This window comes from Epinephelus moara, chromosome 18 (assembly GCF_006386435.1).
Source record: "Epinephelus moara isolate mb chromosome 18, YSFRI_EMoa_1.0, whole genome shotgun sequence".
Lineage (NCBI taxonomy): Eukaryota > Metazoa > Chordata > Actinopteri > Perciformes > Serranidae > Epinephelus > Epinephelus moara.
Genome location: NC_065523.1, coordinates 29,698,338 through 29,766,854, shown reverse-complemented (window position 1 = coordinate 29,766,854; position 68,517 = coordinate 29,698,338). Strand labels below are relative to the sequence as shown.

The window sequence follows — 68,517 nt, the reverse complement described above, 5'->3', positions numbered from 1 at the left end:
TTTGTGCGGGCAAAATAAATCATTCAGCACGCTGTGTGAGTACAGATTTCAACCAGCAGCAGAAACGAAACGGCGAATCCCGCCGGTTGTGGGTTGAACGGGGGTCACAGACACAGACAGGAATGTATTCCTGTCAAATACGGCGGCGCATGATAATGGCTTACCGGCGACGGAGAAGTCCGACTCCAGATGAATAACTTGTTGTCATGACTGCCCAAAAGTACCTGAACAGCCGAGCCATGGCGGCACACAGTATGTGGCGTATCAGAGGAGAAACGAACCGTTCACATTTCTCTCTTTGTCTTTGTGGCAGGTAACGGCCCACAAACCTCAGCGCACTTTAGGGACTGTTCTTTACTTGTCAGGGGAGGAGGGGGGCTGGTTGATTTTTATTTTATTTATTTATTTATTTTATTTTGATCCCCACTATGTTAATCACTTATAGATGCTGTTTTTGAAGTATGAATAAGTCAATAAGTAATTTATTCCATTTAAATATCATTGATGTATTATAGAAAAGTGATTTAACTTTTATAAATGACAAAAGGCACAGCTGCCTCATTTTTGCTGTGGTATCCTGATACTACTCAGAACCATGATATTTTCATTGGTATTGTACCATGGGTCCCAATTTTGGTACCATGACAACACTAATCTGGAGGGGGTTCATCTGCAAAAACTAATGAAAAACTAAAAAACGGCATTCGGTATTCGGTACTCAGTATTCAGCCAAGCGTTTAATATTATTCGGCTTCGGCCACAAATTTTCATTTTGGTGCATCCCTAGTAACAACGAGTATTAGTAGTTAGTTAGTTAGTTATTAGTATCAGTTGCATATTTGTGGATCTTAAACCAAACTAATATGCTGAAAGAAAGAAAAAGAGTAAAAGAAAGACTGAGGAGTTGGGTGTTACTTCTCTATGGATTTGTTACAACATTGCCATTTTATCCATTGCTAATTTAAGAAATACTGAATAGAACAACATTTAAAATTAACAGTATGTGCATATTTGCATTTTTTTTTTAAGAAAGTACAATATCTATGAAATAATATATTGTAAATTAGACCTAAAATGACCAATTGATTCATAGAAAATTACTGAAACCAGCAATAACTGGGGGCAACAGATACAAGCTGTAAACACAAAAGACTAGTTTCTCCTTATAAAGCAGATGTGAGGAACTTGCTATCAAGTTGTCTCATTAGACAAATGCAGAGATAGGGTGGCGTTAAACTTCATTTGGAGTCATTTTGTGTCTACATTGTCAATGTAAATCTGATATTCACCATTCTTTAGCTCTGTTGTGCTCTCTGTTGGGTCTTTAGCTGCTAAATGCTTCACTATGTTTCACTTACAGTTAGCTGCTATCTTTATCTGTCGGCTGTTTGGTGCTGGGCTCTGGTCGCACGGTTGGGTTTTAGAGCTTTTTGTTGTTAAAAACAGGTGATAATTCTCTGTGGGTTCATCACTATGAGTGACCCCTGTCACACACCAGTATTTCACTCCTTCTTGAGAATTGGGACAAAACTTACTTTCTGGGGAGTTTACTTTAGTTTTACTCTTTAATTAGGCTAAGAAAATATATTTTAAAAGATCAAAGTCTTGATTATTAAACCTTGTTAGGGGCCAACCTCCCAGTGATTTAATTAATGTCTTCAATAGCATACATAATGGATGTCAGAGGTAAGATTTGACAGAGCTGATGTCTTACGGAGTTAACAAATAGTAATATAATTTCACAGCAGTTGTATTGAGTAGCAATTTTATTTCTCAAAGTTGCTCACAAATCTCTTAATGCTCGTCAAAATACTCCTTTTTAAACCACATTCTTATTTAGCTTTGATTTAGAAGGGCTAAGGAGCTGACATATTATGGTTGAGACACACCTGATGGCAATATTATTTAATTAATTTATCAAAATTTAGAAAGCTTACTAGAACTTCAGCAGCATTCCCGCCCTTTTGGAAACCAGGAAGTGTATCAGGAGTCATTAGGATATAGCTAACCCCTTTAATGGCCGATTAAATTATGTTTTTGTCGAAATCTGACAGAGCTGACAAAAATCTAGGACACTTTTCATTTTTCTAAAATACAGAATTTAAAACCAAGATGAATATAACAGTACATTTTTACACTGAGGCTTTTAAAGCTTTTTAGTTGGTTTAAGGTTGCGAATTCTTGTCTGGGATACGAGTGTTTAGAAGTTAAAAAAAATCAAAGCAGATCAACATATTCTATAAATCATATCTATTTCATGTAAATAAATCTTTAAAAAATAATGTTTTAAACCAGAAAAACAATATGTATTGATAAGTTATAATTTTAAGGGTTTTTCTTTTTTGGCAGAACATGATTTGTCCCAGTTACATGATCCATTGTTTTTGAAAATATTGATTATAGCTCTTTGATGACAAATTTGGAAATTGTAAGTCAGTTATTAGGTATAAATATGGAGTGTCTGCTGCTTGGAGACATTACGTTACTATGTCAGCATGTTTCTCATTGTGGGAAAAGCTGGATATCATAAACATACCAAATTTTTATCATGATGCCCAAGCGTGACGTGCAACAGGCAATATGTGGAGTCATTAAAACAACAACACTTTCATTATGGATGTTATGAACTGCCTTTTATCTACAGTGCCTGCCTTGATGCGGAGCAGTGCAGCTGACAGTATTAGCATTTCACCAATCCTGCTTTGTTTTGCCTTCCTCTGGCAGGATTTAACTTTTTATTAATGTTTGGATTACTGGGTCATAACAATATCTCTGCTGGCTGCACGGTGAGATACCACATTACAATTGTGTTTATCCAAATCCAATCTTCTCATATTGTCAAACGCCTATAACTGTACAGATACTGCCACAGCCGACATGGGGCATTCCTTCACTTCTTCAGCTCACCCTGCGCAAATTAAACACACCGAGCAGACACGCACACAGCGTCACATCTGTAAACACACAATTAACGCCACGGAGAAGCCTAATCTGGAGCTATAGTTGTGTGGTTTTGCTGTTCTGAACTGTGTCCATGATTAAACTCCGTGTCATGGTTACTGTTCAATATGGAGATGATGCCTCTAGGCTGCGTGTGTCACACACATCCATACATCAGAGAGCGGCATCTTATCCGGTGACAGCGGCGACATCATGAGGATATTACAGCAATCGAGTGGATGATAAAACTGAGTTTTGCAGCATCTGTTAGTACTGTGAATTATCTAGTGTACTACTGTAGCTGCAGGGGTAAATGAAGAAGTTATGCATATTTCTCTATCTAGGCCACAGGGAAGGAGGGGAGGGAGCAGGGGGTGGTTGAGAGGGGGGTAATGTGATTGTCAAGACATGCAGAATTCCCACTTTGCTGTGCAAGCAGGGACCATGTGTATGTGTGTGTGTGTGTGTGTGTGAAAGAGAAGAGAGAATGAGAAGATGAAGGACAAGAAAGAGCAGAAGATGAAAACGCCACTGTATATGAGCAGAGCGGACTTTAAAGCCTTCTCTGATATTCAGAGTAAAAACATCAATATTCAGCCACAGAAAAAAAAACTGCGGGCTTGATTTGAGTTCCCCGTCTCTCTCAGTCAGTGATACTGCGGAGCTGGGAGGAGGACTTCTTCCTCTCTCTTCCTCTTTCATGTGTTCAGCTCTGTGGAATCCACAGATAACAGGCGTACATAACTCACACAAACACACACACACACGCGCGTGCTGTGGTGTCATTTAAGCAAGGCGGCGCACTCAGAGGTGAGCGTGTGAAAGCCTCAAGAATGTTTTGAAAGGTTACTCAGAAGAAGAAGAAAAAGAAGAAGAAGAAGAAACGGAGGGGAGTGGAGTGACTCTGTTGCTATGCAACCAGACGGTGCTGTTTGAGAGCATAACCATCCGCTCTGCAATGAGTTAATGCATGCCTGCGCACACACTCACACACACACATGCATGCACCCACGCACCATGCAGGAACTGTGGGAATCTACACACTGACACAGACTCCCATGGTTGATTCCCACCGAGAGTTCTGACACATAAAAAATATTTGACATGTGTGTGCTCACGTCACGTCAGAATCTCTTTGTCTCTAATTCATATGCATGTTTCTGCGTTCAACAACTGCTTTGCTGATTGGTTATCAGAGATTGGGTCCCTTCTGAAAGCACTCAGAATAATGCCCCTTTCATTGGAGTGATAGAATTTCCCTCCAGGGATAACAGTGTGGAAAAATGACCTTAGGCATATTGTTCAGCAGGAGTATCATTCGGCTCTCATGTGACCCACCAGGACAAATCATATGAATGCGTCTTATTATCCAGTTCTTTTCCAACTCCCTGTCCCAAGATGTTATCCTCCAGGCACTGCTATACCTTAAATTTGCATGTTTTAAAGACTCACTGTCAGTGGGGAGACCATCTCAACACCCCTCACATATCAGCTCATACATCTAGCCCCCTGTGTGCTGCACACCAGCATTGCTAACACGCTAGCATTGCTACTAGCCACTGTGTCCGCCCATTTTACCACCATGAAATTATTCATTTATATGGTGTTACAAAATGCTTTGCCACCAGAGATAACCAAACATGGAACAAACCCAATGTTGTCAAAATAAAAGGTCTTCTGGCCAGACTGGATGTGAATCACAGTGTTTAGGCTAACTTTAAGCAACAATGTGGGTTGGGAATGTTTTTGTGGTGAGATCTGTTCCCACATCCTGTACAGGGACTTTCACATGCAGCCTTTGTATAATCTGATACTGACATCAGTAAAACCAATTATCTTTAAAACTCAACACCAAGCTGAAAAGAATTGCTTATCTGCCCTCTCTGGTCCAAAGTTTCAAGGTTGTTTCAACTCTGACCACACTCAGCATCACTGATTGGTGTGGTTGGGTGGGATCAGAGGTGTGCTATGTTGAACTGTGACCACACTCAATCAGTGATGTCACAGGGTCTTGGAGAACGTCTGTACATCACTGCAGCGAGATGAAAAGTTAAACCACTGAAGGTCAGCAAAGACAAGATTTTCAGGGGGTGTTGAGTCACTCATTAGAGTTTTTAACCCTGTTAACAGTTCTTGATGGTGTTTTTTAAATGTCACAAGAAATGTTAGGAGCGAAATATGCCATCAATGCCGTAAGTGTGCATTTCCGCTTTGGAACTGTGGTCTACAAATGGTCTCAAAAACACCTATTCTGACTTCCAGGATTTGTTACGTCACAAACCTAATGAACCAATACCAAGAACACTACAGTGAAACAAGGGGTATCGGAGTAAAAGCAAAGTTATGTATCAGTATTCTGCAAGCTAAACAAATGCTCATGCCCACTTACTGAACAGTGCACTTCAACTGTTTGCTTGTTGTTTTTTGTTTGCGAAATGTTTATGATTTTTAACTTTTTGCTGTTGTGTTTTCAGTTTGTTTGTTGTATTACATGAAATTCTTAATGCTGCTGTCTTGACCAGGACTTCTTTGCAAAAGAGATTTTAAGTCTCAGTGGCAATATTCCTGGTAAGATAAAAGTTAAATGAATAAAAGTTCAACTTTTCACTCTCACTTCAACTTGTCAAAGCTGGAAATCAGGAACAAGGTTTATAAACATTAGCTGTTTGACAACGTAGTCAAGCTGAAGGCTCCTGTTATCTCTGTCATGTTTCTAACGTTGTAGAGAGTAATGAGCAGAGTTGAAGGTGAGCGTGTACGCTCGACCTGCAGGCAAATGCTGAGGGGTACGGCTAATTGCATATTTATAAATCTGTGCACACTAAATTAGGCAAAGGTGTGGAGTGACATCTAAAACATTTTTAGGTATGAAGACTTTTTCTTTTCATGACAAAACTTCTAAATATGTAATTCTGATGAACAGAGATGAGTGTTCAGGGGTTTAATCAATGCCTGCAGAGGATCTTTAAGCATTGAGATACAACAACATGGTAACATGCATACGAAATCCATAAGTAATCGAAAGCCCCTTTCCCACTGGGCAAAATACCCACTAAAACCCACAACCATCTGGCTTTTGTATTTTATGAGAAAGGTTGCTATCAGCATTTACTCCTGACACAAATAAATCTGCAGTAGTAAGTTGTTTATCGGCTCCAGCCCTGATCAGCTTCAATTGGCAGTGATGGAAATACGGCACCAGGATGGATGTGCTCATTTTCGCCCCTCTGCCAGCGTGATGCAATGACGGGCTGCTACAAAACTGTCTGTCTCTGTCCAAGCAGTGTTTGAACATCTTGTCAGCACACAGTTTGAGAGAGACTGAATAAGTACAGCCCAGTTCAAACCAAAGATTCACGACTAGATGAGTTGAAACATCCAACTTCTTGCAATGCACCGCTCTGCAACGTTCTAAAAACCGTGCTGGTTCACACCAATGCAACTAGATGAGACTGTGTATCATCTCGATGCAACAACTCTCTGTGCTTCTGTTCTGATTTCCAGCTTTCCAGGCTTATTTTCTAGCTGAATGTAATTTGTAGCTTCTTAAAATATGAATGAGGACAGTGATAGTGAGATACTGGCTACAGTTGCATTTGTAGTAGTGACGAAACGAGCATCAGATGGACTGTATTCATAATAAATACGCCATAATAATATAAATAACCAGCACCAATTAATCAGTGAATGAGAAATTGCATGTGTGGGAGGTGTGTCTGACACCGGCACCCCGTAAGGACAGAAGGGGGGCTTGGTGGGGACGAAGCACCTGCCACAGCAAGTGAACACGCCATCTGTGGTCATTTTGACTTGACCGGCGGACTTCACTACAAGCCGATTGGCTGTAGAAACAGGTGACCTGCTTTACGTTCTAAAACCAGCCACTGGCGATTTGACCAGTGGAGTTGCAGGTGACGCCATCAGCCACCTTGAGTCGAGGTCAGACGGCCACTTCATGCCGCTGCAACTTTTCTCTGCAACGCTCTAGAATGGTTTCCTCTTGTTGAACTTCGTCTTGTGCCCACTGAAATATTCCCACTTGCCTCCATGATGCTTTCTACTGTTTACTAACCTGTTTTCCACCCAGTCCATGATGTTGGACATGACACACCAGAAAAAGAAAAACAAATGGTAACCTTGTCTAACACAGAGCTGCATACATGGCAATGGGAAAGGATACTATCGCTATGTTTAATGAGTTGTCCTTCATTAAAAAGAAAAAGGAAAATGATGGGAAAAGGGAAATAAAGGTTCATTCATTCTAACACAGACAGATAACACAAACCAAAAAAGTAATTACAATGTCCACATCAACACCCTGAAACTTTATCAGTTCAATAACATCTCTAGCTAAGAGCAAACATTGACGGGATGATGTGCCAAGGAAAAATAATACTTCCAAAGCATAACGAAAAGCAGATATCTAACACAATATAATTGGTCTGGCAGGTAATGTAGGTCTTTTAAAAGGTTATGTCAACATATTGAATGACAGACTGGAGTCAGTGGTTGGCTTCCAATAATAGCACTGACATTTTAAACACTTAAAAAAACACTATTAGTTTTCAGTGATAATAAAAACATGCTGCAGAGGATAGAGAAACAGTCTGAATCTATACGGTAGAGGAAGTATAATTTAATGACTAATGCAGAAGGCAATAGGGCTAACCATAAAAAGGAAGGAATTAGCTATCACAACACCACATCAAAGCGTGCATTAATCCTCGTACTTTGTTTATTCTCACAACTCAATTAGCTGTTATTTGATTATTTGTGCTGCTTGGAATGAGTCACATGGTGATAAGTCAGACATCTTAAAGTCTTGGATGGGAGTGGGAGGGTGGTTCTATATCACAGCGCTTTATTTAACAATGCTATGGACAAAGAGACATGTAGGCAATCATCTTTTGTAAACCCTGTCTGTAATTTATGCCCTCGCAAATGCTCAAAGTGTGTCGAGGGGGTACTTGTAGACAATGACAATGAAGGGACAGCAGATAAGTGAGTCATAACTTCCATTTAATCTCTTCAGTAATTTGCTGAGAAGCACTGACTGATGCCAGCTATCATGTGCGGCGATATTCTCCAGCCTTGGATCTGGCAAGATTGCCTCACCAGCACTTGTTCTTTCTGCGTGCATCTGGTGATTATGATCAGTTCTAGGGTTTTTTTTTCTGTCTTCCTTCCCATGCTTCTCTATTCATTAAATATGTCATATTCCCCAGTCCGTCACTATCCCCCCAGTCCTTGGCTTCCACTTCCAACCTCCTCCCCTTCTCCCACCACCACCCTCACCCCTCTCACCCCCACCCCTCCAGTATTGGTCTTCAAAGCAGCAAGCAGAAGTCTACAGCAGCTCTGCAGCTCTTGAAATATAGATTTTATTGCCTGTGGGACCCTGCCTGCTGCTCTGTACATTTCTAACACAAAACACACACTGATACAGCTGTATGTATTGCAGTGCACATCCTCACATACACACAGACACACTCATAAAGTCACACACGCACAGACACGTAACATCTTTCATTTCTCCATATGTCCCATTGTAATAAAGTTTGTAGTGTTGCAGTGGTTCAGCGTTATGAGCTGATCAGTGAGGAATGAACTGCAACCTTTACTAATATCTTTCTCACCTCCTCCACACTTCTCTATAAGGTTACACGATCACTGCTGTTGATGACTATCTGTTGGCTCTCTAAATATACACAGGAATAATAGTCTACAGCCACACTATCAGCTCTGTGAGGCTGTAATTTGGTACTAGGATTGCAATGGTATGAGATTTTCACGGTACAATAACCGTTGTATCGTCTTATCAGTTTCACAGTGCCACAGTACAATTATGCATTATCATTAGTTACAATGACCCTTAAAGAAATGAAAAGAGAAGGGTTATTTTTTGGTTGAACCAAAGGACCCTCTGTCCAGCTGCATTTTATTTCCAGTAAGAACACTGCATGAGAACCATCAATTTTCATCCCACAGTATACCATGAAAGCAGTATAGCGCTGCAACCCTATTTAGTACCGTGTTGCTTGGAAGCAAACATGCTCACGATGTCAATGATGCTGATTCGGTTTGGGCGGTATCTATTTTTTCCACACCTTCATACCTTCCTGAAATTTCACCAGGTACACAGTATATATCGGTGTCAAGAAGGGTAATATTCTTACACCTATTGTCCTTACTAAACAGAAAAATACAACAATAAACCTTCTGAATTAAAGCTTCTCTTCTTTTACCGAACTAAGACTAGCTTAAAGAAAATGGCCACTTTAGAATAAAAATACAGACAGCACTTAGACAGTGCAGGCTTGCTGTGTTTACATGGCAACTCACGCGGGACTCGAGAACTAGCACCACCACTAGCCATCAGCTAGTCTCGCGCGAGTTGCCATGTAAACACAGCAAGCCTGCAGGGCAGGCTAACTGACCACGGTGAGAAATGATGCTATAAAAGTTAACTGACTGTTTACAGTCCTGTAACGTTATCCCCACCACCCACAGTCATTTCTCTATTCAGCTGCCTGCTCCACCTGTAAAGTCTGACTCCTAGTGGCACAATATGTGCACTACATACAACACATCCTCAACACAGCCTCTCTGTATGAGTTTAACAGAAAGAGCAGCATCTTTATTTTTTGACAGTATTTCAAATCATAGCTAGGATTTCTAGAACCCTGGTATACCCGTCGTCAATATATTATGCAATAATTTTCATAACATCATGTGCAATTTTACTCTTCAATATCATGTTCACTTGTCAGTGTAGTGCATCATCATTTTCTCAGTCATGTGCAATACTACTTCTCATTGTTATATCATATTAACTATAACATTGATTTACAGGAGCAGTCCATTTTTTCCACCATTCTAGTTCACTTATAGTAACTCTTGTACTTATCATACTCCTGTTATTACTCTATTAGTCACTGTTTTTTGCTTTTGCTCCTTGAAAACACTTCTATCTTGTATATTTGTATATTTTGCCAGATATTTAATACTCTATTGTTCCAAAACTTGGCCCAGTGAGTGACCCGGGGGACCCACTGGTTGTCTGGTTGGCAATGGTTGTGAATCGTTAAAATTGTGGTTACTGTACTTAGTGTTACTGTAATTTGAAGCATTCTCTGGCACAAGAATTTCCTTTGGGATAAATAAAGTTCTATTGAATTTAATTGACTTGAATTAAATACCTAATACTGTGATACCACCCAGGCCTACTGCTGATGTTTAGCAGGTATAATGTTACTATGTGCAAATGTCTATGGATGGAAATGTCATAAAGTTGTTGTTTTTTTGTTTTTTTAAATGATTATTTTTTGGGGCATTTTCCCTTTATTGATAGTACATATAGAAGGAGAGGAGGGACGACAGGCATCAAAGCGCCACAGGTTGGAATTGAACCCAGGCTGCTGCAAAGGCCTCAGCCTATATGGGGCACACACTCTACAAGGTTAGCTGGAGTTCACCCAAGAACGTCATGTTAAGGGACAGACTCAAAGTCAGTATGATTCATGGTCTGGGAACCAATAATGTCTGCACAAAATTACAAGGCAGCTCATCAAAAACTTGTTAATATATTTTCAGTCTAGACCACAGTGATGGATGGACCAGCAGACCAACATTGCCATCCCTAGAGCTAGAGTGACTAACAACATTTTGAGAGTGGTACCAATTCACAGCTCATCCTTTCTTAGCATTTATAGACCACTGCCAATAAGCCAAAATCAATATGTCTCAAGCAACAAAAACAAAACTGACCTTTTTACTAATTAGTGGAGGATGCGTATCTGAGCATGAGAGTAAACAACCATAAATCGATTGACAGAAAAAATTTAAGCAAAGTCAGTGAAAGACAGCAAAGGGAGAAACATGGAGGCAACTTCTGTTTAAGCAGTGTGAATAGTTGTTTTCCAACAGCGGAGGGCTCCATTTTCTTCTGATTAGCCAAACATGATTTGGAAATTCTCTGATTTTTTTTAAATCACAGAGGGGAAAAAACACAGAAAATTGTTTGTAGAAATAATCTGTCATCAGCTATTACACTAAATCCTAGTTTTGTTGCTTTAGGGAGGGGAGTGTGTTCATGTTCTTCACCTACTAGACTATAGCTGTTGGTCTGAGACATCTACAGACACGACAAAACTTCAGCGCTCCAACACTTTCTAGTTATTGCTCCATTCAGTAGTTTACTTTTCTCTCTTTCTACATCTGTTTGTCTGCCCGTCTTCCGCCTTGTTCCTGTTACTTTAGAAGCCATTTGACCCGAATTACAGTAAATATAAGCCAAGTCACAAAAACATCTCGAGCACTTCTCAGTCCATCGGTTCATAATGGAACAGATAATCTTACCGCTGAAATGCTTTTTGTGAAAATGGGCCTGTATAACTCCATTGTAACTGCGCTGTATTGGAAACAACTCTCATGGGAGGGCTCTCCATCGCTCTCCGTCTCTCTCGTTTTCAGCCACTCACCGTTTCCCTACAGTCTTTCTCATTCACTCGCTCGTTTCAGCTTTTTCTTTCACTTCCCATCATTCCTTGTTTCATTATTGATTAGTTCAAAAACCTCTCAGATCCCACAGAGTTGCCCTGCCCTAGCTGAGAGTGTGTGTGAGCATTCCAGCCAAGTGGGACTTTGGGACCCACTTTGCTACATTGACATCAGCGGTTGCCGGGTGTGTTCATAACTACGGTGACCCTGTTGTCTGGGCGACCGCCATTATGTTGTCACGGAAGCACTCAGGCTAATGGAGGAGCCATATAAATGATGATGCACTGTCCGCTCTTCCTCTCGCTTCTATTCCTCTCACACACATACAGATATGCATACATTACTAATGGGCTTCCATAATAAATGGCTTCCTCATTCCACAGACGCCAGCCGTAAATCGATGACACTTTTACCTGACCTCCTTTCTTTTACCCGTTCGCTGACACAATTGCGAAGATACACACATGCTCACGGCAGCTCTGTTTACCTGAGTCATTTCATCTATTGATTAAACTTTTATCGAGGCCAGTTACTATCTGTAAGCAAAAAGATGCCAAGGTCTGCCGTTTTAATAGACATTATCCGTGACAAACACACACACAGCTGCATGCACAAGCGAACATGCTGTACACAGAGCAGATGGAGATCATTATCAGTCATATCATGATTTTCTCTCTGTCAGGAAAATGCTACTAAGCACGAATGCTAAAAAGCTGACAGTAAAGAGCAACTGTGTTTGTATATTTAGGGTCAGTGTGCGTGTGTGTATGCTGGTATCAGTTTTTGTATGTGCGTGTACATGCCTGTGTTTAAGTCTGGCTGAATGTAGCAGCTAAGCCTGTGTGGTTTTTCATATGTGGCATGTGTGTACGTGTGTGTTTTCTTGAAGAGCACTGGTCGGCTGCTCCTGCTGATAATAAAAGTCAGACATGTCAGTGAAAGGAAATATTACTGGGAGGACAGATCAATAGACGGGTAAATGGGTTGAGCTACTCAGCAGGTAGTGTCCCCGTATGTGTGTATCCATCCTTCCATCCATCTTCCACATTTCAAAGACAGACGTCAAGTGGATCAGAGACTTACTTCCCTATATGCAGTGGTGCAGTGGTAGTTTATGAGGTGGGTGCACTATTTGGCAGATAGGTTATCTGAAGAAGTGGATATACTCTCCTATATATTCCACTGGCTTTTTAGCATTGATAGTTGGGTATACTGTCAACGGCCAGAAAAAGACATGTACATACTCTGCATACCTGTGTATACATTCCACTACACCCCTGCCTGTATGTTTGAATGTGTTTGACTGGGTTAGGTCTGTAATACGCTGGTGACCCAAAACAACAGTGTAGAAAATTAATTTACAGAACATGACATTAATTTAATTAGAAATATGTGATCAAAAAGCTCCTAAAAGGTTTATGAAATTATTAAAAATGTAACATACAACTGAAGGGGTGAGAACCAGAGCGGTGTAAGTGACATTTTAGGCAAAAATTAGTTATACATATCAAATAAACGTTCATGATGAGCTCTTTCTACTTGCAAAAGGGTACTTGTGAGGTCTAGACCAATCGTAAATTATTAATCAAAAACCAAAAGACACAGTTAACTATTTGGAGTCAAGAAAAGTGTAAGTGCTCTTAGTCACTTAAAAATATTTTTCAATAAATATTAAAATCTTATTCACTAAGTTTACTGTCATCTACGTGTTTATGAAGCTTTAATATTAAAGACTAAATTCAATAGACAAAGTCAGGGCAAAGTCTTGTCATTTTTTGTTTTGGCTGTCCTGTAATATTAGTCAAATGTCATTTATGTCCATCAGCTCCCTGAGATAAGAAGTACACCACCATTTACTCACTACGTGCTGTGACTCTGCACAGAACAGACAGACAGGTCACAATGAAAAACAGATGCTCTCAGCACCTGTTGTCAAGCAGGTGGTTTACACAAGATACTAATATCACATTCATATTATATAGTATGGATGCTACTGAAAGGTGACGGTTCAAAATATGTGCATTAACAAAAGCACTACATTCATTAAATTTGGGTTTTATTACCTTCAGCAGCAGTCTTTGTCTGATGTGGGTCGTCTTTATTTGTTTGGCTATCAGGCACTTGTGTATCATCAGACACCAAGTCGGGTATGTCGCTGTCCTGAGTTTCACATTCTTAATTAATTACAACTGCGATGTTGACAAGAAACATAATTACCGAAACTGTGTTAGGAAATGAACCTGGCAAAAAAACAACTGTGGAGCTTGTATCTTTGTCAGAACATCAAACAGCATCTGAAACCACCCACCACCTCGCACCTTTTCAATGTCGGGTTAGGGAGGGGTGCATCCAATAATTTTTGTAACTTTCAAAAACAGATAATCTGACAATCACGCCCACTTCACGTAGGAATAAGCAGTGTGTGTCGAGGTGAGAAAGTATGCAGGATTAAAACTCTGTCAAGCACTTTATCTTCTTTTTTCATGACTACATTGGACATGTTTCGTACATACAAACAAGTGCAACAAGTGATTTTTCTGTCTCATTTTGACGAGGTCAAACTACTAAAAAGTGGGCGCCATTGACACGAGTATCTCATTTATCCCTCTCTATAGCCCCTGTCTGACTGGGGGACCGAAAACTCTCTGTCCGCTTTTTACATCTGGAACCTCCCGACTACAACGGGCTTGAGACGCGCCCTCGTTGAGGACTTGGCTCAGATAAGGAATCTGATCCCATTTGATTCAGCGGTGGGAACCCCCCGACCACATGCCTTTGCTGACGTCAACCCCGACGACCGAAAACTCAACACCCACTAACATCTGGCTTTTTCTTAGGTGGTTTACAATCAGCATTCATGTGCTCAAGCTCAGCTCAGCAGTGATGGAAACATGACACCCAGAAGGAATAGCTAATTTTCACCCCTTTTCCGGCGCAACCGTCCTAACTTCTGCGACTCTTTGTCATCGCAGCAACAAACTCCATCCATCTCCGTCTGAGCAGCACTTCGACACCATTCTAAATTACTCTGCACCAAGGTTGAAAGAAAGACTGAATAAGTAACAGGTATAAAAAAGAAGTAACACCACAACATTTTAACTGGCCTCCATGCAGTTTTATACTGTTTGCTAACCCTTTTTACATTGTATTCGTGACACTGAATGTGACACACCAGAAAAAAAGGAAAAGGCATACCCATGTACTTTAATATGAATATTGTCTATTTTTGCAGGTTTTCCCATGTTTAAAAACCTTGCATAGATGCGCTTCTTTGGTAGAAAAAAAGGTTATATGACAGTATATACAGTTATTTTCACCAGTGGCCACTTACACTCTGTGCAAATTGTTTAGTTTCAAGCATGCATCTGCCTCAAGAATCTTAAATTCAAAGTCAAGTCGTACACTGCTGCCTTTTAGCTCACCAAAGTCTCCTAAATTATCAAACATGCATTTCTCCAGACCTCTGTCATTTCAGCAAAAGCCTGCTGAACCTCTAGCTGTGAAACTGTTGCAGCTTTTAACTGCTTACCGATGAGTGTTTGAGTGTGTGTAAGCCACCCTCCTTCTACAACTACTCCCCCCAGGCTGTTACTGTAAATAAGAACGGGTCTTTAAACAGCTTGCCTGGTTAAATGAAGGTTAAAATTTCTAAATGGGCTTCAGACTCCCAGAGCAGAGCGGAGGTACAAGGGAATGGAGAAACTGCACAAGAAAAGCACTGGAGGCTCCATCATTTCCCATTAAGTTTCAGTGGTGTTTAGATCAGGTGACTGGGGGAGCACTGCAAGTCATTTGAAAACAGTCTTGTATTAGTTTAGCAGTGTAAGTTCGCAAATTATTGCCTTAGAATAAGGGACGATCATGAGGTAGTCTGCATTCACCATTCAGTTTCATGTAGGCTGAGGCCTTTGTAGTAGCCTGGGTTCAATTCCGACCTGCGCAATCAAGTCATCTAATGATATCCTGAGGTGACACCTAACCAATGCATCATGTTTAACAGCTGAGAACACACAGCTTAAGGCATTCCTTGGCTTCCTCCATCTGTCCAGATACAGGAAAAAAGTGAAAGATAAACATTCAGGCTATTTATCGCACCATCCATTGTCTAAACCTGCCTGTTTTCAGGGTCAGGGAGAGGCTGGGGGGCAATTGCTCAGGCCTGCAGCTTGGTTATCCTTAAACTAGGTTTCTTCTACATCACTTCTAACGTTAAACAAAAAGAGGCCACTAAAGCTGTTGTTGCTCTTTCATTACTTTTCGGGTAATTATATATTTTTCAATCATCTGTCATATTTAGCCACTCTACCAGGTGTCCCTCGAGCAGCAGTTCAGCAGTAGGAATGCCAGGTGTTGGAGCAGATGTGGGAGATTAGCAGGTGGAAATGTACAAGTAGATCACAGCACCTATCTGGCCTTCCTGCTCTCCCTCCTGTTGCAAATGATGAACAGTGGTAAGGCTGGATGCTGCAGCTTTACAAACATTGTTCAGGTCCGCTGAGCTGTTTGAGTTTAAAAAAAATTCACTAGAATATTTTTAAATACACACAATGTTGCCCAAGTAGACTCAAGTTGAGACTTTAAGCTGATATGACAGAGGAAAGAGTCCTAAGTCCTAAACAAGGCATAGTGTGGTCTTGTGTTACTTTATTTTACTTATTGTTAAAACATATTTGTTGAAAGTTGTTGTGTCTCCATCTATAATTTTTGACCCCCGTGCTCTGCATAATGCAATTCGTGTTTGGTTGACCAGCTTGTAGTTTTAGTACATAAAAGAATATATCTTTGGTTCATTTTCGAAATAACATAGTTACATGTTTGTTGTTCATGGTTCTCTCCTGCTATGATTGGATGCTGTCAAGGTGAAGGTATCGAGTATTGTCAAGTCTAAAGACTCAGGTCCAAGTGAAATCACAAGTCATTGGTTTTTAAATCCAAGTTAAGTTGCACACCTTTTTTTATTTTGTCAAGTTGAGTCTAAAGTCATCAAATTTGTGACTCAAGTCCAAGTCATGTGACTCGAGACACCTCTGCGACAGAAATAACAAAGCTAAAAGAGCACAAAAAAGACTACTACATAAAATGACTACGAGATAAAAAGTGTTTGCCAGTATTGTTAATGATGTTCTAACAATAAGACTATAATATGCAAATTTAGATATTTTTTCATTGACTTGGCAAACTGAATTTCATGTGCCATATTTTCCTTTTCTGCTGAACATTTAAAAAAGAAATAATTACTAATCTATAGAGTGCTGCAGGAATGAGTCCTAAAACATGTAAATGTTTTTCACTTTTCACTCATTTTTTCACTTTTTCTAATTGGTTTTTGGTTAAATGTCTGTAAAAAGGTCTGTAGCTAACGATTTTCACGTTCTGCTCTACGACATAAAATACATCAGTAAATACTCCACTCCACTCTCAAGCTTTTACATGTCTTAAAAAGGGCACTTGTTCACAAGTGGCTAACTAAAGGAAAAGCCTCTTGTATTACCCATAATCTTGTGTTTTCTCTTAATTAACCGGTTAGTTCCTCGTGAATCGTGTTGGGCTATCCAAAGCAAATTAACCAAGAACTTACATCCCTAGTGGCGACGCTGAAGTCATGCGACCCTGGTGTTGTTCGTTTAAAGCTTAAATTTTGCCTTTTACTTCTGGCAATTGCACTTAAGCCTCAAAAATCATAAAAGTTCATTTGTAAAGATGATCTTGCTGAATTGACCACAAGTGACGAGCATATCAAGGAACATGGCCAAAGACAAGTATGACGCTGAATATATTAGACTGTCTGGACCTTGAACTAATGACTAAGGCAAAATCTGGACCCCGTGGCTGGACCAGTTTAGCCTGGAAATCCAGACCCAAATCTAGAAAGATTTAGGGTCTGGCCATGAGTAATGAAAATGGCCCAACTCAAGGGGCGGCACCAAGCATGCATTTGTAAATATCACTGCACGCAATTGGATAACACTATGACCAATCAGAACAATACACGGGGTGGCAAAACGTCCTTCTTGCAAAGGAAAGACTTGAGCGCTGTCTTCTGTTCCTCTTTTAGAGAAAAAGCCAAGTCTAACTCGTTCATTGTAGTGGCCAGAGCCGTTTCAAACAACTGGTGTTCATCCGTAGCCATCTTGCAATGTTTACTGACTGATTCCGGACTTCGTCGTCACAGCGCTGTCGTCATCTGTTTAGCTCGCCTCTGGCCCGCCTATATCAGATATACCGATGTGATTGGTGCAGCTCAGTTCCAAGGGCTTAGGTAATGAGCATCATTATTGATTGCCAGAGTGACTCGCTGAGCAAATTCAAATTGTGAACGAGAACTCTGGATTTCCAGGGTAGGACCAGTTGGCAAGCAATGTCATAAGAAAAACGTCATTACTGCGGCGCTTTATAGAGGATGTGATTGTGTGACACATTAACTTGCAGCCATGACCCCTCATTTCATACCCACTGTGCATTTATTCCATATTGTAGGCATTATTACTGCAGCTGATTCTCTCATAATTACACTGAGCACAAAAGATCAAGGGAAAAAAGAAAAGGCTTAATTCCTGGATCGACTACATTACAAGAAGTCAATAGTATGGCACAGAGGACCTTTTAAAGTAGATGTACAAAATGAGCCTGGAATGAACAAGTAACAGCGCTGGTTAAACAAATAGGAGCAAAGGAGATTTAATTGTGTACATTAAACCGATGTGACGCATAGAAAACCTGCTCCTATCTGACAGGCCGGAATACATAAAAAGCTCGCCCTGGTAACTGTTTTCCTTTTTCCCCCAAGCAGAGCCAACAGCATCATGACTTATTACTCCACCGCTGGAGAGCTCAGTAGACCAGCCTGACCTTAAAGACTCACTCCAGTGATGAATATCTAAATAACCTCCCCTCTGAGTTCTTCAAATCTATCGCTCCTTTCCCTATTCCCCCACATCTGCTGCTTGATATTCTCCTCTCCCCGCCATCACCCACTCCTTAATGGTACTTTAAAACAGCAATCTTTTTCAACCAATAGCTTCCTTATTTTTAGTCCCTCGTAACTTTCCCACCACCTTGTCTCCTCCCCCCTCCCCTTGCTCTCTTCGTCTCCTCCTCAGTGAAGGACGGCAGAGGTTACAGAGCTGTGTGGTAGCCTGCGGGCAGAGCAGGCTCTCGGAGAAAGGAAGATGAGGTTGATGCTGCCTGGAAATGTAGGTGCCTCCCTTCACCACTCGTGTACTCACAGAGCCCTTAAGAGCTGATTTTACTGTCGACTAAATGCATTTGAAGTTTTTGTGGCAAAGCAGGGCAGACTTGTGGTTAGAAAATTGACAAGTTTCATCCACTCATAAAGCAATTATGACTATAGATGAGCTTCCTGTTCACACACAATCAAGGTTAAGTGCACAGCAGACGGTAAAACAATGATTACCACAAAGACATGATGGCTTATGTATGGACTTTCAATAGTCTATTTACTGTGGAAACAAAGCAGGAGAAAAACATTTAGAGATGCATGTGTATGCAGCACTCATGCTTGCATTTCCAAAACTTTTTACCCACACACACACAACACTCTGGTAGATATCTGCTGGTCCTGGCGTGCAAACATGACACATATTCCAATGGGAAATGGCAGCTAGTAATAGTGATAACAATAGCCCACTGTTTTATACTTCAAATTTCTGTATGGATTAAACAAATGCTGTGTTAATCAGTGAGCTTTAGAGATGCTAGCTGGCTGATTTTGCTACATGCTACCCCGCCTGTTTTCAGCCTGTATGCTAAGCTAGCTGCCCACTGGCTGTAGCCCCATATTTAGTAGAAGGATATTATACTGGTTTTCTCTCCACAAGAAAATGAATAAATGTAGTGCAATAACTTCCCAAAATGTCGCACACTCCTTTAAGGCTAAAACTCTTTGACTTGAGTGTGAATGAAATCTGTTCTCTACTGGGAAACCTGCTGTAATGATCACAACATTCAAAAGAAGCCTTCAGCCCAAACAAGACCAGCCTGATTCTGGACAGATGGGCCCTTGGGAGCCAAGAGGACTCTGGGACTGATGCAGAGAGACATTTGGGGAGAGGCAGAGAGAGGGGGGGACAGCATGCTGGGTGGAGGAGTGGAGCAGTTTAAAAATATGATGTGGAGTTTTGGTGGCTCTCCCAGAGGGAATACAAGATTCAAAGTGGGCCAAAGGCGGACCACACACACACTCACCTACATGCATGCAGCGCACAGACACGTGTACAAACACACAAGCACACAAACAACCAACTGTGGATTCAGCCATGCTAGAAAGGAGTCCAGGTTAGGCAGACAAGAAGACGACTTGGACAAGAAACTTCTGCAGACAGTTTAGCCAGAGGCTCGACTGAGGAGGAGACAGCCAGAGGAACAGCTCATTAAACTGAATGTGAAGGGCTGCAACAGACAGTTTGGGTTTTTTTTATTTGACAGGCTGGATGTATCAACTGTTGCAGGTGTCATTACACAGAGAGTTGTCCTCGTAAAGCCACCGAGAACGACTGGTGTGGAATTAATGGACAGCTTTAGCGCCAAACACAATCTGTCTTGTTAGGTAGGTAGTTACTCTAGGACTGCATTTCTGGTGCAAGAAAAAAACAACAAAGGAAGACTCTGTAGCGCCAGCACGTTGGCATCAGAAGCTAAGAAATGCTCAGGAAATATTTCTGCTAACCCTTTCAAACCATATCTGTCTCCTCCCTCTTTCTTTCCCTCATTCCCTCCACGGCTGCAACGAACTTAGTAAGCCATGGCTGTGTGCCAGAGAGGCAGCATTCGCAACAGCAGCACCCTGACAGTGAAGCAGCTTTCAGCGATCATTAATTTCATTATTTGCACCTGTGGTTTTCCTACTGTGATGTGTCAGAATGTCATGTGATAAAGGCCAAAAACGAATAATAGAAGTTGAGGTTCGACAGTAACCATGGCCCGATGGCCCATGTCCACAAAAAGTTACTCTGTGGCCACCAAATATCACCTGTTGGTGGCCCCCTGTGGCCACTTAGTTTTACCAGGCCTCCATTGAGAATGAGACTGCATGTTTCAATGAGATTATAGTCTATAGAAGAAAACAGCAAACAGTACTCATCGCCGGCTAGTCTAGACCAGTGCTCCCAACTGATGGGTCGTGGGTCCATCCTGAATGGACCGCAAGTGACTCGCAAATGTGTAAAAAAAAAAAAAAAAAAAACACTTTATTTTGAAGTACAGTGAATTTCTGGCACAGAGCTTTTATTTTTAAGTGCCGATTTCTACTGTAGAGTGAATGGCTAACATACAGCTACTAGACAGAGACAGCAAACTAGCTCAGCTGCATGGCCAAACACAAGTATAATGCTTAATATATTCAATTGTGTGGACTTTGAACTAATGACTACGGAAAAATTTGGAGCCCATGGCTGGACCAGTTGGGAACCACCATGGTGGCCCATGTTGCAAGTGCTTAAAAATTTTAGCATCTATCCCTGAAAGTGTTCATTGTCTAACCCTGAAAAAATGCAACAAAGCTAACAGAAAAGAGGTCTAACTCGGCAAAGTCTTAATTGTCAAAATCACTCTCAATTTCTTTTTTTATCTGTTCACTAATGGGCTAAAAGTTTTATGCAATACACATTCCATATTTCATCTATTCCCCTTAGATTTCTTCTCTGTCCTTAATGTCATTTTTTAATGGGTAGATCACTTCCTCTGCTCCTTTGTCAGCAGGTTAACTGTCGGGGCCTCCTCTAGGAGCAAAATCTGTTCACCAGTGGTCATGCACCATTAGTCACACACAGTTTAAGACATTAACCTCCATCAGCATCTCTCACTTCTGTAAGCCTATTCCGTGTGTGCTTATGTGTGTGCGGCCATTTAAAAAAAAAAAAGAGAAAAAATAAGATAAATATGACTCACCAAATTATGCTTGTCATACATAATATTTTGTGACAGTCTGTTAGTGAGCAAAGACTCTGTGTGGTGAGTGTATGTGTGTTTAAGCTAAAATAGGAAAGCGGTCTTTCTCAGTAAACCTCTCCATCTCCCTCTCGCTCTATTCCTCTATTTTCCACCCCTGTTCTGGATGAATCACACTCACCCAGTAGCTACCTGTGAAGGGCACTTCAGCGACACATTTTCTCCAAGATGCTGCAGCCTCCAGGCATGAGATCATTGTGCACTCTGTGACAGAGGAAAAATCTCCATCAGGAATACATGTAGTGTCACTTTCAATCACGTACGCACCTGTGAAGAGCACTAGGTGACCGGTAAAGTGTGTTCTCATGTTTAGTGATTAACAAACAGTCCCATTGAGTGTTTTTGTCTTATAAAAGCTTCCAGGCAGATTTTCAATAAGATGGTGTACAGAGAAATGGGATAAAACCTGAAAATGGTGGGCTTGGAAACACATATATGCAAGCTGTGTAAGACATTCATAATAAGCATTCATAATTTGCATGAGTTTTCAGGTATAAAGTCCAAAGCAAATGAGATCCCATATGGCCAGATGACCCTTTTGGACCGGCCACTCCACAGCGACTTTAAATGGGCCGTGAGTCGTGAGGCTGTCTGACTCTAAATCAGGCATTTGGCAGGGAGAGGGAGGACTAGAGAGATGGAAGAGGAACAAAGGGGGTCAGAGAGATGGGGGAGGAGGAGAAAGAGGGACAGGGGGGAGTGGGAGGAGAGGAGAAAGGTGAATGAGAAGAAGAGACTGAAGAAGAACAAGAAAGGAGGAACGTTAAAATGAGGAGAAAGACACAGAGTCTGATTTAGGAGGGAGGATAAGAAGAAGATAAAATAGATAGGACCTTGGGGAGAATGAGGTGGGAGATGCTGGCAACAGGAGCAAAAGGGAAATGAAAGCGGGACAGAGGGATTGCAGGAGGTGGAGAAACAAAAAGACAGAATTGGCAGGTAGGGAGAAAGGAGGGCCAGTGACGTGCCATGATGAAGAGAAGGAGGGATAGGGAGATGCTGGGAAGGAGATGAAAAGTGATAGGGTGTTAGTGGGGGGCTAACGGGCGGCATGAAAATATGCAGGCAGAAAATGAGGGATTGGAAGAAGAGGGGGGATACAGCAAGGAAAGAGATGAGACAGAGAGGCAAAGACGACTTAACTGGATTCCTTGCAGCTTTCATAACAAATATGGGCAGTATGTGTAAATGAACTCAGATCTCAGAACTCAGACCAGATCTCCCGGTTTAACTCCCAGCTCAAAACCTCTAGATCACGCAAAGTCGCGGATCAAGAGAGAGAGACCCTCACCTCTCTATTTCTCTCAAACTCAGACCAAACTCAAATAATCAAATATAAACCAACACTGTTACTGTACTGCCTATTTCTTGCCTAAAATGTCATCAGAAATACATTTTAGTGCACTGTTTGGCTGTAATACGAGAATTTGTGAAGGAAAGTGGGTACAATAATGTTTCCTGTATTGGAAAACCTAGGGATGTCCCAGTCAACTTTTTTGACCCCAATTCCAATCTGAGTCATTTAATATTAAGTATCTGGCGACACCAAGTCCTGATCCCAGGCTTTTATTTTCCTTGATAATACAGCTGCTCAGTTCACACTTCAAGTACTTCAAAGTTATTGAAATCAAGCCAACGTAGGCTACAGCCTCTTGACAGTTGAACAGCTCTGCTATGCAGTAAGAAAAAAATCCCTGTATCCAAGCTGTTCCTTAATGTTTTATTTAGTTATTTATACAAAATAAAGTATAAAATAACAGACTTTCTCTACTTTATGCCTTTAAGAGAGTATTTTCCGGTGTTTGTTGCTTTGATGCAGCCTCAGTGAGTTACCTGAATGAACTGTATTTCACTGAATGTTTATTTTAGTCGTCTGTAGGCTAAATATTTTGTGCCAATTAGGGGACATTAATGAATTAATATTATTTGCTTTTTACTCGTGTCGCTTTTTTGTTTTTGTACTTGCACTGGCATTGTGAGTGTAGTTGCCATCGGTTCTGCACCACTTTCTGTCTTTTCTCTGTCCACTGTCAAACATCACGCACTGTAGATGACAGTAAAATGCAAGAGACTCTTGGCTGAAAAGCTGAAAAGAAACAAGTGCTCATGACTTTGGAAAAAAAAGCATAAACAACCAGTGTCATACTGCATTTTGCTGTCTTTTAAGGCATGTGGTGTTTCACCGCAGACAGGACTCAGCCTCTGCTTTTACACACGGGAGGTCGGAGAGACAGACAGTGAAGAGCTGGAGACAGCAGCACTCCACATTGCTGTGTATGAAAGCTTCGCAACTAAACACCTGTGGGACAACTGACGTGAAACAAAGCATCAGATCAAGCTTTCAATAGCTCGTTTGGGAAAGGATCAGGACATATTTTGTTATTTTGTTGCTGAAAAAACTGAGATTAAACTGTAAAACTACACAGAGCTGATCAAATATGAACCAAGATTATGTTACTGTGTCACCTATTTCTCACCTAAAATGTTTTCAGAAACATTTTAGCTTTAAATGTTTTCGAGACATTTTAGCTTTAAATGTTTTCAGAGACATTTTCTCCTCCTGTTTTACTGTAATTCAAGTTTGTTCGCTACCAGCTGGCCACCGTATTGCTTACTATGTCAAAACGGCCAAGCTTGCATTACCTCACCCACTAGGGGAAGTGTTTATTGGTCTGGTGCGGCACAGTGAATCCTGGTAGTTGTAGGTTCTCTACCTCTTGAGCAAAAGCAAATGCCACAGACATTTCCCTTGGTTTTCTCTGGTCATGTAGCACCACTTTCAAAAGTTTTTGGGTCCTTCTGCGTAGACAGCCGTTTCATGAAAAAACGATCTTTCTAGCAGTGAAATACTTCTTTAAAGAGTCAAAAGGGGGACGATAGGAGAATGAGGGAATGAAGAATCTGTAGTGGAGGAGAGGTGTGTCATATAGTGTCATCATACGAGTTCTTCTTCCGTAGTATTTACTTGAATGTCACTGAGTCTTTAGGAATGGCTGATGTCTGTCTGCTGACTGTGTAATGGTGGCCTGTTTACTAATGATAACTTACTGCTTCCCTGATTTTATTACAACAGGAGAAAGAGAGAGGGGGTGAGGGTGAGTTAAAATGGGAAAGATAGGTCAAAAGCATCACGAGCCTCGAGGACGGCAAATGAACAGCGTAGTGAAGAGATGGAGGATGGAAAGAGAGCTGCTGTTTGGGCAGCAATAAAAGGTCAGAGACTCAGGGGGCCCGCTGCTGTCTGACAGCAGGACACACAGCAACCCATCACACAGAGGGCCTTTTCCGCTGTCACTTTTGGAGAGGTGGGGGTAGAGCAGGCAGACAGAGAGACAGACGGAAAGGGGAAATTATTGGTGTGTGTGACACAGCTGATAGAAACGGTTGATTTGCCACAGTAAAACTACAACATAGCTAATTATCCGAACAAAGGACGCAAATGGATACTTCGCCTAATAATTACGCTTAAGTGTATGCTATTTCGAGGAAGGCCTTTGTAACGGGCCACGCTCCTCACAGCAATATGGTGTTGTGCCTTGTGGGATACATCACAGTGGCCTACTGCAATTGTTTGCTAGAGCACAGGACTAAAAGCTGTGTGAAAGCCTTCTCTGCAATGCCAGATAATATAGATATGACTCTGGTGGTAAAATATGAGATACTAATAGACCTAATGTGTGTGTTTTTTAAACAAATTTAAGAATACTGTGATGTAAATCAGCTTTTACACGTCCTTGGTTAACCTCAATGGTAAACAACTACAGTTATCTACTGTAAAATTGCTCATTTGTGTTTAGCTGAAGGAACATTACTACTGAACTGTAATACCTGACTCTGGTTATTCTGGGACTTAATAAGATTGGTATCTTGAGTGTAATACTGTTTAAGTAAAGTTGCAAGTATTACTTGAAAAAAATAGGGATAAGTTAGCCTTATAAATTCATCCAGGGTACATTTTCTATGTTGTAGAGATAGCACAGAGACTGTGTCAATGACTTGTGTACATATTTTGCTGTAAATTTTCTTTAACTTATTGGGCCACAGGGGGGGGAATATGTGTCTCTTTATTACTGTTATCTAATTCTAGGTACAAAATTTGCATTTAATTGTCCTGAAAAACTGCAACAGCGCATTTTCACTTCTCAGCATTAGCAAAATCATTTTACTGACAAAGTATCTCAAGACAAAGTCCGCTTACTTTGTGTTTCTAGAGCTTTCCACAACATTTCGTGGCCGTCCTCGGGAAGTGGAGATGCTCCGTTGTCATATAATTGGGTTAAAGAAAAAGCAACCATGACCTTTCTATCTGGAAAAGTTGGTTTGGATTCAAAGCGGCCCTGTGACACCGGTGAACACGTTGTAGAAGTTAGTTTCCGGCGCAGGTGGATGCATCCTTTGCTTCAGGTAACACTTGACCGTGTTTGCTACGCAGTTGTATGAATTTTCCGCGATGACTTTCCTACCAGAAAATAATATCTTGGTCAAGGTTAATATAAAAACCCGTGGTTTATGGTTGAAATTGATAAATTCCTGCCAGAAAGGGGTTTTCTTGAGGAAAACCTACAAGAAAAACTTGTCGCATAAGCTGTTTGCTACACTGCCGCCATCTTGTGGATTGTTTCTGAACCGCTTCGGCGCTTCCGTTCAGTTTGAACCACGTCCGTTACCGTAGGTAGGAGGAAGCGTCGCCGTAGCAACGGATAGGGAATGGATCATTGAGTAGCAGCAAAATTCCTCTAAACTGGATTGAATTACTCATAAAGCAAATACGCCTTTAATTTTTCAGGTTACGAACTGAAAACCTGATGGCGGCAGTCAACCCGTCGGTGTTTCTTCTCACGGTGAACGGACAAATTGAGGGAGCAAACGTGAGTGGTGCTTCGGGGGGTTAGCTTAGCCTAGCAGCTAATTTCAACCAGCATTAGCAACGGTTAACCGTGGCGTCAGTTTGTCTCAATTCTGAGTTTGTGTGTCATTATTCCAAAGTATAACTGTGCTGTTATGGTGTATTTCAGTTTCCAGAGTATGACAACTTGTATTGCAAGTATTGTTTTGTCTACGGCCACGACTGGGCTCCCACCGCGGTGAGTGACGTTAAATGGCTACTTCATATTAGGAACCATTATGATCAGTGTTATAATAGTATTTTAATGTTCTTATTTACATTAGACATAACGTTAATCGTCTACTACTGGTTAGTAACCCAAGCATTGCATGTTTGCATGTTTCAGCTCCTCTGCAAAGCAACAAGCAGAATAGTCTCGAATAAAAGAAGTGCTTTTTACTACAGAATTGCACATTGGCATTGAATTCAAGAAACTATTGATCATTCCCAAAGTATTGAAAAAGATTAAGGCTTATGTCATAATGTCCAGATGATTTATAACTGTTTTTCACATGCATACCATCTATAAAATAAAGTATAGAACAGTTAAAGGCATGTCTGGTTATGATCTTACTAGCAAGTCTTTGTGTCTGTTGATGGTTTCTCTCTAGGGTTTGGAGGAAGGCATCACTCAGATAACATGTAAAGGCAGTCAGTCCTCACACAAATTAATATGGAACTTCCCACTGGAGACAACGTTTAAGAGCACAAATCCCTCTGGATGTGAGTGATACACACACAAACATATCACACAAAGTGGTTTGGTAGCTGTTGTCTTCATTGATTTATTGATAAAAATAGAAACTACACTGAAAGCCTGAATATATAACTAGCACAAACTGAAGACTTAATTATAATTTCCCAGGGCCTCAGCTTGTGGTGAGTGTGTACGGTCCAGATGTGTTTGGCAATGATGTGGTCAGGGGCTATGGAGCAACACACATCCCCTTCACACCTGGACAGTAAGTATTACCTCCATATACTTCCTCTTCGTTTTTAGAAATGTCTTTAAGTTTAAACATACTGTAGTGACATTGGGTTTGATTTTGACTGATGTGTTTTTAAATGTTACTGTCTGTTTGAGAAGCATCTGTGATTTATTTGTATTCCTCAGACATACACGAACCATCCCCATGTTTGTTCCCGAGCCCACGTGGAGACTTCAGAAATTCACGAGGTGCGATGAACAGTTGTGCGTGTTCACTTCTCTGTCTCAGCAGCTGTGGTGCTGCGGCTGATGAGTTGTGCCTGCTGGGGGAAGCAGCCGATATCTGAGCGATAGCAAATGTTTACTGCTCCTCTGTGTGTGCATGTGAGTCTTACTGGGGACTCTGTGGTGAGAACGCTGCACATCAGTATGCACTGTTTGCCAGCTGCTGTTATCAGTGTACGGAAAGACACTCACAGTTCCTTTCAACTCCCACAAACACAGGGGGCTATTAGAGATGCAGAGGTGCTCGACTGGATCTTTCGGATCTGCAGTGTAGATAGCAACATTGGGAGCATGTTTTGTTTTTCCACTTGATTTGGGAAAGTTACAAGCTGATGTACGTAGGTGGGGATTTCTTGCTCATGCCTTCTTCCGAGTTGTACTTTATATTACATCTACATATTTCAAATGATCAAGGCACTGATGTTAGAAACTGCTCATTAAGCTAACACTATATTAATGCATCACTTCCTGTTTGCCAGAGATTACCTCACATGGGAGCGATTTAGAGTAGCAAGCCCATAATATTCCATGATTGATTTAATCTGTTTTTAACATCAAGGCAAGATTTATCTTTATGAAAAAGAAAGTTCGAAAATTGCTTTGAAAAACTCATCAGAAAAAGAATGTTAATAATGTATTGGTCTAATCATTGTGTGTATACAGTATATATATGGTATATTGGTAGCTGTTTTTAACATGTTTTTCCCTCTCTTGTTTAGCTGGCTGTTGGGACGGCGGCCAGAGTACACAGACCCTAAAGTAGTGGCCCAGGGTGAAGGCAGAGAAGGTTTGTTTTGTACATGTATCTGTGCTGGTATTTCTATATTTTTTAAACATTATTAACAGTGACATGTTAGTTGCGTAGTGACTTTCACCTTTTCACAGAAACATTTGATATAACAAAAAAAACAATGGAAAAACAGACAACTCATTGAACCAGACATTCATCATTAGGTAGGTTGATTTTAAGCTGATGTCAACCAGTGTAACAGAACGAAGAATGGTGGTCTGAAAGCAAGACACCCTGCTCTCTACTAGTGTTGTCACGATACCAAAATCTTTGTTTCGGTACCAATACCAATATGAATTTCGATACTCTTCGGTACTTTTCCTAAGGAAAAGTCTTTTTGGATACAAACCTTTAGAACAATAAATAGTAGGGGTGTAACGGTACCAAAAAAAAAATCATGGTTCGGTCAGTACCTCGGTACGGACGTCATGGTTTGGTTGCTCAAATGTGTCACCAAGTTGGTGTTGTCTCATGTTGTCTCCCTTTGCGAGGCAGACTTTCTCTTGCCTTTTTTCACGTGTGCCAGCTGCGAATGTTGATACAGGTGTTGTCATACACACCACTTGCGCAATCTGTGCTCCAATAGGAACAAGGAAGGCATTTGTGTGCATAAATGAATTAAATAAATAAATGAATGAATTGAATCAGTTTAAAAAGTACCAGTATTTTCCAAATGCAGTATAGTACCGTTTGGAATACTCTAGTACCACGGTACTATTTTAGTACCGGTATACCGTGCAACACTGCTCTCTACTAAAGAGATGTAGATGAGTATAATCCAAGTTTTAGACACTGATCATGTGTATATTGTCCCTACAGAGGTAGAAAATGTTTTAACAATTCACTAAAATGAACTCCTGAATAATTCATCCCCATTTAATTCTGATTTTAACATTTTCAAGTATCTCTTTAAATTGTTAATTTATACATTAACATGTCATGTTTTATTTGTGTTGCAGTGACGCGGGTTCGTTCCCAAGGCTTCGTCACTGTTTCCTTTCACATTATGACTAAAGACATGAAGAAACTGGGCTACGACACAGGACCATCAGGACCTGCGAACACACCGTCTTCCACATCTGGCTGGTCGACAGAGGAACAACCATAAAACATGTACTAACATAAGCCAAAATGAAAGCACAACACTAATGTTACATATAAAAGGACTTGTTTACTTCCAGTTAGTGTGAAATTCCCAAAACTGTTATGCCACTATCACTTTAAGTGGCATGAATGCAGGGGGTCGCTCTGATCTGTCAGAACACACTCAAACACTCGTGTATCTCGTGTTTTTTTAGTAAAAATGTGTAAAAATGAAATGAGATTTTATTAGATTTATTCAAATTTAAGCAGTTTCTTATATTGTCTTGAATTTTTCAGTTTTACTATATTTTTTACTTTTGTAAATAAACAGACTTTACCTCTGAATTGTTCGCCTTTTAATGTTCTGAGCATATGTAGATAAAAACATACATCACTGTGGTTGTTCGGATGCAAATTGAAATACACTCTACCCAAAGTCTCATGAGAAAATATCCTGTTTGGACATTGGTTGGTTAAAAGAAAACCAAGGACACACACTTGAGTTACAGAGCTGAAGTGATACACATTTTATTTTGAACCAATGCAGCTACAGTTGTCCTCATCCAACAGGGTGCGGCCTGCTGCGTTCGTTTAGATGCCGTTAAAATACCACGGTGACTTTTCCTACAAAAACCCATTACACAGAATAATAAGGTATACAGAGGAACAGTATGTTACAATAGTACAAATGATAAATTATATTATACAGTTATAATGCCAACAGGTTGAGCACGTATCCAATAAAAAAAAAAAAAAAAAAAAAAGCAGCCTGCTCCCAGTACTATGAGAAGGGTAAATAGACAGACATGGAAAAGATTAAAGGAGGCTGTTTATGCATATAAAGACAGACAGTCCATAAGGTCAGTTAGTCCTCTTGATAAAAGCATAGTGAATACATAGTAACACGCAGAGGAGCTCGCTACACACAGGCCACATTTTCACTGCACCATAGCCACGACTGTGAAACTGCTGCCAGGGATCAAGAAAAAGTGTTCAACTGCAGTGACATCTGACTGTTCAGGAGTGCTGAATTTGTTCAAGACAGTAAAGTTCCTTTTTTTCTGTTTTTCAATGCATCCATAACAACCTTTTCAACAATCGCTGGAGTGAAGTTAAAGGTCAGGCCGCAGTGAAATGAAGGCCGGTGAGAAAGTGACACGTCTTAGCTAGAATATCATAGTAGCATTTTCATAAACAAAACTTTATTAGCAAATCTAACTTTGCAAAACACATCAAGCATTAAATCTTTTTTTTTTAACTTTTCCATACTCCAATTTTTGCATATATTTAGTGGAGATTAAAAATGTTTGCTGGTCTGCAAGGAAGTGTCACATCCATTCATCCAAGACCCCGAGCATAAAAGTCATCATCCCCACCCTCAGCATCATCAAAATCATACACACAGTTGGAGCTGCCCCTCCTTTTGCCTGAGAAAAATGAAAGGTCTGCGTTTAGTGGAGATACCAAGGGGTCTGTGGTGTTGCTATGATACCACAGCAGACCAGGAGAGGGCGCCAACGCACACTAAAAGAAAAACAAACAAACACCTTTTCCACAGTAATAACATTGGCAGTGATATCAACAGAACTGGAGACGGGAGTACAGTGACCTAAAGAAGAAGACGGGTCTAAACACCGGGCGCAGTTCATCAGCTGCGTTTCATTAACCCACTTTTCTCAACCGATAGAAGAGACGGAGCCGCTCAGCTTGCTGTCAGTAAATGTGCCGATATTCAGCCAACAGTAACACTTTCTTACACAAACTCCTGAACAGACGGTAAAATAGCTCTGAAATATAAAAAATGATAACAACGGATCCATAAAACAAAACAAAAAACTGTCAGTGAAGTGTGACCCTACTGTTCAAACTACTCAAAGTACGACGTCCTCAGAAATCACAGTCGCTATGACTTTGGTAACAGTTGTGCTTCTAAGAGAAGAGAATTACATAGCCTACCCATAGGGTGAAAAAAAACCAAACTACAATGACAGAAAATAGACAAAAAGAGAGAGTGAAGATGATACATGGCTTAGCTAGTACACAGCTCCAAAACTCTGAAAGGCTTGGCTATGGATTTACATCTAACGAGTAAATAAAAACAACGAAAAAAAAAAAATGTAACCAACAAAATTAACAACTGTTTGTTTACATGACATGTCTCACTGTTGTTTGCTGCGGGATTCGCTGTGCTATCAATAGACTGATCCTGGAACAACCCTGTGTGAGTGTGTGTGTGTGTGTGTGTGTGTGTGTGTGTGTGTGTGTGTGTCCACCTGCTAATGTTCTTGTGGGATAGATTAGCCGCAGTAAATCCACTCAGAGGTAAACTCTCTTCACGATGCTGAGTGGCTGACGTGCTCTTTAAACCCAGAGCTTTCTTTGCAGCCCTGTCACCATAGTAACACTTCTTGATATATGGTTGCAGACAGCACATGCACACACACACACACACACACACACACACATAAGGCTGCAGTCTACGTTATACCCCTGCTCTGACTTGCACTTCAGAAACTTCAGCCATTTCTGAGCCAGTTTCCACTTTACTGTGTATTATTGTTCACTTGGAAGCTAAACGTATCGCTCATGCAAACTGCACACACACACACACACTCACACACACTCACACACACACACACACGCCCTCTTCCCTTTGACCCTAAAAACAAACTAAAAAATAAACAAAACTGTCCCATGATGCCTCACTGCATCCATATGTTCAGATAGCAAAATACTGATGCCATCACAGTTCATGTCTTTTCTCAAAACACGCACGGGGGGGGGGGCTTAGTGACAAATACATCAACATGTGGCTGTTAGTATACGAGCATTAACAGTACACCTGCGTGAGCACACACATACAGACGAAAATTACGTTCCAACCCCTAAAACAAGGGGTTCACCCCCTTTGATAAGTGTTGTTAATCCCGCGACCCCTGGAGGTCAAAGTTCACGTGGAGGGTCGGGATTTAAAAAAAAAAAAAAAAAAAAGGTCCAAGTTGACGGGAAGTGACCAGACGAGAGTTGTTGACTGAGTGGTACCGAGAGCCGAGGCAGTGTGTGTGTGTTGTCGGAGCCGTTTTGAGCGGCGAGCCTCCCTCCCTTAGCTAAGGTGTAACGGTGAGCCCAACAGTCGCAGAAAGAAAAAATAAAAAGACAAAAAATTGTGCAAAATCCCTGCTTAGTAACACACACAAGAGTATAAACACATCTGACCATCTCTCATCCGTACTCCAGTGTGTGTAAGTAAAACCCACTGGAATATACACAGTGTAAAAGTACTGAGATGTGCGCTCACTCACTCACACACGCGCACACACACTCACTCGCACACCGACTGACAGGGCTTATAAAAGATTAGCTCTAGTGAAGAGATAAGATCCTGGCGTTAGTATGGTCAGACTCTCCTGTCACTCCACCACAGAAGAAGAAAAGAGCAGTCCTAAGGGAGGAAGTAAGGGAGAGGAGGCGAGTGAAGGAGAGGAGGACAGAGGGGAGATCCTGTCCTGCCTCTGTGGAAAAACTGTAAACACCACTGCTACTCTGTAAGTCTGTAGACAGATGCAAACGTGTTGTGGTCATCAACATCATCGTCAGATCAGTATGGAACACACAGGACTAGGCAGCTTGTAGCACTGAGACAAAGAGACGGAGGAAGAAGGAGTACAGGAGTGTGTTAAGGTGGGGGGGGGAGGCCAGGCTGGGACTACGACCTGGCCAGAAGTTGGTTATAAAGGGATACATGGGATCTCCTTGTTCATTTTGAAGCTTCTAAAGGAGCCAAAGTGGACGAGGGAGACAGAGGGAGAGGAGAGGGTACTCAGGGGCAAGTCGTCCCCCAGTCGCCCCCTCACAAAAGGAAGGGGTTGGTGGTTCCGGTGGGCTGCGTCCCGGCCTGGGGTGGCATGCTCATCAGGGGCTGGGGCATGGACATCCCCACGCCTCCGATAGTGCCGACTCCCATTCCGGGCATCGTGCGCGCCATGGGGGCCATGCCTGCCAGGGGGACCATGGTGATGGGCTGAGCAGGCAGGGAGGAGAGGGCCATGGGCTCGGCCATGCCGAAGCCGGGGGGCATGGGGCTGACCCTCATCTGATTGAGGGTCGGAGGGGCTGGCTGGCTCACTTGGAAGGGGTTTGCTGGAGCTGGAGCAGCGGCACCTGAACAAAGGAAGGACGCAGATGTCACTGTGCTCACAGAGCGCCAGAAATGGGAACAAAGAGAACTACACTACACTATTATACTCTCATTCGGGGTTCCCACATATTTTTAAAATTGAATTTTCAAAACTTTTCCATAATATTTTACCCATATTTTTTTCCAAAAACATTCTATTATTTCTCAACCATTTCCTGGCCTGTAAATGAATCTGAAATCTAATATCATAACTTTTCCAGGAATTTCATGACCATGGGAACACAGTCATTTTATGAATTGTATGATTCACCTTTCTCGCCTCAGAGTTTACCGCTCACACCGACAGGGCAGTGTCAGTGACTCAGCATTAAACTGTGTAGATGGGTGTGTCTTCCTGTGCGTTCAGGCCTGCACGTGTATGTCCATGTCTCTTGGCTTAGCGACTACGCTTCTGACTGCCACACTCTTGTTATCTAATCAGTTTGAATTAACCTGTGTGTTTACCTGCTTCAAAATAGCCCGTCTGTACGTTTATATAAAAACTATTCTACTAAACAAACATACCTGAGTAGAAAGCAATTAAGTGTAAGAACAATGCAAGTTTTGAAATCAACTTCCTCATATTTACTCATCATCACTCACCACCTGTTGAAGCTAAGAACGGGTTGATGACTGGTGCAGGCTGGGCTGGTTTGGTCACCAGAGAGTCCAGATTGACCAGGGCAGCATTAGGACCCAGGAAGGACTCCGGGGTCTTTCTAGTTGGATTTGTGGTGACAGATGTGGAGGTGGGCAGGGGGTCGAAGAGGTCTAGGCTGCCGCTGCTTGCAAGGCTGCCTTGGGAGGGGATAGAGGATGCTACGCCCCCGTCACCTGCGGAACGAAGAGCAGTTGGATTTCACTGATGAAATAAACTGTTACTGGACTTCTCTTTGAGGAGACAAAAAAATAAATAAAACACTGAGAGGTCATGAATACAGAATATTTCTTATCTGGCCTTGAACTGCGAGGAACAACTCTGTAAACCTGACGTTGACATGGCCTGAGTACGTGAATGGTTTGCTCATATTTGTGATACTAAAAACGAAAGTGCACTCAAATTCTGCATTATAAAAAGGTCTAACAGATATTCAGCCCCCCGCTACACCCACACACCACGCCCACTTGTACGTGAGCACCCACACTCACATTTACGGTGAAATCAAATTGAGTTGATGCAATAAAATGATTAGAAGATGCTTTTATGAGAGGACATCAGAGGCAGACAGCCTGGCTGTTTGTGTTGTTTTTTTTTGCAGTCAGACAGCAGTGGAGACATTCGTTATTGCATTCACACATGAATATGCACAGACCTAGCATGCCAGCAGCAACATACACAAGAGGAAACGTCAAAGATGGAAACTTGTCTTGTCAGAACAGAAACTGAGACGCAGCACAGCCACAATAAAAGGCCCATGATAAGATCAGACAGGCCTAATGTGTATTAACGCCCCATAAATCCTGTCGGTTTCAGCCAGAGCTGATTCAAACAGTAACATTTCTACAACTCATACCAGGGGTGGGCGATTATTCTATTAAGCTCCATGTATCATGGCTTGTTCCACGTGGGATGTATAAAATGACTACATTGCAATCATTGAATATAAATTCTCACATCATTTCTTTCTTTAAGCCACTGATACAAACAGGATACGTCACACACACTCCCCCGCTCATGCAGAACACGGGCATGGGCAGTAGTGTGTGAGGCGAGGTGTGTGTTTTGTATGCAGGGTTCCAGACCGCTGCCATTAAGTAGCATTTTGCGACCATGGAGCACCAGAGCGACTTGTAAATATTATTTATGTATGAACTGAAGAGCTGTTTTTTTCCCCCACCCACAGTGGGTCAAGTTTTGCGGTGCTGCTGTGACGGTTTAACTTTCTGTTAACTGCTAACAGCTAACCGATGACAGAAGCTTCACATTTAAAACAAAACATCAACACTTCTGCCCTAAGACGAGCCAGGTACTTCAGAATAAAAGCACCAGTGGTTCTGCTTTGATTCATTTCATTATAACAACAGTTCATTTACTTTCTTTATTTATTATTTCAATAGTACAACTTTTTTATCACAGTAGTTTAACTTTATTATAGCAGTACTTTTACCAAACTTTATTTCACCAGTATTTTATTTAACTTTATTATGACCGTACTTTAACTATTATACCAATAATGTATTCAACTTTATTATTATTATTATTATTATTAGAGCATTTTTTAAACTAAAATATAAGAGTGCTTTATTTAACTTTATTATGAGAGTGTTTCATTTAATTTTTTTGTAACAGTTCATTTTTAAATTTCATTAAAGCAGTACTTTTATATACCGTAGTTATTACGATGCAACAGTACTTTATTTACCTTTATTTTTAAAGTATAACAGTACTTCATTTACCTTTGTTATTACAGTGTAACAGTACTTTATTTACCTTTATTATAAAAGTACTTTATTGAACTTTATCATTACAGTATAACAGTACTTTCTTTACCTTTATAATAAAAGTACTTTATTAAACTTTATTATTACAGTGTAACGGTACTTTATTTACCTTTATTATTGCAATATAACAATACTTTACCAACTAATACTAACTCATACTGCAGAGGTCTGCTTCCTAAACACCACCTAAGTCCCTGTCCTCTCAATGGTGTGGGGACTTGTCCCTTCTGAGAACAGTAACTTTACTTTATTTACCTTTATTTTTAAAGTATAATAATACTTTATTTACCTTTGCTATTACAGTATACAGTACTTTATTTACATTTATTATAAAAGTACTTTATTTACCTTTATTATTACTACAGTATAACAGAACTTTATTTACCTTTATTATAAAAGTACTTTATTAAAATGTATTATTACATTATAATAGTACTTTATTTACCTTTATTATAAATGTACTTTATTAAAATGTATTATTACATTATAATAGTACTTTATTTACCTTTATTTTAAAAGTACTTTATTTACATTTATTATTACTAACTACTAACTCATACTGCAGAGGTCTGCTTCCTGAACACCACCTAAGTCCCTGTCCTCTCCACAGTGTGGTGACTTGTCCCTTCTGAGAACAGTAACTTTGTATGACTGTGTTTCTTTTATTTCTTGACCTTGTCCTTGACTGTATCAGAATTGTTTGTGTCGAGCTCGAGCAAACGTTAGACACCAATGTCACCCTCCCACACACACAGACTGCCAAACCACATGGGAAATACATTCAAGACCTGTGCCAACCTGTTCACTGGAACCTTCTTACACACCAACCTGAATGGAGTTGTGGGTGGGTTTAATTCAGATTTTTGGAGCATTTGTTGTTGGTTCAGATGCACCAGGCAGATCACAAAAAAATCTATAAGAAACTCCATAAACTGGATGGCCCAGATCTTGTGATAAATTTCATGATAAACACATAAAAGCTGCACCACATTACACCACAGTGACATGGGACCAGACCAGAGCAAACAGCTTTTTCCCACCTTTTGATATGATTCCTGCTGCATTTGAGTGCAAATTTGAACACTGTCTTTGCTCAGGTCTGGTGATATTTACATACAAAGACAAGACATGAGTGTGTCTGTGCCCCGCAGAGACATTGTATCTGCAGACAGGCATCATTTTCAGACACCCAGGGAAAAAAAAACAAAAACTTTGTGTCATTAGAGAGACGAAGACAAGGGTGAGTACCAGTGGGGACAGAGGAGGAAGAGCGCAGGCTGTCAAATTCTGAGAAGTCCTCTTTAGACGTACCGTTGGATGCATTGAACAGGTCAAAGTTACCTGAAAGGGGACAACACATGTACACACATACAGACATAATCACATAAAACAAACAGCAAATACACACAAACACACACACAGACAGATGGAGACAGACAACACAGGTACGAATGAGTGTGGATAATCTGGTAAACTGAGAAAACTGAACACAATAGGCAAGTGAAAGCATGCAGATGTGTGTAAGCATTTGGTAATGTGTGCTTTATGTGCCCCTTTTGACTCAGCTATTAAGTCTTTGAGACACTAGCCAGCCAAAGAGAACTCAATGAGCGCGAACTGTTCTCCAAAATCTTTAAGACTAAAACACATAATTCCCAGACAAACTAGCTGACGAAAACAAATTCGTTGGTGGAGGTAAGGTTGTGGTGGTTTTATGGATGTCCTGAAAAAGCTACTCTCTCTTGAAGGTCACCTGTGTTGGAAGTCTTAGGGCGGGCAGCTGCGGAGCCCCATGGGTCAGCGGCAGGGGTGGAGTTTGATGCCCAGGGATCACTGCTTTTCATGGGTGGGACAGAAGGAGTAGCACCCCATGGGTCCACTGGGGCTGCTGGCTTAGGTGCAGACCCTGGGGAGAGGTTCAGAGTTAGGGAGGATGATGGGTTGGATACAAAACATGTGGTCAAATTGGATAAGAGGAAGAAGAGAGTGAGAGAAAGGTGAAATAACGTTAAGATAAGAGCAAGGTGGTTTCATGCAGGTGCTGACAGCAGGCGTGTATTTGATCTGACCCATTCTTAAACTACTGCTCATCTGTCCCTCTTTGTTTCCCCTTCAACATTTACATATCTTAACTCCCCCACAGCCTCCTCTCCCTGCCTCCCTGTCCCTTAACACTCCTTTCCTTCACAATATCTTCCTCTAACATCCTCCCCCCCTCCTCTCCTCTCTGTGCAATAATGCTGCTGAGCCAGTGGAGCAGCATTCCTATTTAACAAAGAGTCACAGTCCTGCAAGCTGCAGGTGGAAAGCAGACACGACACACACGCACAGAAAGACTAACTCTATGCACAAATCCTTAACAGCAATGGTCAGTGTGTAAATATCTGATGTCAAGTGAAGAGTGTGGGTGAGGTGTATACCATAAGACTGCCAGGGGTCTTCTGATGCAGCGGCTGCCCCTGCCCCGGCTCCAGCACCAGCCCCAGCCCCTGCGCCCCAGGGGTCAGCGCTGGCACCTGGCTCTGGGACATCCATCAGGTCCATCAAAGACGACTGTGGCTAGAAAGAGACAGAGGATGTGACCAAGTGACAGGAGACAGGAAGACAGAACAAAGAATGCAGACAAAAGAGGAAACCGTTAGGAAGTACCATCTGTTGGCCAGCCATTATCCTCTGCGGCACCAATACTATTCAAACATACTGACAGCGTTCATGTCATTATAATCCTAAAATAAAACATGCAGCCGTACGTCTTCTTCACTTTAGCTCTGTGTGCCTTCAAACTTCAGCCAGCCAGCTATTCGAGCAGAATAATGATGAGTAAACTAGGTAGTCTGCTGCCCGTTAGTGGGCTCATTACTGCTCATGATGCAGTAGGCACTGTGAGGCAGAAAATGAGGATGGAGAGAGACGAGGCTGTTTCATGGGCATGGTCATGACAATGGAGTAACTGAGTCACTCCAGTCTCCATGACGGTGCATATTTTACCTCTCTCTTCTTCTTGGGCAGTTTTGCTGAATCTGAGCCTCCTTTCTTACTCTCCTCCAAGGCCATCTGTAGTCTCAGGTCGTCCCCTCTGCGTATGCGCTCCTCCTAAGCACACACCCAGAGGACAGTTAGCAGAAGCAGAATGTGCAGTTTTCTATGATTTTTTTCTTAACAGGTTGGTCTCGCTTTTGTGGGCACCATGACATTTGCTGAATAGTCTTTATATATTTCAATTTCAATTCCTATTTATCCATATAAAGTCTATAAACAGTTTGTTTAACGGAAACTTGGGTGGGTAAAGAGAAACAGTTTCCATTTTGCTAGCCATACAACTACAGCTGATGAGGATAATGGAACACAGTATCACGCAAATACATGTGCAAAAATCCATATACCTTGAGTATTTCGTACATCTTGTCTGCTCTAATCGACAAACCCTAACCCTAACAATTATCTTTTGATATTTAGCTGACATCAGAAATGTTTATGTACATAAGAAACCTAATTTCTGAAGTTCAGGAGCTTAGATAACCCTAGCAGCTTTAAGAATATATTCATTAGCAATGTGAATGCTTAACAGGGTTTCAGAAAGGTTTTTGAGTATGTGTACTTTCAGGGTGATGACCCAATCAAGATAATTAAATTCAAAACTGCCTTAAATTTACTGTAAAGTCATTTACTGACATGTTAAAATAAGCTGGTTATCACAAGTGTAAACTACCTGCAAATTTCAAACACAGACCCACAATAAATAAAGATAATGACACGCATGGATTCACGCTCTGCCATGTCATCATATGTTTAATGTATATGTGTGTATGTACCTGCTCTGCAGCCTCTCTGCTCATGGCCAGAGCCAGCTGCAGCTGTAGCTCCTCCTCTCCGCTGGTCTGAGGTCTGGCCTGCTCCAGTTCTGAGCCGGCGTTGGGAGACGTGGCTAACACACACATTCAGAACATATGTTAACATCACTGCCACATGGGACTCCATCACACACTGTGTATATTACAATTACAATGAAAAGCAGTGACACTGGCTGTGGAAATTCTCTGTGTTAATAGTCCAAAACCAAGATCTGGTGTGATAATTACAATCATACAAATACATATACACAGTGTTGTCTCGTGAAGCAAGTCATATTTGAAATACATCTGTTCTGTGTGTGTGTGTGTGTGTGTGTGTGTGTGTGTGTGTGTGTGTGTGAGATTAGAGGCCGTCAGTGAGCCTGTAAAGGATGACAGGTCCATTCAGCTTATTGGATTAGACCAGGCCATGTGGCAGCACAAAAACACATAGACGCTGCACGTGGCAACACACACACAGCTATCTCGCCAAGAGAAGTTACAGCGCCAAAAGATTAGGCTCATTACAGTAGCCTGAAGTGTATGCTTTAATTTAAAGTTTGACTGTGTGAGTTTGGAAACAGTAACCTTGTTGTTTTAGTGGGAACCATGGCGTGGGAGGTGATGACAAGTAACCGTGACATCACCTCATCTCTTAATGTAATTCTTGACTCTTATTCCTGTATAATGTCACTACATCAGCTTGTGCAGTTTCATGCATGTGAATGTTGTGGGTGTTGGTGCACTAAACCTGTTTTCTTGGGCTTGATTTAAGATTTTCTGTCCTTATACAACACTGTTTTATCCATTATAAACACATTGGAAAAAACACTGGTGTGCAAATTGAATTTTTAGCCAGACGATTCCTCTCAGACTTTAAGGTTGCTCCTGTTCTCCTACTTAAATAATAAACATTGTCTCTCTCTTTCTGCCTGCCTAATCTTTTTCTCTCCGTCTCTGATTCAAACAAAGACCAGTCATGACATGTCTCACTGCTGATGTGGACACTCCCAAACACACACTCAATGCTCATCACACTGTGATGATCTTATGTGTAGTGTTACATCATTTAAAGAGTTATTCAGAAAGCGAACGGTTAGAGAGAAAAACCAAAGGCATTGGTGCAGAGACAAAACAACAACACTGACACAGATATGACTCGGCGAAACATTGTAGGTTAGTTTCACTATGTGACACAATTAACTCTGAAACCTCCCATTTTGACTGAAGTCTGCAGGAAGCAAACGTCACATCAGCGGTTTTCTATAAACATTACACAGAAAATCTGCCACATCAAATGTTTCCATGATGAGGATCAAATAATTTCTTTTTAAAAAGGAATACCCTGACACTTCTTTTCACAGTTAAAAGCTTGGCCTTCCCTGAAGAAATGGTTGCTAATTTAGGAATATGCCAGTATGATCACGACATACTGACCCTTAGAAGAAGCAGAGAGAGGACGCAGCCTCACAGCCAACTCATAAGAATGACCAATAATGACAACATGCATGTTAATTCACTGTTCGTCTTGCAATCCCAGGCTAAGATCTTGTCCCTGCCTCCTTTCCTCCCTCCTTGCTCACTTCTTAGCTCTGTTCCTGCCCGACTTGATCCTCAAACCCATGTCTCCCATGCTCCGTTAGACTGTGCGTCTCCAGGGAAAGGGACCAGAAGTACCAGGGGTGAAGGTGTGTTTAGTTAGCTGGTGGCTGGACTTGAACCACGGCTTCGACATCAACTACATATCTGCCTTAAATAGACAGTGAACACACAGGGGTGCTTCAGCCTATACAGAGATAATGTGAACCTGTGAAATATCCAGGGATGATAGGTAATATGGGAAATTGGGACGACGTCTAACCATAAAAAAACAGCAGCAGAGGGTAAATTTCTTCACTGATGCTCAGACAATGTGACATCTCACCATTACCTTCCATTAACATGTTTGATAGATGCATTATATTCCTTTATCAAAGGGATATTTGCCGTGAGCTCTCTTTAAATCTCACCAAAACCAACTGCAAACCAAAGGAGGGCTTAAATAACAGGTTTTTCAACCACTAAGCCTAAAGAGATATGAAAACTGGCAACACATAACACACACTGCAACACTTGATAGTAGCAAGTCAGCAGCACAAATAAACAAAACGCAAAGCCAACTAAAACACACCAGGTTCTTGCCCACCACTGTGGGAATGGACCATATATGGATAGTCACAATTTCTTGGCATTCCTCACAGGCACAGCTCTGCCTGCTAGGAGCGACATACATTTAAAAAAATCCTTCTAATACGTGCCACTACCGCTTGTGTAGGCTGTTTAGTCCAGTCGCGTCTCATCTTATCATAATTTTCTGTGCTGCTATTTTTCATAATTAAGCAAATAAACACAAAACTGGAATTGAACAAACACTTCAGCTTACAAAACTCCTTCAAACCAAGCTTAGACCCTAAGGTCAGCCTGCAATTCAAGCTCTAAATGGAGATTTTTGGAGAAGGCGAAATGGGCTGATGACCACTGGTGTCATCTGTAGTAGATTTATGTGGTGATAACAGCGCAGAGAATTTTATCCCAGGGTGTCAACCACTAATGACCGCAACATTTGCAGACACCCAGTCTCCTGTCTCTCTAGATAAAGAATTAAGTGGCTGTTTGAAACCTGGTGAGTGAGGCAGTTCCTTAAATGCACTTTCTAGAGTGCTTCTTTATATGTTTTCCAGACTTTTGGCGTGAAACTGTGAAAATGTATGTTGTTCCCAGCCTTTGTGGGAGACTTGAGCGTTGCATGTTCCTGCGTTATCACTTAAGTGTTCAACAGAGAGAATGCTAGGAGCACTGGGGCCTTGACTGTGGTCTGTTTAGACCCCACATGCACATACATAAAGACACACAACTAGGATTGCGTACCAAACTCTGTACTTTTAGGGTACTGACCAAATTACATCAGTGCAACAGAGTACCAATTTACCAATCAGTGCCTAATTTTGGTACCTGAGAGCACATCTGGGTGAAAACGCCGAGTTTAAACAAGAGGCAGACGTGCTGTGAGAGCCCCAAAGCCTGGAAGCTAGCCATGGAGCTCCAAGGACGGCAACAGAGCTCAGTGGAGTGACCAGGGTTCGCCTTCAGAGAGGAAGCAACCCAAAGCCGGCAAATCGGCCATGGAGCTCTGCAGCCACTCCGTTGGCTTTCCAGCAAGCCAAAACCAGCACTGCAGCGCTGACCTGCCACGATAGTTCCTAGATTGTTTAAGCAAAAGCCTAGAATCACTGCTAGATACGCAGACACATATACACTCGCACAAGCAGACAGATTGCTTTTAGTCTCAAACGTCATCCCAGCAGCTTGTTCAAAAATCACATTTTTGTTACAACAGAGAAAGTTAAGTACCAAAAAAGGTACTGTTGGGTAGCAGTACCAAATTACAGGTACCCTTATCAGTTAAAATATGAATAACCCAACCCTACACACTGCTTAGCATTGCTCAAATAGCATCACACCACTTATGTCAACTTATTTTAATCATGCTGATCTTTAGAGGCACTAAACTATTTGAACTTCTACAGTGAGACGAAAAGGCATCATTGAACCAGAAACATGGAAACTAAAGCAAAACCAGCTTTTACTATTGGCTCGTTAACCTCAGAGAAACTACAGCCTAAGGGGACAGTTAGGTTCCTTCACAAACATGCACAGGTTAACATTAACACACACAGAAACACAGGTGTGTATGCAGACTGACAAGGTAGAGACAAATTACAAATAACCTGTAATCACAAATTTGGAATTCATGACATCCAATTGCCTTAGGTCAAACATATTTCAGACCTTTCCATATACGTAGGAGACTAGGGGGTGGGGGGGCATGCTAGGTTAACACCAACAGTCCCACTTGCATGGCCGTTCATTCACACCCTGTCTGGACAACAATACTCGGAAAGTTCGCCTGGAATCCCAAAAATCCCCCCCTGGAAACGCCCACAGCGACAGCCCGGCCTCACTCCTATTGGCCGGTCTCTCCTTCAGTTTTCTCAACTGATGACTCAGCTGCTGGAGCTTCCGCCTCTGAGCCACACGTTCAAACATAACATACAGGAAGGAATGTGGGCCACAAAGTAAAAGATGAACGTGAGCTCCATGCAACATGTAGGATCCATGCAGGCTGAAACCATGTGTGTCAACAGACAGACACACATACACACACACACATCCATAGGCGCATACACACCTCAATCCTGCTGTGCACAAAGGACTGGGGGTCAGGGGATGAAAGGGAAAGAGGCCAAGGTTCACTCTTTCATTTCAACTTCTCCATTCTTTCTCTCCGTCCCTCTCTGCATTACCCCATTTCCTGACTGCCTGACTACGCCTCACCCACTCCATCTTTCTATCCATACATTTAAACTCTGCTTTTATTCTCTGTTAGAATAAGCTCGTGCAACTAGAAAAAAAGAGTACTAATAGAAACTCAAGAGCATCGATGACTTATCACAGAATATGTCACCAAGTATGAGGACTCCTAGCTTTGCATGATGAAGATACCAGACTAATTAATACAAAGTTAGAGGGCAGTAGTAATGTGCAGCCGTCGAAAAATATCCCCACACATGTCGCTGCACTCTTCATCAACAGAAAGACGTTCCCACTCTAGTCCCTCTTTTTATTCAAGGCTATCCAAGTCTGGTTTCCATTCACTTCCTTCTTTCCATCATATCTCTCTCTCAGTGCAATCTTCATCTATCCATGTCTCTCCTGTTGCAGTCTGTCTGTCACTGTGCATTTCTATATCTCTCCCTGTGTCTCTGGAGGAGTGAACGAATCACTGAAAAGACGAGCAGATTCCTCTGTCATGTGGATGATAGAAGCTAGGGGGGTGAACTCTGCTTCCTCTTCTGTCTGTGTGTGTGCTGAGGAATGCAACCCTACTGCGGGACTGCAAGCCAGAGACAGAGCAGGGGGAGGGGTAGGTTTCAGGATGTAGGCCAAAGTTACACCAACTGGGACACAATACAGTATAAGGGAATATTCTGTATTACATGTGTTGTTTTAACATACGGAATGAGCCCTGGGTGTGTTACAGCCTCTGTGGCGGCTAATACTTACAGCCATGGTAGGACGCAGGTGAGCCCTCTGATCTGCCGTACTCTTCGCTGTAGGAAGTGGAGAGGTTGGGTTGAGACGAGCCTCGGCCAAAACCCATCTGACTGTTCCCAGTGGACACCTGGGCCATACGCTCTTTGGTCTTCAAAGCCTGAGACCTAGTAAGACAAAAAAATACTATGATCAGTCATCTTGACTAAAGTTAAGGTTCTTATCATCCTTAGCGTGATGTTCAAAGGACAAAATAAGCATGAGGTATAAAAGGTTAATTGCTCTTTGGAGACCTAGCACACCAATTATGAGATTGAGTCTATTTCCAAAACCACCCTCATTCTAAAATGCCACAACATTATCATTAATTAGAGTTAAACATGCTGCCAACAACAAATGATGAAGCAACCCCCTTGGGCCAACTAGTGCTGGAAATGATGCAAAGCCCTGTTTTTTGTAAAAAATCATATCAGAAAACAGATGGATAAACAAAAAAGCAAACCATATACAGACATTTTCTGAAAACGGGTATTTTCCCATCCAAAAAAATCAGTCCATACAACTTTCGTTTTACAAAAACGACGTCAAACTCGTGCTGGAGTTAGCGTCTAACACAAGCCCTTTTTAGATAGGAATTGTGCAAATTTGCAGGAAAGCCCAATAAGTCTTCTTTCAGCATTGGCAGTATAAAAGCAAAACTGGGGAGTGCGGCAAAGTGCCGCCTACCTACTTTTGTTTATACAGAATGCGCCTTTTTTCGGGGCAATGGGGGGCATGAGCAAGTAACAAAACGTGTAGCTCAGCGTTTGACGTAAACAGTGACGTGGGAGGGAAGCCGCGGCTGGTCAGTCCTTCGGCGATTCTCTCGTAAGTCGGCCCGTTCTTCACCGTCCCCGTCATCTGACGGTTAATGGCCTCTTCGTTTGCGAGGGCAAGGAGGGCGCGCAATTCCTTGTCTCCCCAGTTGCTCATCTTAACAGTGTCTGTCAGGTTTGCGTTCCTCTCTTGCTACTAGCTGCATGCTAATTCCTGCTATCATCTGTTTCCTGTTTATCCACCACCAGTGGGTCGCACGTGCGGCGTCATCAACAGCTCCTCCCACAAGTCTTCAACAGCCCCTACCGTTGCGGAAGGCCGCCTCAGTCTGTTTAAACTAAAAGGGTTCCGCCAATATGACTACCCTCCGAGGCGGAAAATTGGGCACCTAGGATCAACTCGCCAATCCTGCTCTGTGTGTCTAAAAGCTTGCCTGCAAAACGGCCCAACATTCGCGGAAAATCTGGCAGTGTAAAAGGGGTTACAGTCTCCCCCTGTTGCAAAGGTAGTGCAGTGTTAACAGGTCAACATTACCCTTTTCAAAACACCTACTGGAGATCCAATAACCATTTATCCCCTTTGATATGAAGACAGAGAAGCTTACTCAAAAATACAAGTGATGCTCTGGACATGGGCAAGTTTTCCTTCCACTCCTCATCGATAACAATCCCACTTTCAAAATTGTACAACCATCTGCTACTTAAATTGGGCCTGTTCAAAAATTGTTGTTTCTGGTGGACTTCAAACCGCAGACGCTGAGGATGGCCATGTAACACTGGGCACAGTAGAGGCCTCCATTCATCCTTTTTCAGATGTAAGGTTGTCATTAGATAAAGCAGTGTTAACAAAATGTAAAAAAACTTGTCTCTAGCGCAAGCACATTACACTAAGCAACACCGGGCATGCGCAAATTGGGGAGATGATATCATTGTTTCCCCAAACGGTCTGTTTTACATGTCCACACTGATATATAGTAATGGAGAATAGATGCCATTTTGGTGACCTAAAAGTGTGTGGATAAGGGGCCAAAACATAGAAGAAAATATAAGTTCTCAAAAAGATCTGTGCATGTGTAGACAGGGCCTAAATTGAATCATACAGAAAATCAAATACAGTCACAGAAAGTCACTGAAGCAGGCAACTCATGTCCATAGTAGGTTTTCCTTAGGACTGTTCATCTGGAAAACACATCATCTGTGCCGCCATTTTTCAAGCGCTTGTTTGCACCTCGTATCAGTGAAAGAGATCCACTGTAAATGGCATAACAGTAGAGATATGGAGATATGGAGTAGCACGATACCCTGGGGATCAATCTTTGCTAAGCACCAACAGGTGTGGAAACACAGTGTCAGCTGTAATAAAATTGGACACACCAAAAGCACCAGTCATTGTATAGTAGAGGAAGCGGTGCCAGGGTCTGGTGTGGCGTCAGAGCCGTTTGGTCGACCTCGCTAGCTTTCGACACCACAGCTGAGAGCAGAGACAAGGGTGAATAAAGTCTAGTGCTTCAACGAACAGTGTGCTCCAAAACTTGTGATTCAAATTAATGTTTTTTAGGGAGCCCTTTTAAGGGACAAGGGCAAATGCAAAGTTCTGTCACTGTCACACCCAACACCCTGCAGAATCAGTGGACCCCTAAGGTTTTTAACTACTGTGTATCTGTTCCAAATTTGATTTACAAAGCTCTTACCTCTCTCCTTTGAGGCGGTCCTCGTCTTTCAGTAGGACCACAAGCTGCTTGCTCTTCTCCCTGACGTTGATGCCCTGGTCTTTGCCGTCTCTGTCGATGTACTGGAAGTCCTTCAGAGTCTGGATGGCGAAGATGTTCTCCTTGCACTGCAGCGCCACTCGCTCTGAGCCTGTCTTGATCAGGTAGTCGAGCAAAGTGAGCGCCTTGTAGACGTGGCGCCAGTTCTTGCCGTGGTCGTTGAGCCGCTTCCAGATCATGCTCATGATCTCGCTGAAGGCGACCACGTTGTAAGTGAGGTCGGCGATCTCGGACATGAGCGAAGACGACGGGCCCCAGGGGTCGTTGGAAGTGGCCTCTCTGACTTTCTTTTCGGCGTCAGAGTAGTTGTTCACCATGTTCTTCATCTGCCGGCGGATGGTGGACCTCGGCATGGTGGCGGTGGGGGTGGGACAGATGGGAAGAAATAAAATGCACGCTCTCACACAGGAGAGGAGATAGGACACCAATGATGTATGGGTAGAGAGTCTAACACACACCAAGAGCTTAAATGTGTGTGCGTGCTTCAGGTGAAGCTTGTGTTATGTATCCGTGCGACTGTGTCCTTTCTCAAGGCACGGCGGTGGCGTGGTGTATGTGTAAATCTTCTTGTGTGCAGGTGTGTGTTGTGTACGTGTGCGTGTTTGTTTATGAGGCTTCTCCAGGCCAGTGCAGTGTTCCTGAGTCCTCCAGAACAGCGTCTGTTAAAACCATCTCCACACACACAGTGCTGGCTGCACACATGACGACGCCATCACCTGGGACAGACAGACAAATAATCGGTTAGTGGAAGGAAGAGAAGAAAAAAGACATTTAGGATATGTAACAGAATAAAGACGGAAAAAACTGATGCATACTAAAAGAGCAAACACCTCAACACCTCCTTGTTATAATCAGTTTCTGAGTAACTCTCACACGTCTGAATACGCCAACAGCTTAGTATTTGTTACAGCACAATAACAACTTCACGTTTTAAACCATTGATCTTAACTGATCAAATTCCCCCTCCCTAAGCAGTCATCTTCAAAGCATACATCAAATTTAACCTACCTTTCATTAGAGAAACACTTCAGGAAAAAAAGTCCTTAATATTTTTGACACTTTCACATTACATGACAAGACAAACTACGAAACATCTGGTAAAGTCATGGGTCTTATCAGAGTTTCTTTCTTGAAGGTGTCGGCGTAATTCCGATTTCCACACCTAAACAATGAGATTGTGAAGATAATCTGTATTTATAGGAGCAGCTGTAGAGCCTTCCTTTATGAAACTAGACTAAACAATATGTTTCATACTTTCACGCTTAGATAAGCAATTTCCATGCACTTACACAGAGCCTGCCTCCTTCTTATTGAGGAGGGCCAGAGTGTTGTGACCAAGAATTGTGTTTCCACTTTTGTAATCGCACTCGAGTTTACAGTAATCTGACTCAATCGCAAATTACAAGGCAGGGTGATGAGAATGAATAATTTCAGGGCGGTATATGTGTGTGATGGAAAAGTTGCTCATTGGGTGGGCTGGGAGGACAAGACATGGGAGCAGAAAATGCAAGACGAAAGCAAACACAAGATTACTTGGAACGAATTAGAAGAGCCGTGCAATGAAAAGACAACATAAAAATAGTAATCAAAAATGCACAAACAATATTAAGATATAACTAGTGTCTCGTGGGATAATAATGTCCTAGTCACAGTGTTTCACTATCAAAAAGGTTTACAGTTCTACGTAGATAGTGAGTGACGTGATGATTTTCTAGTTACTGAGAAAAATTACATCTACATTTGTTGATTAATGTCACAAATTCTATGTTGTATTAGGTCTTACTCAGTTTTCAAGGCAGATCTGACAAACACACCGTCTGTTTGCAGGTGTACGAAATACACTACTTTACAAAAGGGCAACCTTGTAGAGACATGCAAGAAGTGCTGGGCAGTATACCGGTTCTTCAAGTATACTGGTTTCCTTCTTCCCCATGATATAAATTTGTCATATTTTGTCTTACCGGTGAATAAATGATACAACTGCTATAACTCTTCAATGCACATCTGAGGGCACTAGGGGCTACACATGCTGTGTAGAGTGGGAGAGGGGGACCCTATTAACTGCGTACCCTTCTTACGAATGTTTTTAACTTAATAATACAACATCTGATAACCCACACTTACTCTTTTTAACAAGGAAATACAGTGACGCACAACAAAATTACACTGCTGGGTAGAGAAAGCAAAGAGGTAAAGAAAGGTGTGAGAATGAAGAAAGAGACCAGAGATGCACCACAGGAACTTGTGCCCAAAAAAAGAGCTGTGTCTGCCGAGTGGAAGCTTTTTGTTTTTAAAAAATATGCCATTACGTTACTTTGTCGAGCCACTGTTGTTGCAGGCCCTGGTAACACTTGCAACTTATACCATCACCAAAGCAGAAAACTATGGCAAGCCGTTTTAACATTTAAACGCTAAGTTTGGCTATCCGGAAATTACCATTGTAGATATCAACAACATCATTTTGACTAGTCGTAATGTCATTGTAACTAGTATGCATTTTAATTGAAGATATCTATAACGTAATTCTGACTAGTCAAAACTACAGTTACAGATATCTGTAATTCAGTTTTGACTAGTAACATTCAAACTATTTTTGCCATTAATGTGCATGGGGTTTGTCATTATAAATATCTCCAAAGTAGTTGCGAATATCTGCAATTCTTATTGTGAATATCCGCAACTGAATTGGAGATATCTGTAATTCAGTTGCAGATATCTACAACGTCATTTTGACTAGTCATAATTCAAGTTGAAGATATCTACAACGTCATTCTATCTGAAACTTAATTCAAGATATCTAGAAAGGACCATGTAGATATCTTCAATTGATGATAATTAAAGATATCTTGAACTTGAATTATGACTAGTCAAAATTACGTTGTAGATATCTCAAACTGGAATTACAGATACCTACAATTCAGTTGCAGATATCCGCAAACCCTAGACACATGAATGGCAAAAGTAGTTTGAATCTTACTAGTCAAAACTGAATTACAGATATCTGTAATTAGGGTTTTGACTAGTCAAACTCTAATTACAGATATCTTGAATAAGAGTTTTGACTAGGCAAAATTATGTTGCAGTTATCAGTAATGAATATCCAGTCTAGCGATTAAATGTTAAAACGGCTTGCCATAGAAAACACGTTGGAATACCAAGAGAGTGTAAGACTACAGTCGTCAGATTCAAGGTCATCAGCAGCGCCAGTGAAACCAGAGGGTCAGACATAGCCTTAAGCGGCATTTGCTCAAGGCTCTAAATGTGACAGGAAAAGCAAGCAGTGGAGGGATATTATGAACGCAAAAACAATCCACCTATGCAAGGTCATGGTCCTGCTACAGACTGTCGAGAAAGACGGGTTCAGAGCAGAGCAATGACTGAAACGGTGGATTCGAGGTATGTCTTACTGGGGCAAAAATACTTCAGACCCGTGCAATCGAATATTTGCAAATTATCTCTATAAACACTAAAATACTTAAGGTATATAGATTTTTAGTGGCTTATCTATTAGTCCAATAACAAAATGTTTATACGCTGCAACTGGTTCATGCACTGATTCCTTCATATATTGTATCATTGTAGGGCCAAGCAAACGCAATAGTAATCAAAGACTTCAGTATAAAAATGACACTGAAATGTTTTTAGATTTAATGTAGTACTGACAGTGGAATAAGCCACTACGCCCAGTGATGAGAAAAGAAAAAATACCGTGATAAAACAGGAAACCACCAGAATCTTATAAAGTACTGTGATAATAATATTTGGGCACACCGCCCAGCACTATATGTAAATACCACACGGCAGCACAAAAGCAATCGCTATTTTTAGCAGAGCCGGATTTTAAGTTTTGCTAATTCAATTTCAGCATCATTCTTGAACAACTTAGATCTTAATGTGCCTTCATCTATGCTCTTTCCCATCACCGCAGTATTAACATTCAGTCAGTGTATCGCCACGAGAGACGCCAGCGCAATGAATGAGTAAAAATGTGTTTCCACCCTTTGGTGGGTGGCAGGGGAGATAAACCATTTCCAGTCTGACGATGACTACAGGAGTGACTGATGACTCCTCTGTCCTGTTTCTAACAGATCAGCGGCAGCCCAGCTACTGATCACTTCCTGACACATAAGAAAGTATGGAAAGTGTGTGGACACGCACAGCTGTGTGACCTAGACATCTCATTTCCATATTCAATGAAAATGTTACTTGAGTGTGGCCTTGTGTTTATCAAGTCGTGTCCTTATGTTTATGTGATACGGGGTGCTGAGAAAGAAAAGTCGATTCAATGAAATGTGATAGTGTAACACGGTTTGAGCTTAGATGCAAACTCGCCACAGCAGGATCTATATAACTTGATAATTTAGTGAGATTAGCAAAGAGACTGTTTTACTTTCATTTATGACACATTCACACACATTCACATCAGCTGCAAACTTACCAAATCTAATTTAATTCATTGTCTTTTCTGATGTTTTTTTTTACCACTGTTCCTCTGACTGCCACCCAGGGCTGTTCATCTAGACCTAAGATGACTTCTCGCATTCAGTAATCTGATCCCTGCACCAAGCGTGCACCAACATGCCCCACGACCTGCTGCTTGCATGAACAGAGGACGAGTGTTAAGTGATTAACAGTCATTGCAGACTCTGTGTTAAATGCAACAGTTCGATGTTTTAGTTAGCAAATGTAGCAAATGGCAATGTACATTTATTTATGCATGTGTATGCATTTGTTCCAGGAAGCTTCCTGCCTAGCAATGCTACGGAAAGACAGCTGGGAGGGACGAGGGTGAGGACACGAGGGGGAGTGTGAGTGTATGTGTTGGGGAAAGGGGTTAAGAAAACAACTTGGCACATCCCCTAAATTTACTAAACGCTGGTGAAATGTGATTCCTGTGGAGCATGCCCCCCTCCCAAGCGTTCCCTCGTCACCCTCCTGCACCCTGCATCCGCATGAATACAGCCCAGACCTAATGACACATCTGCTGCTATAATCACCTATTCACCCATGGCAGACAGGAAGAAGAGAGGAGAGTCTGTCTTGTCCATCCCAGCCCCCCCCAAACACCCCGGAACAACCCCCACCAGAAGACACCGCTGGCCCGCCTTCCTTCAGCCCCTCTGTGCTTAGATCATTCGAGCCCCAAGGCCCAGAAGAGACGGCATACAAAACTTGTATGTGTGTGTCTGTGTGAAATACACAGGCTATTCATGTGTCAGTGCAGGTTCATCATGTCTGAATGACTGAGCCCGTCATTCTTGTCAAACTGCCACTATGCCTCGTCCTTGGAAGAACAGAGGGATAACCATAAAAATCATTTAGTCCAGGGTCTACTTCTTGCAGCTTCAGATGAACTCACACACCTATTATGAGCAGCCACGCTTTCGGTCTCCTCTCCTCTCTCTGCCTGTCATTGTCTGACTCACACACGGAGGTTAAAGGAAATTTGAGAAGAAATTAACAAAATTACACAAATAACGGCATTTACTCAATGGCAGTCCAGCTCCCTCATTTAAAATAATACTCTTTAAAATCCAATCAGTAGTCGTGCTCCTGGATTGGATTACTTGTATACCTGTATGAATATTTGCAATGCAGACTGCCTATCGTCAATACTGGATTGATATTGGATTACATTCAACATTATAGATTTTCTCTACATCCTCTACCACTATTTCCATTTTGTGTTTTGCTTTGGCTGCCTTTGCTGCCACAGAGCTGTCACATTTGTGTAGAAATCTTTGACTATCAATGCATAGGATGGACAGAAGCATGGCATCAGCAGAAAACTGACAGTGCCCTGCAACAACATAAAAATTTGGGCTCATTCCAAAGCCAGCCAGAGTTTTTTGAATGGATGAGAGCAGAGAAACTACCTTGTAAATATAGCCTACGTCATGGAAAACAGTAACCACATGACCTCCAACGTGGACTAGGAAAACACGGTGGCATGCAACATGCAAAGTCAGAAAATTCAAATTTCGCCTTCCTGTGGTGTCCCGTTTTAACCAAATAAGATACTGGTGAATCAACTCACAACATTATCAGATCTGTGCCTTATGCCACAGCTAAAAATAACTGCAAGATAATTTGATAGTGTGATGTTTACATTTTAAAAATGAATTTAAAAAACAGCTACAGAAAAAAAGGGCAATTACTATAAAATGCCTGTGGAAACTTTTACTGTACATGAAAAACAAGTGATCTAGCAAAGCCATTTCCTGTGCAAACCCAAGGCTATTAGGCTAAGTGAAGGCTGGGACACAGTGTCATGTTGCGTCATGTCATTAGGGTACAACATATGCATAGTAAAGTCTGGTCTCCTAAAAGCAATTCCATACAAGGCATAGATCTGATAATAATGTCACTGGTTCATTCATCAGTATCATATAGTAAAACAGTCCTCACACAATTATTTCAAGTATATAATGTATGGAACAGACTGACATACCCACGAAGTGCTCTGGTGGTGCTTATCAACTTGCTTAAATGTAAATCAATTCCTTTGGCAGAGGAGACATCAAGACTCAATTGCAGGATCGTTACTGGGGTTGATCAGACCGTGTTTAATGGATCACATCAACAATAAAAAGTCTGATAACTTTCCGGTAGTGTTTGATGCTTCCAGTATGACAGCCATCAAATATGCCAGATCACACTTAAAGTTAAAACACTGAGCATGGTGAATGAATGACCTACACATGAACTGCAGAGCACACAAAAAGTAGATGACACGGCAATGTCAAAAACTATACAAATAATTAGCTCAGGGTCTGTGTCACCAACCGCTCTACATCAAAGTACTTGGACATGAGTCAGGAAAACATGATTGACGTCTATAACAGAAGCACATCGGTGGAGAAGCATAAATCTGGCTTAGCAGAGGACTCACAGCAGTTGTTGCTGTGCTGATTTCAAAGTGTTGCCAGTACAGAAAAAAACAGAGTAGAGACTGAGGAAAGGAAGGCATAGTGTGTGTGGGACAATGTCATGACCTACAGATATTTGCCAGGAACATCCCAATACGAAACTAAATATCAACCACAAAGAAAGTGGAGAGAGAGCAGTCTGATTGCTAGGATACAACCAGCCTCTCACGGGTGTGTGTGTGTGTGCGCCAGTGTCTGGGTGTGTCTTGGCAAACCCCAGGTAAACTGTGATTAGCAACAAGGGTTGAGAGCAGTACACCAAGAACAGGTCTGCCTTGCCAGGCCTAAACAACAAGTGTAAAGCTGATCTGGAGATAGAGGGCTTGCACAACCGAGTGCCTGTGTGTGACAATATCTAGCATGACACCGAGTTACCCAGCTGGTTCCTTCACCACCTTCATTTCGACTCAATCTCAGTGTAACCACAAGCAGCATACACCCGTAATTAATCTTAAACCACTCAGCTACTCAAGGATTAAGTTCCTTCAAGCCAAACTAACAATCGTATCAAGTCTAACCCAAGGAAAATCCAACCACTACAACGTGTTTCAAAAGCCTTTAATGTGACTGTGAGTGTGTATGAGTTGTGATGAGCATCAAGCCTGAAGCAGGGAGGAGAAGTCACCTTCTGATCGGCATGTCACCCCGCCTTTTGTCCTCCCTGGCCGGCTGTGAGACAAAGCCAAGTCAGGGAAGGGAGGAGGACGGTGATGATGCATCTGTCACCCACTGTGACTGACTGATCATCCTGACAATAGACAAAGCCCTGCCCCTCTCTGAGGCCACGTTTATATGTGCAGCTCTGAATACAAAGCTCACATCCGAACACCACTGTACCCCACAAAATAACCAAACCTTACCACCGATCAGTGTCTTGAGGTGTTGACGCCTGCCTACCTACCATCGGGGTTAGCCGATTGGAAACGGAGCGAGTAAACAGACAGCGCCCACACCGTGAAGAATTTCCCTAAAATCGCAAATAAGCACGTCAAGTTTTGCCTTGATGACTCACAACAGCATGATCTAACTCAGCAGTCGCCTCTTTCAAAGCATGCTTAACTGGTGGAGGAAATAATAATGAAGCCGCTCTTAAAAAACGGGAAGAAAGGGAACAAATCACAGCGTTTCATTGAACTGATGTGATTGATAGCACTAAGCTAAAGTAGCGTACGCTGCCTCAAACACATTCCCGATGTATTTACCTGTTTGAATTGCGGGATAAACCTGAGTGTAACAGACACCTAACTTTAAGAAACGTCACTTGAATACATTGGGTGGAATAACTAGCCCGTTTGCGACTCACAGTCACCGCTAACGTTAGCAAGTTGAGCAAACTTGCGGCAAGTAGTTGTCACTAGCTAGCAAAATAAGCTAGCTAACATCGGTAACTTGCTTACGCTGGTTTAGTTAGTCAACTCAGGTGATTGGAAAAGTGTGTATCCCGACTACATTTTTATTTCCAGTATGTTATGACCCACTCTGTTTGCCATTGAGATTGATATTAGTGACTGTAGACACAATCACTGACCAACGGTCGTTTCCAATACGAGATCAAAACTTGCCCTGGGAAAAAAAAGTTGGATCAAAGCTAGCAAAGCTTATGTTACGTTAGCAAGCGGCAGACCTGCTCTCTCCCGTAATTCGGCTAAAAAAAACAACTGTTGCACACACAGCATCTATATTTAACACAAAGCTTACATTTTTTTGGATTCACAGTCACTTCCATACCTAACTGATAAATACACGAGCATTCCGGCCAGCTCCTAAACGTATTTATATGCTAAGACATCCAACTAGCATGCTAAGCTAGTTAGCATTCCTTCAAGCTAGCAGCCAAGACGGGTGCTCGGTGGAGACATCACCAGAGCAAACTGGATTACAGGACACCCTGGAAAAACAAAACAACTCGACTGTCTTGAAAGCCGACGTGAACTTACCATCTTTTTTGGGCCACGTCAGGTTCAATTGTTAGTCCAGGGATATAAAACCATAAACTAGTTGCGCGAATTCCAAGGAAAAAAATCAAAATAGAGTACTTATTTCGGCGTTCAGGGAGCTTGTTGCGCCTCCGCCTAGCTATGTGTTGCTAATGCTAAGCCAGCTAAAGCCAGGCTACACGTATCTCCTCCTCCAGAACATGGCGGGCAAAGCGGGAGGGGGGGAAGCTGGGAAGGGTGTGACCAAGGCGGCTTGACTTGCCAGGGGCACAGAAAATCCCTTTACTCCCTGGTGAAAACTGCAGTCATGTCAACCATTAAGTCATAAATGTAACGTTGCAGCAACAGGGCAGACCTGTTTCAGAGTCACCATCATGATACTTCCATATATTTAATCCCAAATTTCCAGAAGAGTGACATGCAGGGTGGGTCTGATTTTTGGGAGAGGACACAATAAGCCTTATAAAATGGAAAACTACAAGGATATGCTGTTTTAAAGCACACTTCCTATCTGTTGTCTTCTAGCTGTGTCTGAGCAGGCCTTTCAGGTTAATCAGGTTCCTCTCAGGAAACTAAAATTTCCTCCTTTATCATTAAAGTTGTACCAGCCACAGGGAATAAAATAGGAGGCTTAGTAGGAAATCAAGTGCACGTCATGATTTGTCAGTGTCAAAGATAGCCTGGTGTGTTGTGTGTGTTACAGGTGTGTCCGAACAAGCCGCAAACATTGCAGGACAGCATTCCATCACTCCGAGTTTTCCACTGTCTCTGTGCAACTGTCTCATCATTTAAATAGAGGGAGGGACACGGTTTCACACATTTCAGACACACATGCATCACACAGTCGTTTATTCAAATCAGGTTCTATGAATAGACGTGAAAGGTTCCCAGAAAAGTGTACAGTGAGCTATGAATAGACGTCTACATGTGTACATGGAGGGTGTGATGATTAAAAATAGAGGTAGGGATCAAAATGTCACATGCAGAGAAGTTGCCAACACCTGCATACCACCTGTGTACTGCAGTATGATGGTGTCTGTAAACTTTTCTGGCTCACTATTAATATGCTGTGCTTCCTGACTGGCAGTGAGGTTTTATTTTGGTCCTTTTCTCCTTTCATCATCTCACCAGAGCTTCACTCTCTGCTATGTTCAGAGCACAGGATAAGCCAAAGAAAGCCTAAGCCAATTGTGTCCGTCAGCCTGGGCATGAGAGAGTGAGAAAGGGAGAGAAAGACAAACTTGGACGTCATGGTGTGAACAGGCTGTTTAAACAATACCTTTCTGTTATCAGGCACACTAGTTTTATGGGCTTGAAACAGAACACAGTTGACATTTGCAGACCAGGATGCAAGAAAAACACTGATTACTGTTGTTACTGATTATTAACTAACGCAAGACCTTCACCAAAAATGTTTTACTAGCTGTGTTTTTTTACACACTGATAGTAACCGAAACCTGGCAATTGCTCTCACTATCATCTTGGATCAGCTTTCTTTTTTTTTTGTTGGTGTGAATTCAGTAATGTGAGCTGATGACTCACTGACGTGGATTTAAAGGCATCCGCATTAAAAGCACAACTCCTGAAACACAGTGGAAGAGTCAATATTTAGCTCAGATATGATCTTATTCAGAAGAGGATTATGAACCAAAGCTGGTTTGTTCAACAACACAAGAGGTGACCGAAGACGGAGGTCATTATGTTTTTGTGTTACTGAATATATATGTGTGCGTTTGTGTGTGTGGATATAGAATACAAAATAAAAACATTTGTTTCATACTGCTTTCTTATAATGTTATGCAAAGACAAAAGACCCTGACTTCATTTTAAAGGTCTAGTGTGAAGGATTTGGGGGGATATATTTTCAGATATAGAATGTAATATAAAAAGTGTGTATTTCTTAGGTATGTCCTTAGAATGAGCCATTAATATCTACATTACAATATTATATTTATTATTTCTTTTATAACATTTTAATCATGTAAGCACTAGTGATAAACACTGTAGCATAATGCACATTTTCATTTCTATTTTATTTTATTTCATTGTTTTATATTTACATACGTCTATTTTATACCTTTAATCTTACTAATTATAATTCTTTGTTCTTTACATCGGAGTGACTGTCACGAATTGTAAGATCCTCTCTGTATTTCTGATTCTGATTCTAATACATAGGTAGCGGGGCCACGTGTCCGGAAAGTGCCATGTTGCACCACCATGTTTCTACAGTAGCCCTGAACGGACAAACCAAACACTAGCTATAGATAGGTCCATTCACATTTTCACATCAGCCACCCTAGTTAGCACATGCTCTTTAACAAGCAGTGTCTGAAAAATGCAGATTTTTTTTTTAACATGAAACTGTTTTATTCAGTGTTTCTACCAGTTTAAATCCGCCGGTCTGTCTGTTTTGGAGAGGAAGAGACCACTGCGGATAACTCGGCTCCCGGTAAAAATCTCCTGAACAATGAATACTGAAGGAATTCTAACTAGTAGAAGTTTCAGCTGGTTGCAATCTGCAACAATTGTCACCACTAGATGCCACCAAATCCCTGTAAATCTTACACACCCTTCCACTCACTGTTGTTTTTTGTAAAATAAAAAAATCAATGAAATAAAATACAATATAAATAGTGGGGGCGGCACGGTGGTGTGGTGGTTAGAACTGTCGCCTCACAGCAAGGGGGATCCTGGTTCGAACCCAGGGTGGACGTGCCCTTCTGTGCAGAGTTTGCATGTTCTCCTCGTGTCAGCGTGGGTTTCCTCCAGCTTCCTCCCACAGTCCAAAGACGTGCAGGTTAACTGGTGACTCTAAATTGTCCGTAGGTGTGAATGTGAGTGTGAATGGTTGTCTGTCTCTATATGTGTCAGCGTGGGTTTACTCTACTCCAGCTTCCTCCCACAGTCCAAAGACATGCAGGTTAATTGGTGACTCTAAATTGTCCGTAGGTGTGAATGTGAGTGTGAATGGTTGTCTGTCTCTATATGTGTCAGCGTCAATGTCTGTGATAGTCTGGCGACCTGTCCAGGGTGTACCCCGCCTCTCGCACAATGTCAGCTGGAATAGGCTCCAGCGCCCCCATGATCCCCTAACAGGATAAGCGGTTATGAAAATGGATGGATGGATAAGTAGTGGGTTGTGTTTGGCCTTAACAACGTAAGGTTATGAAGAAACCAAGGCAAAATCCCCTCTGTTTTGTTGCACTTAGACTGCTTTGTACCCATGCATGAATTTACTGTTTTTGGTGTGGCAACAAACAGTTTTGAGGGTTAAGAAAATAATATTGTAAGGTGTAAGGATATATCACTAGATTTTATCATTTTACAGTGTATTGCTTACAGTAATCAACCACAAAGTGAGAGTACAATACAAACATAGAGTACCTTAACTCCTGAATAAGTTTAGGGTCAAAGGTGAAGTTGGAGCTCAAGATTTTTATGCAGATACATTGTTTCATTTTTTTAAAATACCACATGTCCAATAATTACCTATAATTAATTTATAGCTGCGCACCAACACAACTTAAAGGTTATTTCTCTTTAAGGTCTGCACTGTGGGAAGTTCAGGTCTCTTGCCTTTGTAGGGCAGACTATTTGATGGTTATCATATTTCCCTCTGTGCTTCATCAAGCTGGCTCAAGCTGGTGCAAACTTGAACTGTGCTGCTCCACTGACAGCAAAATATTTGCAATGTGAATGCAGTGAAGGTCAGGAATGTCTTACAATGTGTGGTTGCCTCCTGCAGACCAGATCATATCACTCCCCTGCAGGTCCAGTTTCAGCCAATAGAGGTCAGGAGTGTTCTACTTTGATCACAAGACTCCATCACACTGTTATGTGGAGGTAACTTGGGAGGTCCTTCTAACTGAACCCCTGCAGTCATGTATGTCCTTTAATATGTGATTAGTGCTGGTGACCCTTAATTTAAAAAGTCATTAAAGCTAATTAACATTAAACACCACAGCCTGCCTGCTTTCATATAATTACCCCCGTTCACAACACTCATACCCTATTAGAGACTCACTAGGCCCTTAGCTTTACTATCTGTACCCTTAGGTCTAACGCACTGACCGAGGCTTTTGCTGTTCATTTACAAGTATAATTAGTAGCACAGCCACTGGCACAGGATTGGTAGAGTAGCATGAGGTAGTCTCATAAGCATCTGACCAGGATCGTAAAGTCCACGCCATTATTAATCATTATTATTATCATTACCAGTGTCACACTCCAGCATTCCAAGCACAGACTGCAGAAAATCACAGTTAGAAATGCAGCGACGCATGTGAGTCATGTTCATTTGAATATCATTCGGCAGCATGTGTGAGCATAGCGGTTCACATAAGGAAACTTGCAGGCAGACAAACAGGTCGTGGTAGTCGCTGCATAAATTACTGATGCATCAGTTTCAAAAGCTAAAAAGTTATGTAATGTGGAAAAGGGAGGAAAGACTGGCAGGATTCAGTCTGTGGCCTGCAGTGGAACACGTGGTTCCAAATCAGCAGAAAAGCAGAAGAAGACAGAAAGCATGAAACAGGATCATGTGTAATACCTGCCACTCCTGCCAGCTTATTAGCTAAATCTTTTGATACGTGCAAATGGTATTATGCTCGCTGGGGGCTGCTGTTAATTCTACCTGAAGTAGGTGAGCAAGAATCAAAAGTGCTTTAACTGTTTCAACATTTACCAGCCCAGTCACCAGAAGAAAATGTTCTGCACACCATGGACATGTTACTCACGTATGTCACATACATATCATATCAACACAGTTCTGATGTCATGGTTATTAGCTATCTTTGTCATTGAGATGGAGGTAATGGTGGATGACGTGACACCAAGGCGAGATGACTGCCAAACTGCAGACCACTGTTTAAGACCAACAAACAACAAAATTTGGTGTTTTTTGTGAGATATTGGTGGCATTTTCAAACGGGATTGTATTATTAAAAAGTTTTTTTCTTGATATTCGTGATAGCCGTGATATTACCATCAAGAGCAGATGTTTTTTAGCGAGACATTGGTGGCATTTCCAGCCGCGATTGTGCCACCAAAAGCAGGTATTATTTAGCAAGACATGGGCAGCATATACAATGGTGATTTTACTTCAAACAGCAGGACATCGGCAGCATTTCCAGCCTTGATAGTGCCACCAAAAGCAATGTGTTTTCTAATGAGATATCAGCCACATTTCCAGTGGTGATTGTACCCCCGAAAGTAGATACTGGTGGCATTTACAGCTGTGATTGCGCCCCCAAAAGTGGGTATTTTTTAGGATATCTGCGGCATTTTCATCTATGATTGTGCCATCAAAAGTGAGGCCTCATAGCATTTCCAGTGGTGATTTTGCTACCAAAAGTAAGTTTTGTTACCGAGACATCTATGGCATTTCCAGCTGTGATTGTGCCACCAAAAGCGTTGTGTTTTATAATGAGATATCAGCTGCATTTCCAGCAGCGATTGTGCCCCCAAAAGTGGGTATTTTTTAGAAAGATATCGGTTGCATTTTCATTTGTGATTGTACCATCAAAAATTTGTTTTTTTGACAAAACTTTGCAACATTTTCAGTGGTAAGTTTGCTACCAAAAGTGAATTTTTTTAGCAGGACATCTATGGCATTTCCAGCTGCGAGTGTGCCATCAAAAGTGGTGTGTTGTTCAACGAGATATTGGCGGCATTTCCAGTGGCAATTATGCCCCAAAAGTGGGTATTTTTTAGAAAGATTAGTGACATTTTCATCTGTGATTGTGCCATCAAACGTGAGTTTTTTGACAAGACCTTGTGGCATTTCCAGTGTGATTATGCTACCAAAAAATGTTTTAGCGAGACATCTATGGCATTTCAAGCTGTGATTGTGCCACCAAAAGCGGTGTGTTTTTTAACGACATATTGGCGTCATTTCCAGCAGCAATTGTGCCCCAAAAATGGGTATTTTAGAAAGATATCAGTGGCATTCTCATCTGTGATTGTGCCATCAAAAGTGAGTTTTTTGACAACACATTGCGACATTTCCAGTGGTGATTTTGTAATCAAAAGTGAGTTTAATTGACGAGGCACCTATGGCATTTCCAGCCGTGATTGTGCCACCACAAGTGTGTATTTTTTAGAAAGATATCGAAGGCATTTTCATCTGTGATTGTGCCATCAAAAGTGAGTTTTTTGACAGGACCCTGTGGCATTTCCAGCAGTGATTTTGTGACCAAAAGTAAGTTTTTAGGGAGACATCTATGGCATTTCCAGCTGAGATTGTGCCACCAAACGCGGTGTGTTTTTAACGAGATTTTGGCAGCATTTCCAGCGGCAATTCTGCCCCCCAAAAGTGGGTGTTTTAGAAAGATATCAGTGACATTTTCATCTGTGATTGTGCTATCAAAAGTGAGATTGTTTAGCGAAACATCTATGGCATTTTCAGCCATGACTGTGCCACAAAATGTGGTGTTTCAAGCTAAAACATGATCTTCCTAACCATAACCATGTAGTTTTTGTGCCTAGAGTGTTGCTTAAATGTGAGGTAACACAAAGTTCCAGCATATTCACCACATAGTGACATACAAATGTTACATATCCATGATTTGCATTTACACATTTGGAGCACACATAGCTGATGTGAGTTTAACTCGAACCCTCTGGTTACCAACAGCCATCAGCAGCCAGAATACAACTCTTATAAGTGATCATGGAAAACCAACAAAATTACATCCTGAAATCTATAATTCAAGGACTCTCGGGGAATCAGTCTGCCTTTTTGTTTGCACACCATGGTGTCGTTTCCAGCCCGTCACTGTTGTTAACAGACTCTCTGGTGGTTACCATTCACCCCCAAACTAACTGATGTGATCTGAACCAACAGTTACAGAGGAAACATTAATAATACACACTGTTAATCTTACTCTGCTGCAAGGAGCCATAATAATACAGCAGCATAACTTGATGCAAAATGTGATTTCTTTTTAGTGTTTAATTTACTATAAATCATTACAGCTTTCACCCACCGTGGTTTGAGCATCACCGAACACACTCTTATCCTTGTGAAAGTGCTGATGCAGACAGAGGTCAATGATGTTTCTACAAAAATCTCTATAATTACAGACAGGCTGTGAGTAATTACTATTTTACTTGACATATAAGTTTTCAAGGGTGAGCACAACAGCGGGTCTCCTTTACACACTTTATCTGTGTTTCTGCGATATTCTGTGCATCAGTTTTTCAATGTTTTAAATGAACAAAACCTTCCTGGCTTCTTCTCATGCTGACTCAGTGATGAAATATGTCACTCAAACACGAACAGAAGAGTGAGCATCTGCTCCATCTGCTCAGTGTTTGAGGAGATCCAAAGGTTTCCAACTGAGTTCACAAGAATCTTTCGAGCCAACTTAAGATATGAGTAAGTAAATAATCAGATCATTAAATCTGAATTCCTTGCAAAACCAGTGAGAGACGTGAAGAGAAAAGGGGGATTACGGGGAGCGGAAGAGAGAAACTGGAGATAACAAAGTATCAAGAGGACAATTTAATGTGAGGGGAACAAGAGGGGAAGAGAATCAGTGGACACAGACGTGAGATTTTCTTTTTCTGGAAACACAGAAGAAGAAAAGAGCAAATTAATGAGGAGCTGGGCCTTCAGACTAAGCAGATGGAGAAAGGCAGAGTTGTCGCTGTCTTTGAAGGGAAGTTGAGAGACTTTGTGCCCACCTGCTTTTCCGTCGTTGCCCACTTGCTTCCGTTCTCACACACACACACACACACACACACACACACACACACTCATGCAAATCTGTGTGTGCCCTCTGCATCAGCGCCCCTGACAGGATGAAATGTTTTCATCACTCAGGCAGAAAAGCTTGCATACTAGATGTGCCTGTGTGTTGTGGGCAACACATACTCATGCACCACAACTGCAGGCTACTGATTTTTTCCCCACACAGACAATGAAATGTCAGTTAAACATTTTATTCAATAGATTTATGAAGTAAAAATCCCTTAGTATTAATAAACAATGTGCTACTGGGCAGTTGATGCAATACAGCGATAATAACTACAGTGTTAACACTTGCTGTTGAAAACATCCGGTGTTGTCTTCACTGGAAATGGACACAGGAAGTGATGTAAGTGCATCAGCTGAGTTAAGTGAACAGAAGAAAAGGGTATGAGGAGTGAACAGCACCGTGGCTGAGGAGACAAAGAACAGAACCACCTACAGAAAACTTGGCAAACAAAGAACAAAATCCAAAGGAAAAAAAACATACAAAAGTAGCGCCCACGCCGTTTGTTTGAGAAGTGAGGCTGGGAAGTGCCAACAGGAACACAACAGCAGCGACCAATTAGCACAAAGCTGCTCATAGAAATGGAACAAATTAGCTTCGTAAGCGTACAGGTGGATGCACATCTATGGAGACTGATTTCTAAATCATCTGATGCTTTGTCAAATCTATTTTCATTCTTCTTCAGTATTGCTGTTCAGCATTTATTATACAACTATGTGTGGTGGGTCGCTTCCTTTTTAAGATTCTATATATGTCCTGATGTGTAGGACCTCAGGGGAAATCATAAAGGGGCCAAAAAGTAAAGCTTGTGCTTTGGCACTCGAGCTTAACCGCAGTTCCACTTCCTCTCCCTCTCTTCCTCTTCTATTCTTCCACCACCACACATCCAGCCCTCCTGTCTTCCTCTTGCAGGCCCTCTTCTCATGGCTGAGTCAAGTGACCAGCTGACTGGGGATTTCCTGGACAGGTCATGCTATTCAAACCACAGTGCGTCCATGCTTTCCTGCTGTTCTGCTTTGCCCAGATCTGTTTAGTTCTCTTCATTTTCCTCAGCTTTTCTCTTCTAAATAATCATCTCACAATCTTTCTCACATTTGTCGGTGTGTTTTCAACATGCTAACTAGTTTTAAATACTGTATATTAAAATGAAAGTGAATTTTCTGCTTTAGTCTCAAGAATGTCTATGTTTTGGGGGTTTACAGATGGATTGCACTGCAGGATAATTTCGTGAAGAACAAATAAAAACACATAACTCAGGATTCTGAGCAGCCACTGACAGCAGCAACATTTCTCATGGCACATTTTGACAAGGCAAAAGGGCGAATGCTCTCTCATTCCGTGACAGCTCGTGGCCTCGATGTGCAGTGTGGAAAATTTAGACCTCACAAGAAAGAGCTGAAGTTTGCATGTTGTATCTTACACCAAAAAGAGATTAACTATCATTGTTAAGTATCACATTTTGAGTAAGTACTGATGCCCCCGCCTGTGCAATATTCTACACTTTTCAGAGTAAAAATCAGTGACTATTTTGGCTCACAACACCTGAGTCTGCTGGGTTTTATTACTGAATACTGTTGCGTGTCATGGCTGTATTAAGGCTCTTTCAAACTGCTAGATGTGTGTGTGTCACAAGAAGATAACTGCAATTTAGTTTTGATTTATCAACAATCACTACTGGCGTCAGAGACTTGTAGGGGAAAACCATCCTGACCAGTCACATTGTGTGTGGTTTCTGCATGGTGTAAGTGACGTAACTGTTGGAGACCTTTTTGGAACACACAGAGGACGTCTTGGTATTAATAAGTGGTTTATCTGTAATGCAGTTTGACAACAGTGCGATCACCATAAGAAAATGTTGGCATTCTAAGTTTCTGCAAAGCATTGATATGCTACATTTATATGTTTCATACGTATCAAATCATCGTTTCTAAAGAGCCATATTCCTGATTATCTATATCAGCTTACTTTGTCTTCGGTAAGAGGACAGGATGGTGGATGACGTGACACATAGGCGAGATCACTGCTAAACTGCAGACCACATTTCAAAACCAACAAACAACAAAACAGCATTTTAAGATGTGATTGTACCTCCCAAACTCTGGTTTTTGGTGAGACATCGGTGGCATTTCCAGTAGTAATCATGGCACCAAAGCCATGTACTTTAAGCCAAAACATGATCTTTTTCCTAACTCTAACCAAGTGTTTTGTGCCTAAACATAGCCACATGTTAGCTACATGTGAACTATAGTGTTGCTGCTACATAAAGAAACATGAACTTCAAACATATCCATATTTGTTCTGGTGGTTTGCTGACAACAAATACTATAAATCAACATGTTTCTTGACATTCTGATCTCCATTTGTCTTCCAAACCAGTGGGTTAGCTGTGTACTGTCATACTGGAAGAACAATTTCAGCAGGAACAAATATTGTCCTCGCTGCCTCTCCAGCCTGCAGACTTTTCAACTTCTGTTTTGGTTAAATCTTGCAGGTGAAGCGAGAAAAAATGAAGTTGCATTTAGACTTCAGTTACACCCACAGTGTGTCAGTATAATTTCCTCTGATCCTGAGTGTGTCCCTTCAGTATTGAGATGAAAAGCTCTTCTCTGGCAAACCTTATTTTTCACTCTCCACTACTTCCAACTTGACTCCGGGGCACTTGTGAATTCAACTCAGTGAATGAATAAAGCTGGGTTGTGTGATCTGTCCACTGTTAGCTACCTGCTGCTGCTGTCAGGCTCACAGCAGTAAGTGGAGAAGCCAAACTGTAATGTGCAAACTCAATGCTGGCTATATCCTCCATCCTTTGCTCTTTTTCTCAGACTTGAAAATGTTCATCCAGCTGCCCAGTTACCCTTTTTGCCATGTGGGTGTGTGCGAATGGAAGTCTCTGATTGGTGGACATGTCTTCTCTTTCAGTGCTCCACATGTAACCCTGGATGCCTTGCAAATCTTGAATGCAACTACTGTCATGGTGGACATACAAGATGAGTATAAAAAGCGAGACACTCTGCATATGGCGGGCAGGAGGGGCAGTGGATGGGTCAGTAAGGAACGGTGGAAGGGTCAAACATACATGGACTTCCAACCAGGAGACCACTGTTTGTGTCCTGTCCACACATTCTGATTCAATATTATTAAACATCAAACTATGACACTTTAGGTGCCCTGTGTCGGTTTTGAACATGAAAGGATGGCGTGCTAATATATGTTCATTACATGCATCGTTCATTCATTCATTTTCCGTAACCACTTATCCTGTTGGGGCTCATTGGGGGGGCTGGAGCCTATCCCAGCTGACATTGGGTGAGAGGCAGGGTACACCCTGGACAGGTCACCAGACTATCACAGGGCTGACACATAGAGACAGACAACCATTCACACTCACATTCACACCTACGGACAATTTAGAGTCACCAGTTAACCTGCATGTCTTTGGACTGTGGGAGGAAGCTGGAGCACCTGGAGAAAACCCACGCTGACACAAACTCCACACTAGGGTTGGGCGATATGTTAAAAATTTCCGACCGGCCACCGTCAGCCCATCAACTGGCGGTTGCCGATATATTCGGCAGTTGTGTGTGTGGCGGAGAAAAAAAAAGAGGGGGGATGTTGCATTCATGTGATGTCGGAAAGAATCGAAAAATGACTTTCAGAATGGGATAATTCACATTAACGCCACCTCATGTCAGAAAAACAACTCAGCAACTCAGATCTCCCGACACCACATGAATGCAGCAAAAAAATGCAGCGTGCTTTGCGAGCCCACTCATGTCCAACATGGCACGGAAATATCTGTGCATACCGACAACAAGCACGCCATCAGAGAGGGTGTTTAGCACGGCTGGTAACATTGTTAAACATATGCGCATATGAATTCATGTTACGGCCGGGTTCCACCAGCTGCAGACGTAAGCATCACGTCAAGCGTCTTGTTTACCGTTTGCTGAGCCATGATAGTTAAAGCATTTTCCACCCAAGTTATTACATATATTTGAGTTATCTACAAGTTTACTGTACTGTTTGTCATCTACTCGCTTTCAAATGTCCGCCACGGACATTTACACAATGTCACGGATAAACATGGGTAAATGAATGAAAATGAAAATCATCACATATCACCTCTGATAATGGTTTATTCATTTAAAAACACATTGCTGTAATTGATTAACAGGGGGGCGAGCTGCTACGGGACTCGCGCTGCAGACGTGTCACGCCGCTTCCGTTGCCAGTGGATTCTGTGGAGACAGACTATTAATTTAGCAAAATAAAATGACAAAAATCGCCCAAAAAATCGCCAAAAATGAAACCAACCGTGATGGACTCAGCAGATGGGCAATTGGCGATATATTCGTCCAATCACCCAAGCCTACTCCACACAGAGAGGTTCC

At 41.7% G+C, this 68,517-nt stretch overlaps 2 protein-coding genes across 4 annotated transcripts; one reads left to right on the top strand and one right to left on the bottom strand.

Annotated features, from left to right (window-relative positions):
• Nucleotides 1-26,069: 26,069 nt before the first annotated feature.
• On the top strand, nucleotides 26,070-30,140 carry b9d1 (B9 protein domain 1). The gene is made up of 7 exons (XM_050068596.1): nucleotides 26,070-26,273; nucleotides 26,421-26,489; nucleotides 26,902-27,013; nucleotides 27,156-27,252; nucleotides 27,405-27,467; nucleotides 28,223-28,290; nucleotides 29,253-30,140. Exons 1-7 carry the CDS (start codon nucleotides 26,211-26,213, stop codon nucleotides 29,399-29,401), a joined length of 621 nt encoding a protein of 206 aa, XP_049924553.1. The 5' UTR covers nucleotides 26,070-26,210; the 3' UTR covers nucleotides 29,402-30,140.
• epn2 (epsin 2) lies at nucleotides 29,875-56,564 on the bottom strand. Of its 3 annotated transcripts, none has more exons than XM_050068577.1 (10): nucleotides 56,367-56,564; nucleotides 47,423-48,216; nucleotides 44,929-45,083; nucleotides 39,808-39,920; nucleotides 38,984-39,088; nucleotides 38,416-38,554; nucleotides 37,749-37,901; nucleotides 37,244-37,336; nucleotides 34,157-34,387; nucleotides 29,875-33,537 (listed from the first exon to the last, which is right to left on the bottom strand). In XM_050068577.1, exons 2-10 carry the CDS (start codon nucleotides 47,851-47,853, stop codon nucleotides 33,227-33,229), a joined length of 1,731 nt encoding a protein of 576 aa, XP_049924534.1. In that variant the 5' UTR covers nucleotides 47,854-48,216; nucleotides 56,367-56,564; the 3' UTR covers nucleotides 29,875-33,226. The 3 variants fall into 3 exon arrangements, with proteins under 3 accessions (XP_049924534.1, XP_049924536.1, XP_049924537.1); XM_050068579.1 differs by having other exon boundaries at nucleotides 37,307-37,336; nucleotides 56,367-56,563; XM_050068580.1 differs by lacking the exon at nucleotides 37,244-37,336 and having other exon boundaries at nucleotides 56,367-56,563.
• Nucleotides 56,565-68,517: the final 11,953 nt, after the last annotated feature.

Coding starts and splice junctions, on each gene's coding strand:
- b9d1 (XM_050068596.1), top strand. CDS start 26,211: ATGGCGGCAGTCAACCCGTCGGTGTTTCTTCTCACGGTGAACGGACAA. Junction 26,490..26,901: donor ACGACTGGGCTCCCACCGCG/GTGAGTGACGTT, acceptor GTTTCTCTCTAG/GGTTTGGAGGAAGGCATCAC. Junction 27,014..27,155: donor GAGCACAAATCCCTCTGGAT/GTGAGTGATACA, acceptor ATAATTTCCCAG/GGCCTCAGCTTGTGGTGAGT.
- epn2 (XM_050068577.1), bottom strand. CDS start 47,853: ATGCCGAGGTCCACCATCCGCCGGCAGATGAAGAACATGGTGAACAAC. Junction 45,084..47,422: donor GACCGCCTCAAAGGAGAGAG/GTAAGAGCTTTG, acceptor TTGTCTTACTAG/GTCTCAGGCTTTGAAGACCA. Junction 37,902..38,415: donor AGACCCCTGGCAGTCTTATG/GTATACACCTCA, acceptor ACCTCTCCCCAG/GGTCTGCACCTAAGCCAGCA.